Source organism: Cynocephalus volans, chromosome 7 (assembly GCF_027409185.1).
Source record: "Cynocephalus volans isolate mCynVol1 chromosome 7, mCynVol1.pri, whole genome shotgun sequence".
In the NCBI taxonomy this organism is placed as follows: domain Eukaryota; kingdom Metazoa; phylum Chordata; class Mammalia; order Dermoptera; family Cynocephalidae; genus Cynocephalus; species Cynocephalus volans.
The window spans coordinates 119,482,067-119,546,311 of record NC_084466.1 but is presented as its reverse complement, the minus strand read 5'-3'; the positions used below and the strand labels follow the sequence as shown (position 1 = coordinate 119,546,311).

The 64,245-nt window shown below is 41.2% G+C and overlaps 2 protein-coding genes and 1 pseudogene across 2 annotated transcripts; all 3 read right to left on the bottom strand.

Moving 5' to 3' along the window:
* Nucleotides 1–15,529: 15,529 nt before the first annotated feature.
* LOC134382737 (interferon-induced protein with tetratricopeptide repeats 1-like) lies at nt 15,530–16,832 on the bottom strand. The gene has a single exon (XM_063103462.1). It carries the CDS (start codon nt 16,815–16,817, stop codon nt 15,549–15,551), a length of 1,269 nt encoding a protein of 422 aa, XP_062959532.1. The 5' UTR covers nt 16,818–16,832; the 3' UTR covers nt 15,530–15,548.
* A 15,676-nt stretch (nt 16,833–32,508) lies between these two features.
* Nucleotides 32,509–38,125, bottom strand: LOC134381739 (interferon-induced protein with tetratricopeptide repeats 1B-like; annotated as a pseudogene).
* A 6,969-nt stretch (nt 38,126–45,094) lies between these two features.
* On the bottom strand, nt 45,095–55,935 carry LOC134382499 (interferon-induced protein with tetratricopeptide repeats 1-like). Its single transcript, XM_063103091.1, has 2 exons — nt 55,810–55,935; nt 45,095–47,511 (listed from the first exon to the last, which is right to left on the bottom strand). Exons 1-2 carry the CDS (start codon nt 55,812–55,814, stop codon nt 46,155–46,157), a joined length of 1,362 nt encoding a protein of 453 aa, XP_062959161.1. The 5' UTR covers nt 55,815–55,935; the 3' UTR covers nt 45,095–46,154.
* Between the last annotated feature and the right edge of the window lie 8,310 nt (nt 55,936–64,245).

Below are 64,245 nucleotides of genomic sequence, written 5' to 3'. Positions count from 1 at the left end.
AAAACTCAGGTCTATAGATATTTCTCTTCATAATTTATAATTTAGCATTTAACACTTCAGGTATCTGCTAAATACATATTATATACTCTCTTCAATTTATTCGATCACAAAGGAACTCTTAGTTACTGTCTGTTTTATTAGAAAGGTAATTGTCAGTGTTTTTTTTTAAAAATTTTATTTTATCAATATACATTGTGGCTGATTATTGCTCCCCATTTACAGGGAAAAGACAATATAAGTATTCCCATTTCAGTAGTTTCCTCTGGTTAAATTTGATGAATCTGTTTTTTTGTTTAGTATCAACATAACTGAAAAGGTTGTGACTTGTGTGTTCCCTAAGTGTCATCTGAATGTCCCATCCAGTCCCTGAGCACAATCCCCTGGCATTGGTCAATCCTAATTTTCAGGGATCAAGGTAACAGAAGGCAACCTTCCAATTCCATGGCCTGTAGGAGTAAATTGTTCTCCAGTATCTTAAAACATTCTTGGTAGTTGTAGTAGATTGGATTATGACCCCCACAAACTCCCTGACACTTGAATTGTGTCCTCCAAGTTTTATGTATGAGAAACTTAGCCACCACTGTGACTGTGTAGAGGGTGGGGAATCCTATTATGGTAATTGAAAGGTGGAGCCTTGAAAAGCTGATTGGATTGTAGGACCGTGCAGTCGTGAATGGATTAAAAATGATGACAAGGGGCATGGTTCTGAGGGCTTTGAAACAGGAGGACAGTCTGTTGCTCTTTCTACTTCCACCATCTTCCAATGTGAGATTCCTGGGTTGCTGTCACCACCACGAGACAGACTTTGGACGTCCCAGCCTCTGAAAGTGTCAGCAATACATTTTGTTTTCTTATACATCACCCACTTCCAAGTATTTTGTTAGAAGCAACAGAAACAGACTAATCCACTAGGTTTATATTCCCACAGTTTCCTCTGCTTTAGGCCATCTAGTGCTGCATAAATTGTTCTGCATTTTTCAATTTCCACCCAAACATAAAAGATACATCTCTTTTTATTTACATCTCCAATGAAATACACTCAAAGAATTTGTCATCTTAGCAGATGTTACTGAATATTTTGGGGTAGGGAGAAAAAGGGGATTATATCACACACCACCCAGTAAGGACTTAAAAACTTCATTAGAGTATTTATGTCATTTTCACCTTGTTTATCCCAACCAGAATTTTTCTCTTACTTTCCCTTTCCCCAACACATTTTAAGTTTCCTGAGGTGTGAATTAATGTCCAGCAATGTGTTTGGAGCACACAGATCTCTTGAGATTGCCAGAAGATGAACAAATGCAAACAAAAGGTTGGATTTATTATAAGGAGGTCATTGGCTTGACTCACTGACCAGCCCGTCTTGGCTGCAGAATGGCCTTGGGAAATGGAAACTTGGGCTGGAATGCTGTAATAAACCTCTGAAATCTCAGTCTTCTTTCTAACGCACATCTTTGCTCATTTGCTTTGCTCTTAGATCTTGTAGCAGGTCAGTGCCGCTGGGCACATGAACAAGAAACCTTCTTTGTTTGTCTCTTCTGCTTGGGACATCTAGACCGAGAATGGAAGCCGTTCATTTCATTCGCAAAATCAGAAGGAAAACAATTCTTGTTGGTCTAGCAGATGAGAGATGCCCCAAACAGCATTAATCAACCTTGGCCTATGAGTGCAGGAATGTGTTTTTGAAGAAAGGATGCTCCTGTCACAGACACATGGATAGAAGGGGAAAGAAAGAGGGGAGTCAGTCAGGCAGCAGAGTATGTGTTGTGTCAAACTATTGTGTATTTCCCCATGTTACAGATTTTTCAAGGCAGCAATTGGGAAAGATTGATGTCCTATTTAGTTATGAATATGTTAAATGAGTAACGGTGACCTCTGTTTCAAAACATAGAGTTGAGGTCAGCAGCCAGCCTCAGAGCTCTCTCATAGCACGTGAAGGCTTCACTCACTTCGCCTTTCAATTTGTGGACAAGCCCAAGGAGGCTGAGACTTTCCACAACACGTACATTCCAGTGAACACGTCTTATAGCCAATTTTTCTAAAGCATTGAGAAGTTTCTCCCTGTAATAGGGCATTTTTTCTATTTTTAGATCTTTTAAGTAAAAGGTGATTGCTGTATCTTCAGACTTTATGTGAAATTGTTGGAAACGGCCGTATCAGTAATGAATCACTTGTTGCAGGTGATCCTCAGTGATCTTCATGCATAACAATTTCTGAAAAGTGTCCTCAGCGTCTCTGTGGTGGCCTTTTTGTGCATACAGTTCAGCGAGGTCAGCATCAGCCGATTCAGATGAGGCTTTTAGTTTCAAAGTATTTTGAAATTCATTTATAGCTAATCGAACCAATCTGTCCACTTCTTCTCTATCCTGCCCTCTAGACTACCTGTTTGCAGCTTTCTTTATTTGGATCATCTTGTCCTTGTAGCAAAGCCCCATCTGGTGATGCACAAAAGTAGAGGTGGGTGTTGCCCACAAGGCCATATTTAAAAACTGAAGAGCTGTATCTAGAGAGCCTTTTCTTCAGTAAAACGTGGATGCATATTGAAAGACATAAGTCTCTGAGGACTTGACGGTCAGAGCTTCTTTAATGAACTCCTCTCCTTCAGCTTCTTGTCCTACTTCCTGAGGCTTCAGTGCAAGGAGAACCTCAATATAGGCATCTTCTGGATTTAGCCTGCCGGCCTGTCTTAGAAGGTGCAGAGTTGACGTGTTAAAACCATCCAGTCGATAAGCAGTAATTGCATACCCAGTGCTGAATTCAGCATTTTTAGGGTCTGCTTCCAGAGCCTTTTCAAAGCAGTCCTTGGCCTGTTCGCAATTCCTTTTACCCCACTTCAGCAAAGCCCATCCTTCCTCATGGTCCATCTCAGGACACTCTATTCAATAGCAGAAGTGACTTGCCAACGTCTCGCAAGTGCTCTCCACCTTGCCCAGTTAAGTCTGGTCTTGCCAGTCTTCCCAGGTGGTAGCACACCCAGGCATAGTTGCCCCAGGTCACCAGACTTCTCATGTCTGATTGGTTGTCATGATCTCACTGGATTAAGTCTTCGGCTTCTTTCAAGCTCTCCAAGCTTTCTCATTCTGGCCTTTCTGGTGCTTCTTACAGGCCAGCAGGTTGTGTATTCCCACACTGTACTTGTTGTCTAGGGACAATCTCATCCAAGACCCTGTTTTCTAAATCAGGCGTTGCAGTGATTTCAATTAACAACTTCCATGTAAAGTGACATCTCAACTGAGCCAGGCTATCTTCAGTGAGATTTCCATCAGATTCCTCACAGTAAAAGAAGACAGCAATTATTTCTATTTTTAGTAGTATTCAGTCTACTGGAAATGAAGCCAGCACTTTAAATAGTCAAATATTCTCCATCCCAATGTCCCTGCCTCTGTTAGCTCTTGCCTCTCTGGCTCCTGTGCTTATGCCATTAGGACAGATCTCAGGTTGACACAAATACCCGGAGGAAATGCTGAACCCTTCATGGTGCCAGCAGGTAGGTATTGGAAGTCTACAAGTCAACTCAAAAGAGATTTTTTCTGCTAATGTCAAAATAATTTCAGCACCACCTTCAACACTGCAAAACCCTTCTCTCCTGCTCCCTCCCAGCTTTGTAATACACCACTAATGCTGTCTGAACAAATGTGGAACAGAGGGTTCACAGAAGGGTGAATTCCTTACTCATCTTTCCCTTATTCCCAACACGTAAACACATTTTGGTTTTCTCTCCTCCCAGACAGGGTTCTGAGTGAAATATGACAGCCAAATATGGTTTCAAATGATGAATTTCATGAATGCTTGAGCTAGGTTGGAAAATGTGGTAGGACATCCTACCTCCTTCACCTCTATGAATTTACTGAGCCAATCCCAAACAGAGAGGTTGAAAAATGGGTGGAACCACCTCGCAATGGCAGACTTACTGCATGGGGACAGAAGTAGGGGGATGAGTGAACATTGCATGGGGCTAGATGTGTCTATGTGAGGAAGTGGCAAGTCTCACTTTTGTAATTCACTGAACCTAATGTCACGTAATGTTGCAGCCTAGTGGCGGGCAGTTACTCTAAATCTCAAAAAGTGAAGTGATCACTCAGCTACGCATGGAGAAGACAGAATAGTAAGTTTGAAGGGGACCAGAAGTTTTCTTTCCAATATTTTACTGTTTTATAAAGTGCAGCTGAAGTTCTAGTCTTCCTCTAAGAACATAAGGGGGCCAAAAGAAATTTGTCTCTAATAGTGAAAAAAAAGTGGCCCTCACATCCTATGTAAGTATATTTGCCTCTGCGTTCTCAACTAATTGTCTTACATTTTATACCTGACATGTTTTCTACCCTTTAGTCCCAAGAAAGACTCCGGAGGGGACCTTTATAAATTTCATTTGATGCTATATTTGACAATGTATAGCAGAAAGCAAGTTTCATATAATTCCCATCATCCTGACTCAAAATATTTAACCATAACCTCATCACAAAAAAGACTATAGAACATTCCCTTTTGAAAATAAAGGGAAAGGGAAAATTCGCAAAAGGTGAATAACTGTCAAGTGAGGTAGAGGATACTCAGGCTTACAGAGTATCTTACTATTTATTGCCTCTGAGAATACAGCTCCTGGCTCCATAGAGTCCTCCCATTTCCGTCAACATCTCCACCTCATAAACTCCCCATAGATCTTGGATTTTTCTTGAGTGCATCCCTGCATGCACTCCCAAGCCATCCTCCGCAGGCCTGAGTCTATGGAAGATGCCATCCTGACACTGAGTTTGTTCTTGCTTTACGGCAGGACTGCTTGGTTGACTGCTGAGGTCAGGAGCTCCAGAAACCTTTCTTTTTACCACCCAACCGTGGTCCGGAAATATTGTCTAATGAAACTTGTGCACGTGCCTGTGTGGATGTGGGTGCGGGTTTGAATGTGATGGTTGTGAACATGGGGTGAGATCAGGAGTGAATAAAATCAGTATTCCTCACTGAAAATAGCCTCCACTTCTAAAGGAGATGGAATCAGGAAGAGCTTCTGACCCAAATGCTCCACTTTGCCTACTGCAGTCCGTGGTATGATGAGAGCAGACACTGCCCGGGGAAAATCATCCGCACAGACTGCCATTGCTCTAGAGCTGCTAGAATATTTGTGGATGATCCATTCCAGGCTTTCTAACTTTGTAGCATAATCTCAGGCACCTCAGCTGCTGATCCAGCCATCAGTAGAAAGAGTCCCTCCTTCTGAGTGATCTAATCAGGGCCAGGGTGACCTGCTTTGATAGGTGCATCGATAGGTGATATTCCATATTTGAGCCCTCACCAAGATTGCAAAACTTCCAGCGCACACTTGGAACAGCCTTACAGGGCTGCCCTGCCAACCAGCCAGAAGTGAATTATGGTTCTTTCTTATAGGTAGTTGTTCATCAACATGCGTCATCTTTTCTTTCCTCTTGGTCCTGGGAAGACTATGAGGTAGAATGCCATCAGAGAGGTGTCCTTACTCTCTAAAAGAGGAATGCTAAGAACCTAAAGTCCTGTTACCTAGTAAGCACACAGAGAGTACTGTCATTAGCAGTGTACGTATTATTATCCAATTACGAGTATGTGTATGTGTGTGGTGACTTAACCCCTCTGTGCATATGGCAGGTGGGCAATTGTAACCACAAGTAGCCTTCCCTGTGTGTAGATCCTCTTCCCTTCAGCTGCTTGTATTTTTGATCAACGCGCATAAATGGAAAGAAGAGCTCACCCTGCTCCTCTGTCTCTGTATCACTGGGATCAGGAGTATCTCGACATGGGTTTTCTTCATTCTGGAATAGTCCAGAGCCCCGTTAGGCCACCCCGACCAGGGGACTCTAGAAACACAGGCACAGGCCATTGCAAAACCTCTCGGGTAGCCTAGCTGCCAAGGCTGGGGAGAGGGTGAGCCTGCTTTCTGTCAGCTCCACAGCTGTGGACAAAGCTCACATCATTGTATGGCCACGGGCCCATTACATTAAAAAGAGAGACTGGATACTCTTGTGGCAAACTCCTTTGCAATCCCTCACTTACAATTTCTTCTCAAGACAGGTATAGGTGTTTACTGGAGGAGAGATCCTAGAAGCGGGGCCCCTTTTACTGAAAACTCTTCCTCTCCCACTCAATGGGACATCCAGTGGGAGAACTGTATCATGTCAGAATGCTTTTCAGTAGAAAATATTTTCTGTATTTCACCAGTTCTAACCAAACCAGCACAGAAAGGAATACCTATATTTTAGAACCAACACTTCAAAACCGCAATAAGATTTCCCATCTTCTAACATCTAGTATAGTGGTTTTTCAAACATTAGCATGCAACGTGATCACCTGGAAGACTTACAACACACAGATGGATGGGCCCCACTCTGATGTTTCTGAGTAGGCAGGTCTAAGGTGGGGCCTGTGCATGTGCATTGCTAACACGTTTTCGGATGATGCTGATGCTGCGGGTCAGGGTACCACACTTTGAGAACAGTTGATTCGGTGAAAAGCAAATTTTTTAGTAGTCACCATTTCAGTTTCACAGTAATCCCAAAACTTTGACTTGGTATCAGTAAGAACAGAAAAAAAGACTTTTAGAACATAGCTTCTTCTCCTTCCCATTTTAAAGCCTGAAAATATCTAAATGCTCTTTCCCTGACTGCTCCCCATGTCAGCCTCCCCTCTAGGCGCAAGCCTCTGTCGTGAACACTCAATAAGTACCCTTTGGATAATTCTCACTGCATTAGAAAGTGCTACTGAAATGACATCTCCTTTGGAATTAAGATCCCTTTCTTCTTCCTTCGCTTAAGAGCACTGCTGCTCTTATAAAGCAAACTCAGTAAGAAGACAGTTAGAAAACTCACCTCTGTGCATATATTTTCATCTTGCTTATTTGGATCAACTTTCCTGCCTTCTTCACTATGCTCTGTGCTCGGGGAAGCTGAGTTTATGGACTTCATTACCTGGACCTCTCTGAGTTTTCACTTTCTTTTGGGTTTAGCCCACCGGAAGGCAACAGTCAGAAATCAGAGTGCAGGAGGAGGTGAAGCTGGTGGTGTTAATGCCTAAGCTCCCACCATGCTCACTTGGCAGTGGTTGAGCTTTTCACCAAAAACCTTTAGAGAAGCCCCTCCCCTACAGCCACAGGTAGAGGTCTCTGCAGGTCTGGGGACCACTCTCTCCTCTTGCCCCGGTAGGCCTAGGGGTGTCATGTTACCACCATTGTTAGCCCTCCCCCAGCTCCTATTTAGTATCATCTGCTGTTGATTTTCCTGAACTTAGCGCACAGCCTCTTAAATAGCCCCTCTAGTACACTCTCCTCCATTACCTGCTTGAGGGTGCCTATCAGAGACAGAACCGTGAGTGAGACAGCTCCCCTAGGAGAAGGAAATGGTCCATAAGGACAGGTTTGGAATTTCAAAGTGCACAGAAATAAGGTTGGGAAAGCAGAGAAAGCCTTTACCTCATGGTGCTTTGAGGCAGCAGGTGCTCTGTTGTGGTTTGGTCCAGGCTGGGAGGCTCCTCTGGCATTTGTCCGCAGAGTTCTAGGGCTTTTCAGAAAAGCATATGCTTATACAGAAGAGGTATCCCCAGGCAATTTTTCATTCCTTTCAGGCCCAGTGAAATTGGCTGTGTTCCATCTTGGTGAAAATGAAACTTGGAGAGAGGGAGAACTGTTTCTGCTTTGATTATGAATATGTGCTCAGTTTTGGCAGCTAACACGATGTTTGTGAGAAGCAGTTTTGATATGCACGTTTACTGTTGGGGTCAATGTGGCCTAGGAGATAGAGGATAACGGGATCTTCTGATGACATTCAGATGTTGTGGAAAGACCAGTGGAGAACAGGGATCTATATTTCTGTGGAACAATTCAGACTCTTTTGTCAAACTGGTTACTGTCACACCTTCCCAGCCAGGTGGTTCCATGGACATCTGCAATGGAAGCTCCTAGGACCAGGGTCAGTGGTTGATGCCCAAAGGAACCCCGTAGAGAGCCACTGACAATCTGTGGAAGAATAAGGTTGCAGGTGAGGCTGCAGTTGGCTAGGTCTTCCTCTGTGGGGTTGCTGTAGGCAGAATGGTTCCCTCTGGGGTTTGAGGCAGTGGCGTGTAAGGATAAGTGCATGTTGTTTACATCCTCTGGCAGCATTTGTATTACTGCCAAGCGAGACCATAGTGGAGCCTACTCAAATGTACTGACAATTTGATGATCATTACTGTTCACCATCAGGGGTTCAGACAATGGTGTTTGAACTGGTCAGTAGAGGAACGTGTGCACGTAGTCAGAGAATGTGATGGGGCCACTGGGGTCTCTAGTACTCTATGATGTGTGGCTGTTAAAGTCAAAATCAAGGGCTGGCTGGTGAGCTCAGGTGGTTAGAGTGTGGAGTTATAACACGTAGGCCAAGGGTTCGGATCCCCATATCAGTCAGCTGCCAAAAAATAAGATAAAATCGAATCAAAGTTCACATAATTCTTCTGAATTGTTCTCATGTTCCTGCTCTTCCTAATATTTTTTAGACCACCTATACGAAGCCAAAACCAGCAGAGTTTCAGTCAAATCCTATTGACATGTTTAATGACTTTCTGTGAGATCCAGGCTGGTGTAACTCTCCACACGACTAGCAGGAGAAAAGGACCATTTGGAAAACTCTGATATCCTCTTGTCAGGTGTTACAGAGTCATCCTGTAAGTGTCTTTATCTTGGTTATGCAGGGAGTAGTGCAGCGAGATAAGCTAAAGGACATAGAACAATTTCCCTTTCAGTGAGTGTTCCATGGCAGGGTTATTAACTTCATTGTTGTCTATTCATAATTATCTGGTGAAACTGTAGCCCAGCTGTGCTGTTTCTTCCTTCTCCTGGGTCCTTAACTAGACTATCTTTGCCAAAATCCCTTGTGTTAAGATGTGGTCATATACCTGAGTTGTGGCTAATGGAAAATGGGCAAACATCGTGTGTGCCATTTCCAGGCGTAGGCCGTGAAACGCCCATGCATGGTCTTCCACGGTCGATCTTCTTTTGTGTGAACACCTGGAAGAAACATATTAAATATGGTAGAGTCAAAAGATGGAGGGAGTCTTAGTCCCTGGATCACTGGATGAAAGACAGCCACTTGCCAATCAGGAAAATGAGAAGTAAATCTCTATGTTGCTTGCCAAGTGATATTGCAGGTTTTTTGTATGATAACAGTTTGCATTACCATAACTAATAGAGAAGACAAGAAGAAATTAAAATTGTATATACTTTCCCAAATCTCACATAGCATCATCTGTTCCAATTCAGACTATTTACTTTTGTTGAAGTAGACAATACTTTAGTTCTTTAATTATAAAGAGGGAGAATTGCTAAGACACTAAGAAAAAGAGACTTATCAGAAATATTTTCTACGAGCTTTTAATCCCTGTGGGCCAAAACGCTCATATAGTTTAGATATTTGATATTCCTTTGCCTGATCCAGTGTTCTTTCTGATGGAGATAAGTGGCTCACTTTGTCTTGAACCACTGGCTGGTCTTGCTTCACTGTAATTGGTGATGGATGATAGAGTGACTACAGCTCGAGCTGGGCATCCTCAGTGACAATCCCTTTCAGCCAAAGACCACCAGGAATACACCTGTAGTTGAGCAAGATGGGTCCATCCCTCATTGCAGTGAAAGAGAACATACACCATGGGGAACGGTGGGGTGTCTCAGTAAGAGGGCGATGGAAAGGATTTATCAGATTTGAGCTTGTGCTAGGTGATTATGGGGAGGGTTTAAGAAGGAGGGCTTTGCTTGGGATTGGATGCTGCCAGGAAGCAGGAATGATTCTATGATTGCATATCTTGAATTGTATCTGGAAAGGGGGAAGACTAGACGGAGACTAAAGGTGTAATTTGTAAAGAAGCAGCAGTCACTCACAGGAGCCAAGCAAAGGGGCTGTTTGTTTATTTTGGGACCCAATTGGACAGTATTCATATTTTTGTCTGTGCTCAGACACGATTACAGAGTGGCCTTGTATTTGGTCTTGATCCATCCTGAACACAGGATGGCACTGTGTGATGTTGATGTTCTGCAAAATTGTTTGTGTGCCACAGAACAGCAGGCCAACTCCCAGATGGCGCGACTGCTCTTCACTTTCTTGTCAGGGAACTACCGTATTACCATTCCAGCAGACAGAGGGGTGTCCTGGCCTTTGTAAGGCCAAAGATTACAGACAAGGCGGATTACCCAGAAAAGGAACATCAGACAGCCTTCTGCACATTCACAGATCATGTATGCAGTATCTCTTAGGAAAAGGGTAGGCTTGAGAAGAGGTATAGTAAAAAATCGCCCTTTGTGGAAATTAAAAACCTCTTTCCACATCTCATTCAGGGTGGATTTTAGGCATCTTGAGATAAACCACACTGGGCCGTTACCAAGAGAGAAGTTCCTAGAAGCCTGTGCTGGCTCTCTTGACATCTCATCAGCACAGGATATTGTTTAAATCCATGTGTTCTTCCCCAAAGCCACCAAATCTCAAGATTACCTAAATAAAGAGAATGCCAATCCCATTCCCTAAGTATACTCTATGGATAGAGGTAGGTAGTAAGATTCCTTAAGGATAATAAGAGCACAGGAATGAAGGGTGGAACCAGCCAGGGTAAGAAAGAAAAGGGAACTAGGCCCAGGCAGTCCTGCTGTGGAAGCCCACGTCTGCCTGCAGGGAAGAGAGGCTGTTAGGCAAACATCTGGGGATGAACAAAGCCAGGCCATTAGAAAGAAACTCCTAGACGTGTGGGTGACATGACCACCTGATGGTGGGAACTCCCTCACACACGTACACCACCTCACCTATTTTAGAGCTGTGTGCTCTGAGTACAAGATGGTAAAGCTCCATGACAGAACAACAAACCTCATTCTGTCTATGGGTCCAAGGGGACATTTTCCCTTGTTTTCCTTCCCTCCTTCCCAACTTGGACAAAGCGAGAGCTACTAAGACATTCTCCTTTCACTTGCCTTTGTGCACAAAAGATAGTGTTGATCAGTGGCCACCTGGTGGCAGACTGCCTGGGGTCATGACTGGGCTTTGCTGTTTATGTGATGTGTGGTCCTGGGCTAGTTGGTTCATATGTCTAAGCTACCTGTAAAATCGGGATAGGAATAAGAGATGGAACAGGACATTGCAAGGAAAGCATGTCTCATTTAAGAGCATTCAGTAGTTGTGAGTGTTGCTTTCACAGTGTGGGACAAGTCCATCCGTGTGGGCAGTCTGTGCTGACCATGAGCTGAGCCCTTCCCCATTTCAGGTTTTTCCAGTGGGCACTGAGAGGGAGGGGCCTCATGTCACGTCTGACTGTGCAGCAGCTGAGATAAGGGTGTTCTCTTCTGAGCTTCAGGCCCGGGCAATCTTGATATTCCCCCACCTTTGGGCTCAGGTCAGGGAGCCCTGTATACCCTAAGCACAGAGCCTGGCAGCCTCTCTTGGGCAGCAGGCATCCATCCCCTCCCTAGCAGGGATAAACCTGTGCCGGGGGAGGAGAGATGTTGGAAAGGGGATCACTTTCTCTCAGCTCTTTGTATCAGATGGTGGGCTCCTTGCAGGCCGATTCAGTTTGCAAGTGCCGATATTTTCTTCAAGGCACTAGCCCTAACCCAGCTCTGAAAGAGAGGGATAGAAACATAAGCAAACACTGAAATGAACATTAGAAGACCTGCTTACACTGATACCAGTATGATTCTAGAATTTTCATGGACAGAATTATTGCTTGGTAATAGAGTGTCAGAGAAACAGAGGAAGCATTTATCACGTGGTCACTATGGATTTGGCAGCCGTCCTGGTTCTGTGGGGATTTGGCTCATCTGATTAGCCATGCAGAATCTTGCCCAGTGTGTCCTTGGCATAAACAGACACATGAACCACATAGGGCAGAGCAGCATTAAGGAGAAGAAACAGCCATCACAGCATATAAGAGTGTGTGCGTGTGTGTGTATGTTTATATGTGTGATTACAAATAGAAAATAAGCAATGGAAACTAGAAAGTGAAACTCATTTCTAATGGGCAGATTCCTACTTACAGAAATGAAACTTCAGCTCTGCATTATGAGTCTACTATCAGGATTCTAGGACCAGTTCTGTGTTTGATTGACTAACTAAATGAACTTGATTTCACTTAAACTCTCGGTTGCCTCATGAGTTTTATAATAAGGTTGGCCCCAAACTCTAGCTGCAAACTAGAAAGTTCCCTGGGAATCTCCAAAAAATACTGATGCCTGAGCCAATCTCCAGTCGAATAAATTAGAATCTCTGGAAGTGAGGCCCAGGCATCATTATGAGGAGTAGTTTTTTAAAAAAGATATCCCAAAGTGATTTTTGTACCTTTTTTAAAACCACTGAGCTAGATCTCTGCTACTCAGAGTATGGTCTGTGGACCAGCATCATCATCACTTCATATTTAGAAATGCAGAATCTCAGGCCATTCCACAGACCTACTGAATTAGAATCTGCCTTTCAACATGTCCAGGAGATTTGCTGGTACATTAAATTTGGAGAGATACTTTCCCAGATGATTCTTGTGTCCCTTTCAGGTCTAAATGCTATGGATCATAGACTCATTCCCAGTCACTGTGCATCTTTCTATGAGGCTGTCATTCAGAATCTTCATTGTTCTGTGTCTTGGTTTTCCCATGTGCATCTTAATAATCCACACAGTTCCAGAAAGGAATGTAGATCAAATGGTATTGATCACTACAGACAGTGTCTGGTGTTTTTCTCTGAGACTACTCATGTTTGCAAACATGTGCCAATCACATCCACAGAGAAAATACTCAGCTACCAAGAACTTCTCTTCTCTGAAAGGCCCAGTAATTTTCACTGCTCTGAAAGGCCCAGTAATTTTCTTGACAGCTATCTTTGGCCCACCATGATTTCCTTTCCTAGCTGACTCCTATGTATTCCAGTTCTAACTGCATTTTCATGGTCTCATTTTACATTTCAAGCATTCATTCACCTGGAATTGTCTATGTAACTCTTTGAGAACATTTACACAATTGAACTAGGCTCAAGATAATACATACATCTGTATTGTCTATGGGAAATATCCTCAGTTTTCTTGGGCACAAATTGTTTTTAGATTTGTCTGAAATATCCTGGGACTTGGAGAGTCCATGTCTATAAGGGAATGAGAAGAGGAGAGGGTATTTTCTAGTTGTAATTGCAATTTAGGATCCTAAATTGGGCGAAAAAAACAAGTTGCAGTACCTATATCCTTCCCATGGATCTGGGAGCCCATAGATGTTTAAGGAAGTGGTGGTCCGAGCACATTGTTGGTACACCCAACGCTGTCTTTGTTGCAGTGAGTTCCATATCCATTTGAAAAATCAGAAGACTTTGCGTGATCATTAGTAACATGCCCTGTTCTCTGTTGAGACTCTTCTCAAGTGACTTGCCATCTAGCCGGAGAGACAGATTCATCAGCACTTAGTCTGATTTCAACAAAAGCAGTACCCAGTGATTGCTTTCCAAACACAGAGAAAGGGATATTTACCTCTTTCTGAGGTTCATAAAAAATTTCTTGGACTAACTCTTCTTCTTTAACATGAAATGTTGACAGAATCATAGTCCTGTTAATTCCTCTACTCAGAGAATATTCCCAGGACTGTCTACTCTGAGAGCAGGCGTAGCCCGGGAGGGGCTCTGTGGCCACTCCTGCAGTGTGCAATAGTGCTGGCTGCACACCCTAGGGGGAAGGCTCAGTCCCAGGACCACCAAACAGTTCTTATATATCAAGTCATGGTAATTATGCAAAAGCCAATGAGAGGGAATGGTTGACTATGAAATTGCCAGCTGACTACAAAATTGGTACTCTGGAAACCAGACGTTTTATGCGATAGGGGCCCCAGAATGTGCTATGCATCTTTACTGTCTTATCAAGAATGAGTTTGTTTTAGGTGTCTTGTCAGTTGCATCTGTGAAGGTCGTCAGTTATTGACTGCCTTGTAGGTGAGATCTAGCCCCTTACTTTTCCAGGGACCACCTGCGGACAGACTAGAATCAGAGAGAGAGAGGTATGGAGCTTGATTATACCCTTTTCCTGTGTATGAGTTGGCTGATCAGGTACCTGTGCTGGTGCATATATATGTGTTTAAAGAGCCTCTACACCTACCACTATAAAATGTTGTACAGTAGCACCATACTCTCCCAGCATACGCATTTGTCCAAACATGTTGGAAGGTTCAAGAAATTCCCTTGAGCTACAACGGTTCCTTTGGACGTAGAAAAGCCTTGTGTCGAGTTCCTAATTCAGTTGCTTAGCAGGTAAGATTAGGTGCTACCTTTAGTCTCTCGTTTAGCAAACATCCTTAGTCCCAGTTCATCCAGAATCTCCCTCAGGCATCCTTAGTGGTGCCCCCCAGAGGGCCTCACCTGCCCTTCTAGAAATGGGCAATCAGGGGCAACATTGCGTTAGTTTCAATATATGTCCTTTAGATATAGAGACCCATGACACACAGGATAAAGCAGCCTTCAGAAGGAAAAAAACAGCTGACCAAATGTGTATAAGTTTATTAGTACGAAAAAACAATGGAAACTGGACAAGGAAATGTATTCTCGCTGAACAGGTTCCTAGTTGAACCAGATTCCAGGATAAGTTCTGTAACTGACATACTAACCGGGTGATGTTAATAAGACCATTGATGTACATGAGCCTCAGTTCTTCAAGGGTTAAATAAGAGGCTTTGTCTAGACTGATGATTCTCAATCCAATGATTCTCAGTTTATTTTTTCAAATAAAGTTTTAATTCACCTGGAAGCATCTGTATACATTTTAGAGAGAATTTCCTCGCCAACGCTAGGTGTAAGATAATGCATAGCCTGATGTCTCAAAGCATATGGGTATTTTTCAGATTTCTCCCAAGCACATGGGACTTCAGGAGGAGTTGTCCACCAAAGGGAGTTCAGAGCGTTGCAACTGCAGTCTAGCATCCTAACTTAGATGGGCTAAAAAGAACACGGCTCAGCACACATATTATTCTCATAAGGCTGAGCTCTTATCAGCTCAGAGTCTGGTGCCAGCTGGTCTAGGAAAATCTGTGAGCAAACTTTACTCTTCTCATGTAACGTATTTTGCCCCATTTTCCTGCCTTTTGCAAGCCCAAAACTCCTGTGTGTGTGTGTGTGTAGTGTCACTTCTAAGAGCTATGGCTGTTTGTTAATACTAAGACAGAGTTCCAAGCCACTGGCATGAGAGAGAGAGACTTTTGAACTGAGCCTCGCCTGCCTTATGGTTAAAGCATGCATTAAAATTAAAAATTCTTCTTTTCTCTTGTTAGAAATCTGTTTTGTTAGAGAGGTGTCCCAGCTAAGAATTTATGAAGGTTGAGAAAAGAAATTATTTGTGTTTTTCTCCCCTTCAGAAGGATGCTGTTCATTAGCCAAAAAGGGGAGTTGAGGCGACTGTGCTATGTGCCACCCAACTCTTTTGTGATCTTTCCTGTCACACCTTCTTGAAGACACTAATGAGGAAAGATCTGTATGATGGTAGATTTAGATATGTTAACATTTAATATTTCTAAAGACAGCCCTCAGGCCAGCATCCTGGTGCAGGGTCTCTCCTAGGACATCAGAGCTTCACTCTCTTCCCTCTTTCAATCTGTGCACGAGCGCAAGGAGATTTAAACTCTCCACATCAGATTTATTCTGATGAACTCTGTTAACCGACTTCTCTAAAGCACGGAGAATTTTTTGTCTAGCATTTGACTGTGGTTCTATGTATAGTGCTTTTAAATAGTAGGTAATTGCCTCATTGTCAGATTGCTTGTGACATTGCAGAAAGTAGCCGTAACGATAATGGACCTCCTGCAATAGGCTCTTATTACCATCATGCAGGGTGAGTGCTTTCCGGTACGTGTCCTCAACCTTTTGCTGTTCACCTTGCTCTGTATACATGTTGGCTAAATCCATATACGCTATTGTAAATGTGGGCTTTTTCTGTATAGCAAGTTCAAAATGATATATGGCTAATCTCATCATTCTGTCTGCATTTTCTTCATCCTCTCTGCTACGTGGCAACTTTGTAGCTTCCTTCATTTCAATCATTTGTTGTCTGTAGCAACACGCTATCTGGTGATGCAGGTAGACGGAGTCGGGTGTTGCCTGCAAGGCTGTTTTTAAGAGCTGAAGAGCTTTATCCAGAGAGCCTTTTTTTCGGTAAAACTTGGCTGCATATCGAAAGACATAAGTCTGTGAGGACTTGTTGGTCAGAGCTTCTTCAATGTACTTTTCTCCTTCAGCTTCTTGTCCTACTTCCTGAAGCTTCAGTGCAAGGAGAACCTTAATATATGCATCTTCTGGACTTAGCCTGATGGCCTGCCTTAGGGGGTGCAAAGAACACCCCTCCGTGCCTTTTATTGCTGCATTAAAGCCATACAGGCGATAGGTGGCAATTGCATACCCAGTGCTGAATTCAGCGATTTCAGGGTCTGCTTCCAGAGCTTTTTCAAAGCAGGCCTTGGCCCGTTCATAATTCTGTCCTCCACACTTCAGCAAGGCCCATCCTTCCTCACAGTCCATCTCAGGACACTCCATTCTATAGCGGAAGTTACTTGCCAACTTCTCGCAAGTGCTCTCCACCTTATCCAGGTAAGTCTGGGCTCCTGCCAGTCTTCCCAGGTGGTAGCACACCCAGGCATAGTTGGCCCAGGTCACCAGACTTCTCATGTCCGATTGGTTGGCATGATCTCGCTGGATTAATTCTTCGGCTTCTTTCAAGCTCTCCAAGGCTTTCTCATTCTGGCCTTTCAGGTGCTTCACATAGGCCAGCATGTTGTGCATTCCCACATTGTACTTGGTGTCTAGGAACTCAATCTCAACCAAGACCCTGTTTTCTAAATCAGGCATTGCACCGTCTTCAATTAGCAGCCCCCAGTTAAAGTGACATCTCAATTCCTTCAGCCTGTCTTTGACCTGATGATCATCAGCGTTCTTACTGTAAATGCAAAAGCAGTTTTTATTTGTTAGATGAATGACAGCCAAAAGAAAAACCCAGATAAAACCCCTTGTATTTTCGTTTTTATTCTTGAAGGAACACACTTCCTTTTATTTTCTTTACATTACCTGGATTTTTAAGATATGCATGGACTGTGATTGCAGTTTGCTTGGCCCCATTCTCTGACTCTGGCACTTTCTAGCCAAATCACCATGCTGTGCTTCAGAGTCCCATTTATAAAATGGAGATGACAATAGTACTTATCACACTGGCCTTGGAGAGGATTAATAAGCCCATATATATAAAGCTGTTAGAGCATGTTGTGTGCTACATAAGAGTTTTCTATTTTACTATTAATATAAATAGGTTGAGACCAGTTAAAAATGCAGAGCCTTAGGAAGCACTGTTGACTTGAAGACCCTCGTCTGCATATATGCAATAAATTAATACCACCTAAGAAAGATAATATTTGAACAAAGTTTTTTATTCTCACTTGTTATTTGGAAATAATTATAGATTCACAGAAATTTGCAAAGACAATGCAAAGATCTAGTGTATCCTTCGTCCATTTTCCCCCTATGATTATATTTTACATAGCTATAGTACAATATCAAAATTAGGAAATTGACATTGGTACAACAATGTGTATATAATTCTATGTAATTTGTTCACATGAGTATACCTATGGAACCATCACCTCCATCGATATAGAGAACTACTCTACCACCACATCTTCCTCATGCTATTCCTTTATAATTATACCTGTCACCTCCTCACTGGCACCCCGCAAACATTCCTAGTCCTTGGAAAACTCTAACTCGTTTTCCATCTCTGTAATTTTGTCATTTCAAGAATGTCATATAAATGGAGAATGTCAAACAAAAGGAGAATTCAATACATGAAAATCAACTAATGTAATATACCACATGAACAGAATGAAGGGAGAAAAATCTCACGATTATTTCAATTGATACAGAAAAAATATCTGACCAAATTCAATACTTTAATTATAAAACAATCAACAGACTAGCAATAGAACAAAACTAACTCTACACAATGCATGTCATATATAAAAAACACACATATGAAAGTACAGCTAGCATCACACTCATTGTGAAAGACTGAAACTTTTCTTCAAAGATTAAGAACAAGGTAAGTATGCCCACTCTCACCACTGGAAGTCCTAGTCAGAACAATTAGATAAGAAAGAGAAATAGGAGATGTCCACACTGAAAGGAATAATTTAAATGATCTCCATTCACAAATGACATGATCTTATTATGAGTAGAAAAACCTAAAGATTCCACACAAAAACTGTGAGAATTTTGATAAGTAACTTCAACAAAGTTGCATGACTCAAAATTAACATGTAACAATTAGTTGTGTTTCTGTACACTAATGAAAACAATCCAAAAAGGAAACTAAGAAAACAATACCATTTACAATAGCATCAAAAAGAATAAAATATTTAGGAATAAATCTAACCAAAGAGGCAAAAGACTTGTACATAAAATAGTACAAAACATTGCTGAAAGAAATTAAAGAAGACACAAATAAATGGAAAGACATCCCGTGTCCATGGTTTGGAAGACTTAATATTGTTAAGATGTCAGTACTACCCAAGGTGATCTATAGATTTAATCCAATCCTTATCAAAATTACTTTTGTGCAGAAATAAAAAAATTCATCCTAAAATTCACGTAGAATCTAAGGATTCCCAAATAGCTGAAACATCTTGGAAAAGAAGAACAAAGTTGGATGTCTCACATGTCTTTATTCCAAAACTTCGACGAAGCTACAGTAATGACAACACTGTGGTACTGGCACAAAGACAGACACAGAGACCAATGGAATAGAATAGAAGAGCCCAGAAATAAACCCTCACACATATGGTTGTATTAGTCAGCTCAGGCTGCCATAAAATACCGTAGACTTAAGCAACAGAAATTAATTTTCTCAGAGTTCTGGAAGATAGAGGTCCCAGATCAAGGTGATGGCCAATTTGATTCCTGGTGAGGACCCTCTCCCTGGCTTGCAGGTGGCCACCTTCTTGCAGCATCCTCACATGGTCTTTCCTTGTCCTTTTGTGGCTGGCTTATTTCACCTAGCGTAATGTCTTCAAGGTTTATCCATGTTGTAGCATGTGTCAGAATGTCCTTTCTTTTTAAGGCTGAATAATATGCATACGTACACACACAAACACATATAATATCTTATACATCTATAGTATAATATCAAAATTGGGAAATGTATATTACATTTTCATTTTGTTTATTTATGCATTGATGGACACTTAAGTTGCTTCTATCTTTTGGCTATTGTGAATAATGTTGATGTGAACTTACGCACATATAAGTCTCTTTTTGAGACATGGAAAGATCTCTGGTGTCTCTTTTTATTCTTACAAGGACACCAGCCCAATGGGCTTCACTTCTTAAGGCTCCACCCACTAAGGTTCCACCCTTATGACTTCACTTGGCCTTTATTACATTCTTTTAGGCTCTCTCTCCAAATACAATCTCCAAATACAATGTTGGGAGTTAAGGCTTCAACATCTGAATTTGGGGTCAGGGAAACAAAATTTAGTTTATAACAATGGTGAATGATTTTTGACAAGAGTGCCAAGACTATTTAATGGAGAAAGGACAGTCTTTTCAACAAATGGTGTGAGGAACCTGGATATCCAGATGCACAAAGATGAAGTTAAACCATTACCTTACACTGCACACAATCATTAACACAAAATGGACCAAAGGCCTAAATGTAAGACCGAAAACTATAAATTTTTAGAAGAAAACATAAGAGAAAATCTTTATGACATTGGTTTTGGCAATGTTTTCTTGCATATCATACCCAAATCACAGGCAACAACTGTAAAAATAGACAAGTTGGACCTCAACAAAATTAAAAACTTTTGTGCGTCAAAGGAGATTATCAACAGAATGATAAGACAACTCACAGAATGAGAGAAAATATTTGCAAATCATGTATCTGATAAGGGATTAATATCTAGAATATATAAAGAATTCCTACAACTCAGCAACAAAAAACCAAACATCTGATTTAAAAATGGGCCAAGGACTTGAATAGGTACACAAATGGCCACTAAGCACATCAAAAGATGCTTAACATCACTAATCATTAGGGAAAAACAATCCTAGACTACAATGTTATGCCACTTCATGCCCATTAGGATGGCTATTAAAAAAAATGACAGAAACTAAGTATTGGCGAGGATGTGGAGAAATTGGAATCCTTGTGCACTGTGGGTGTGAATGTAAAATGGGACAGCTGCTGTAGAAAATGCTATGAATCCTCAACAATTAACCTTAGAATTACCACATGATCTAGCAATTCTACTTTAGGAAACCAGTATGTACCCAAAAGAAGTGAAAGCAGGAACTCAAACAGACACTTATATACCCATGTTCATATCAGCATTATTCACAAGAGCCAAAAGGTGGAAGCAACCCAAATGTTCATCAATGGATGAATGGATAAACAAAATGTGGTATATACATACAGTCGAATATTATTCAGCCTTAAAAATAAAGGATATTTTGACACATGCTACAACATGGACAAAGCTCAAAGACATTATGCTAAGGGAAATAAGCCAGTGACAAAAGGACCGATACTGTATGATTCCGTTGATAAGAGGTACCTAGAATAGTCAAAGTCATAGAGACAGAAAGTGGAAAGGTGATTATTAGGGGCTGTCGGGGAGATGGGAATCAGGTGTTAGTGTTCAGTGGGTACAGAGTTTCTATTTGAGAAAATGAAAAAGTTGTGGAGGTATATGGTGATGATCGTTACACGATAAAGTGAGTGTTCTGAATGTCATAGAACTGCACACATAAATATGGTTAAAATGATAAATTTATATTATGCATATTTTACCTTAATAAAACATTTTAAAGCTTATTTATGTGAAGGGTGCTCTAAAAAAGGTGAATAGAAAAATAAAAAGAATGTGGGAAATATGTGTAATAGAGATGGAGAAGGTTCTGATTCTGTAACTTTTGCAGATCGGTAATAGTTCCAAAGAACAACAGAAATGTATATGAATAGGTAATTTGTGGAAGAGCAAATAGAAATAGCCAGTAAATATGAAAAAAGATGCTCTAAGTCCCTAGCCACTAGGGAAATGCAAATTAAACAAAGTCTTTTAGGACTTTATTCCACTCAGATTGGCAAAAGTTTAAATGGATGAGGATATAAATTCTGCAGCCATGAATCGTTATGACTTTTATGAAGATCAATCTGATAATAGTTATTAAAGTACACGTTTTATTCAACAAAGTAATTCCACTTCTTAGAATCTATGAGGGATCTTCAAAAATTTCATAGAAAAATTTGTGTTATCTTTTAATTTTATTTTTCCAAAAGCTTTTTGAAGTACCTTTGTATTTCCCAGATTAAAAACACCAATACTTAAGGATGTAAGTTCAAGAATGTTCATTACAACATTGTATTCATTAGCAACAAAATGGAAATATCAATAGGGAATAGTTACATAAATTATGGTATATCTACACCACAGAATACTATGCAGCTAGTGGATTGCATGAATTAGACCAAAACCAGTAAGAGTTTGAAGGACTTTCATAATATATACTTAATTGAGAAAAGTGAGCTGCAGAGACACATCCAAAACATTATTTTTTATTGCGTAAAGACCCGAGCCCTTATGTCTATCTTTGTTTTGATATACAAGTATTGAGAATGTATGTAAGCACCTTATAGCTCAACAACAAAAAGACAAGCAACCCAGTTAAAAAATGGGCAAACAACTTGAGTATACCTTTCTTCAAAGAAGAAGAGTCAGAGAGGACCAACAAACACATAAAAATAAGTTCAACATCATTAGTGGTCAGAAGAATGCAAACCAAACCATGACGAGGTACCATTTCTCTCCCACTAAGTCGGCTATAGCAACAATTAAAAAAAGGAAAAGAACAAGTGAACAAGTGTCGGCAAGGGTATGGAGAAATTGGAATCCTAATGCATTGCTGGTGGGAATGTAAAACGGTGCAACTGCTGTGGAAAACAGTTTGGAGGTCCCTTTGCAAGTTAAATGGAAAACTACCATATGACCCACTGCTGGGTATATATTTCTGGGTGTACCGCACAGCTGGTTATATACTCAAAATAATTTAAAACAGCTGTTTAAATAAAAACTTGTATACAGATGTTCATTGTTGCACTATTCACAATAGCCAAAAGGTGGAAACAACTCCAATTTTCATCAACTGATGAAGGACAAACAACATGTAGTATATTCATAAGACAGCATATTATTTAGCCATGAAACGTATGGAGTTCTGATACATGCTACAACATGGATTAATCTTGACAGCATTATGCTAAATGAAAGAAACCAGACCCAAAAGGCCACTGTCATAGTTCTCTCTCTCTCTCTCTCTTTGTTTTGTTTTTGTTTTTCTTCGTTTGGTCTAAAGATCACTGTCATGAAAGTGGCTACAAACTCTAGCCCTGCTCTCGTGGGGCTCCAGGGGAGGTGATCATGGATATTTACATTGTGCCTTCCATAGGATACTTCTTTATCCTGGTGGATGGCTAATGCCTAAGGGTCTGTCTGACCCATTACCAGGTGTGTCTCTCTTAGGAAACTTTTTTGTACTGGTGAATGCCCTTGTGGCTCTTGTCTGCCCTGTGTTTAGTTTATTCCTACCAAGATAGCCACTTTCTAGGAGAGCCCTGACCTGGAAAGAAGTTAGATTTGGGTGTGTACTGGTCAGATGAGACAGAGAGGAAGCAACTGAAAACACACATGAAATAACACGGGCAGTTTATGACTTATAGACCCCAAAGAGAAGAGGGCAGCATCCCTTCCAGGGCCAATGGGAAAGAGAAAGCTGTTGGGGAAACACATGCTGATGGAGTTTGGATGTATTGTCCCCTCCAAAACTCATGTGGAAATTTGATCCCCCATGTGGCAGTGCTGGAAACTGATGGAGTCATGGGGGCGGATCCCTCATGAATGGATTAATGCTCTCCCTGGGGGAGGGGGGATTAATGAGTGAGTTCTCGCTCTATCAGTTCCTGTGAGAGCTCATTCCTTAAAAAGACCATGGCACCTCCTCTCTCTCTCTCTCTCTCTCTTGCTTCCTCTCGCCATGTGATCTGCTTGTTCCCGCCAGCTGCCTGCCACTTTCCGCCATGAACAGAAGCAGCCTGAGGCCCGTGCCAGATGCAGCTGTCCCAGAATCATTAGCCAAATAAATCTCTTTTCCTTATGAATCACGAAGTCTCAGGTGTTTCTGTTATAGCTACCCAAAGGGACTAAACGACATGCTCAATCAACAAGTGGGGAGCAAGAGAAAAAGAGGAAGCTGTGGTACCAAGCCTTTCTTGGGGTCCAGGGCACTACATTAGTGGGTTTTCTGTGAAGAGTTCTAGTTGGTGGGTTTATAGCAAGTGGGTCACTGCAGCATATCTGCCCAGTCCATGCAGGGTGCGGGGGTCAGTGGGGCAAGTCCCGTAGTCATATCTAGCTATCTCCTAGGAAGGTGGTCAACCAGGAGATGGTGGTATCTTGATCAATTATATTGAGGAACTGGGAGGAGGGCGAAGAGAACTAGACACTGTGTCATGGTTGACTGAGCCTTGCTTCTGGTGTGACAATGTTAAACCTAGATTCAAAATAGACGCTGAGGCAACATAAAATCATTAGAATTCACTAAGTCACATATTGTATGTTTCCAGTGACATGAAATCTCCAAAACAGGTAAATCTGTAGAGGCAGAAAGCAGATGAATGGTTGCTGGGGCCCGGGGAGAAGAGAGAGTAGGGAGTCACTGCTTGATGGGTGTGGGGTTTCTCTTCATAGTGGTAAAAATATTCTTGAACTAGATAGTGGTGATGGTTGAACAACATTGTGAAAATCCTAAATCCCACTAAACTGCCTACTTTAAGATAGTTAAAATGGTAAATTTTATCACGATAAAAAATCATATCCCTAACCTGAATAGAATATTGTTCCTAGTGCATGTTGAAATAAACATAGAAGCTAATTGGTATGCCATCTGAAATGATCTCATAAACCCCTCTGCCACCCTTTGGGAAACGTTGGTTTAAGGTTTCATAAACTATCACTGAATTTAGACACTCTGGTTCATATCTCAGCTCTACCACTTATTGTCGGTAGGATCTTAACATTTTGCAATCTAAGACTCCCTATTGCAAAATCAGGATAATACAAGAGTCCCTGTTCCATAGGCTACTCTTGAGAATTAAATGTAATAATTTACATACTACTTCTAGAAGCCAGGCTGGCACTTAGTAAGTATTCCGGAAGTGATAGCTACTTCTATAACATTTGTTGTTGTTGTTATTACTTTAATTATCAGTGACAACTCTACCTGTTTCTAGAGGAGGGTTGATTACAGGCCTGTAATTGTGTAGTGTCTAGAACTTTTGCCCCTTCAAAATTTTGCCCACTGGAGCACTGAGGAAAAATTTTCAAGTCAATATTAATTAATAGTTTTTATAATTTGCTGATATTAGGGATTATTTGAAGGAAGTTTCAGAGAGAACAATATAGAAATTCCCACAGTAAGCCCCTTAAGTAAGGTAAATGTGGATGTTCCCAAGCACAGAACTCCAGGCAAGACCCAGGGGAAGGAGGAGGTCAGGGATCTGCTGACAGCCTGGATTCCCCAGAGAAGGGGTCGTCTGCTAACTTCAAATCCAGTCAGACTGAGAAGGCCTGACACAGGAGCCCAGCAACACAGAAAGTGAGACCAGACGCCTACAGAGGAAGGCTGTGAGCTTCTCCTACCACAGCCCCGCAATATTTCCCCCAGGACATCTGAGAAGCCCCTGACTGTGGCTTACATGGCCCGTGGGACCTGCTTAGTCTCCCTGGTGAGGAGTCAACAGAAAGCCCTGTCTCTACCCAGACAAGCTGTTCATTGCTTCTCCGGATCAAACAGAAGTGAATCTGGGGGTAAAGAATAACCAAGTTTGGGATCATTTTCTCCCTTCCTGCAAGACTCTTTTCCCATTTTCCTTCTCTTCTTTGGGCTGTAGCATGAGGTGAGCTTCCTCAGGCTGTTGCTAACAGGCAGATACTCACATAGAAAAGTTAGGAAATTTGACCTCACTGAGACCAAACCTGTTGCGATAGTATTTAATTAACATTTTTTCCAAAACTTTAGACATAATGGCAGAGATGCAGAGAAATCCTTCCCTCCTAGTTGCTGTAAATTAGGCAGCAGTTCTGTAGTGTTTTGTTTAGCCAGATGGGTTCCTCTGAGATCTGGCCAGTCTGTCTCGTGGATTTTCAGATGAGTTTCAACTCCAGAACAGGGCTATGCAAGGGAGCTAAAGAGCAAGTGATGATGTTAGCTATGGGTGTGTCTGTCCAATTAGAAGTTGGAAGCCAAGGTGGAAACTGAAATCGGAAAGTGAAACTAACTGGCAGAGTTCCTGCTCGAGGAAAAAGAAACTTAAAACAGTGATTGCTTTCCTTGTTTTGTTTTGGAAACTAGTTGAGAGGAGGCTGGTGAAATCAGTTTTTTTCATGTGCTACTTCCTCTTTCCTGGCCTTGTAGAAACTTGGGAGCTAGGAGATGCTAGTTAGTGCAGAGTCCCCTGAACCTAGAGCAGGGAGACCTGTAAAAATTGACTGTGTGAACTTGCAAATTTCATAGCCTCCTCCCCGCAGCGATTGTTCATTTAATGATATAAAATTTTGAAGTCTCCGAATGGGATTCTCAACCTAAATTTGCTGCCATTCACTGCGAGGTCGTGTCTTACTAATTATTCTATGCCTTTGCATACCCTTCTAGAGAATGGGCAATGGTAGAAAGGGGCCTGTAACCTCTTCCCTATTCATAGGAAGAGAGAAAATCGATGCGGTAGCATCTTGAGTTTTCAAAATGAAACATGTTAGGCCTAATGATAAAAAAATAGTTTTTTATTTTCAACAGTCTCTATTCTAGCCATCTAAGGTGTTCTGTTTCATCAGAAATGATTCTCGTAGCTGTGCAAGATTATCCTAGCTATGCTCATTCTTCTTGGTGCTATGTCAGCCTGGCTAAGCCTTCCTTAAGCTGGCTCATGCAATGTTCTGTGTTTGCAGTAAGAGATTAAAAGTAAAGCTGTGCTGGGCTCCTTAGTGTAGGTTTGGTTCTTATTACTGGTGCCTGCTGAGCTTCTAATTCTGCGTAGTTTTTGCTGCAAATAGCCTCAGTCTCCTGGTACATGTGGTGATGATTCTCCAGCAGCTTACACAAAGCAAACTTACCCCCAGCCACAGTTAATTTAATCATGGGAAAGCCCCTATTGGGAGGAGGTAATCAGACTTGCTTGTCTGGAAATCTAAATCTGGGAAGTATATATATTTGTATACCATTGTTAACCATGTTTTGCTGTGTGTCCCGAAAATAATTAAAATAGGGAGAAAGCTTATTCACAAACAGAGAAGAATATCAAGCATTTAGGCTGAGAGAAATAGGGAATTAGAGATAAGAGTTGAAAAGTTGTGGAGTTACCTTTTGTCCACAGCTCTACTTGCAAGGGCCAAGGGGCAAAGACCACGACTTAGGTGTCTTATGGGGTTTCCTGGTAAGTACCGAGTGGTATAAAACTAGATTACCAATGACTGTGGTGCTGAAACCATAAGTATTTGTAGTGCTCCTGCAACCCAATGTCTGGCCAGCATTTGGAACCAGATCTGCCTCATAGCCTTAAAAGAGCATTAGCCCATTGTTGCCAATCATGGAGGTTGTAGTCTGGATTCTGGATGACTGCATAAAAATGGGAGAATTCAGAGAGGTAGGTCTAATTTCAGTTAGCTTCCTGCATAGAGAAGGAATTGACTATAAAATATAAATACCTAGTCCTGATTAAGTCATGGAGATTCTGCTCCTTACTTATGGTTTCAGCTTGACAGAAATAAACAAGTCAACCTGGTTTAGGAAAGAAGAAAAGAGGCCAAATACCAAGAAAGGCTTGTAACTTCTGATCACTTTGGCGGGAGGTAAAAGCAAGGGGCTATGGTTTGGAATAGAGCACCCTCTATTGCTCCAGCATGGACATGCACATTCTGATCACATGTCAACTCAATCTCAACTATAGTTCAAAGAATTTGAGATTAAATACTTAGCAACTACCTGGCACAGGGAAGCATGCAAATAAGAGGCGGCTGTTTTTGGTGTTATTGTCATTACTATTTTCAGTCATCAAGTTAAAAATAATGAATACTTTAAAATAAGCTACCTACTTTGTCTTTTAAACTATGAAGCCAGAAGAAGAGCAGCTATAATAATGTGTTGGTCTTCGAAACACCAAATTGGACACACTGCAAATCCAAACAGTTTCTGCTCAACTCCCCCTGCCTAGCTCATTGTCTATCTTAGCCCTCACCTATTGAAATAAGCTTCCACAGAGATATCCTGAAGTAGTCAGAATGTTCTACACAAATAAGAATTTCTGAATTAATAAGAGAAGTTTCATCATGTATTCAGATAAATGTTCAGTCTGTAAGCAAATGCTGAAATAAACAAATTAGAAAACCTCTGTTTTTTGGAAGCCAGGTGGTCTTTGAAATTCTTATGGAGGACTGACTGGTTAGCTCAGGTGGTGAGAGCACAGTGTTATAACACCATGGTCAAGGGTTCAGACCCCTGGAACAACCAGCTGTCCAAAAAAAAGAAAAGAAAAAAAGATTTCTATGGAATAAAACAATTGGGTTCTCAATTTTCCAATGCATTAGATAGCATGCAGAGAATCGAAGTGTTTATCTCGTCATTGCTGTGAATTTGGCAGTGGTTCTGGTTCTGTGGGGCTCTGGCCCAGGCTGAATAGTTATTCGGAATCTTGCCCAGTGTCTCTCTGGGATAAACAGACTCATGAGCAACTCAGGACAGAGCAGCATTAAGAAGAGAGAAAACAGCCAACAAAGTGTTGTGTGTGTGTATGTGTTTACAGTTCGAAAGAAAATAGGAATTGGAGAGAGCGAAACTTTTAGAAAATGAAATTTCAGCACTAGGCTATGAATCCATTCCCAGGAGTCTAACAACATCTCTGCAATTGACTGACCAATTATGATGTCATTTTACTTCTGTGACCTTCAGCTCCCTCAGCGATAAACAAGGGATTTGGAATAGATAATCCTCACTGCACATAAAAATCATCTAGGGACATTTTAAAAATAATGCTAAGTGGGCCTTATCCAAGAGCAATTAATATATCTCTAGGAATGGGCCCCTGACCTCAATAATGAAAAGACATCTCAGGTGCTTTGGCAGTATGTCTGGACTGAGAACCATCCCTGGTGTCTATTGCATGTCTGAAATCCTCTGGCGGAGTGATTTGGGACTCAATCCCTGGATCTGCTTCCCTTTCTTGGAGTTTCACATTCAGAATCTTTATTCTTTTGTTACTCTCCCTACATCGTGGGCAATAAACTCAATCTCTTCTTGATCTATAGGATGGCATGGATAAAGAATGTGATTTTGAGTATTTTTGGTGTTGATAATAAGAGCATGGACAGATGCTGAGCTATTTCTGCTGAATTGTCTTCAATATCCCATGACAACTTATTAAGGAATGTGCATCCACAAAGAGTTCCCTATCTATCACTCGTAGTCTCAAATTTTTTTATCAGCTTGCTAAAGACTGTAGAATAGGACGTAGTGACCTGGTTGCATATTGGAAAACTGGTTTCTCGTTAGCAACAAATTCAACTGTAGGTGGTGCTACATTCCACAGTTGGGCTTCTCTGTCTTCTCAGGCATCTTTTCCACTAGCATGTCCTGCAGAAGTCGCTACTGTACGTGTTTCAGTAATCACAGTTCAATGAAAGCATCGTAGTGATCATGAGAGATGTACAGGATGCTTTCATGCTAGGACCATAAAAAACAAAGGCTTAACTGAAGCCATCAATCCATTTACACTTTCCTGAATCTTTGAATTCCCTTAGTCTTTTCAGTTTGTCATAAAACTCAGGTTTACAGATATGTCTATTCATAATTTATAATTTAGCATTGAACAGTTCAAGTATCTCTGCTAATTACATATTATATACTCTCCTCAATTTATTCGATCACAAAGATACTCTTAGTTACTGCCTGTTTTTTTAAAAACGTAATTGTCACTGTTTTGACCACTCTATGAAATCCAAGCTCTTGGCTTTTGAGATTATTCATAAAGTACTTCCTATCAAAACCATGAAGAAAGGACCCAGACACCAAAGTCCTTTGTTGTGAATGGTCCAATGATTTTCATATCTGCTCATGGGTCTTCGAGGGACCACACAGCCCACTTTAACTAACCCACAATGTGACTTACTGCAATATATTCAAGTACTAATGGAATTTTCATCATTTCACTGTTTCCATTTCAGGCTTATTTTGAAACAATTATAGACTCACAAGAAGTTGGAGGAAGGGTCGGTCCTGTGTTCCTTTCACCCAACTTCCCCCAAAAGTGACATATATCTGTAGTACAATACTGAAACCAGGAAAATGACATTGGGCCTATGTGTGTATTTTAAAGATGTAATATGAAATATACTTAGTGAATCTTGCAGCTGTGTATCTTTCCTCCCAAACTGAACATTCCTTTCTCAGTAATACCAACTTATCCATATGATTTATTTCATAATACACTAAAAACGGTCTCAGAATAATAATATCAACAAAATACCTCCAGAGTACTTGCTGAGTAGAGTTTTACAATTTTTTCCCTGTTTTGTCCATAGATATAGCCTATTAAAGGTGTGGAGTCAAATTGCAGTGTATTAAAAATCACATGGCATCCTCCTCTCTGTGTGGTTTTATTGTGTATCCCACATATACTTTGTCTCGTTTGTCTCATTTTGCTTTACTTTTTAGAAATTGCATTTGCCATTTTTACCTAAACATTTTATGTACATTGTAAAAGGGAGCAGAGTTGAGAGAATTTATCAGTGAAAACTAGATTCTACAACTAACGCTTTACATATTTCCTTTGTCATGTATCTATTCATCTATTCCTTCCGCTATCCATCCATCAATTTATCATATTATTTGTTGTTGCACAAAAAAAGTAATCAGCACAATTAATTGATAAAGCATTTCAGTAGGCAGATGCAGATTGCTTTTTGGAATATGAATTTGGTTTTATAATTAGGTATAATATTTACATGGTTTCAAAAACAATACAGAGAAGTCTAGCTTCTATTGCTTTTTCATAGATTCCCATTACAGAATTTTATGATCTTCTCATTCTTTTCTTTTGACGATAAGCAGATAGATATGTCTTTTATATGCATTCCCATTTCCCTCTGTTCTTCCCTGGTCCATACTGAGTGTAGGAGCCAGTGACACGAGCAGCAACTACAAGATGCTCAGTCAACCATTCCATGATTGTTTATCGAGTACCTCCTCTGCTTGCATGTCTGGGAGATTCGATGTTGTTTAAAATAGATTGTTTTAGGACTTGCCTTATGCTCACCCAAATACACATGCCCACATCCCCTCCCCGCCCACCTCCAATTTTAGGTAGACTCAGTTGCTAGATAAACAAATTTTAGTAGTGGAAATGTTTCAGCGTTAATTAATGAGTGCAATGAAACCTAATTTCCTGATGACTTACCAACTAGGTGAGAATTATATTTGTGATGAATTTAGCCAAGATGATTATAAATCTCCCATTACTTCTTTTTGCCAAGACCTGCCAGTGGCTAAGGAGCAATAGTTGTTTAGAAACTACTACAGAACGGAGCCAAACCAAAAAGCTGGGAGTTATGTAGTGTGATAAGTACAGCAACATTGTCTGTGTGTTTTCTAATCAGTAGAGATGTGTCCTCAGATTTCTCATTTAGATTTATTCCAGGAGCAAACACAAATCTCCCCTACAAGTGGCTCTACAGCGATCACAGCTCAGGAATTCAAAGAGGGGCCAGATGAGCCCAAGAGTCCCATGTTTACAGGGAAAAGACAATATAAGTATTCCCATTTCAGTAGTTTCCTCTGGTTAAATTTGATGAATCTGTTTTTTTGTTTAGTATCAACAAAACTGAAAAGGTTGTGACTTGTGTGTTCCCTAAGTGTCATCTGAATGACCCATCCAGTCCCCGAGCCCAATCCCCCGGCATTGGCCAATCCTAATTTTCAGGGATCAAGGTAACAGAAGGCAACCTTCCAATTCCATGGCCTGCAGGAGTAAATTGTTCTCCAGTATCTTAAAAAATTCTTGGTAGTTGTAGTAGATTGGATTATGTCATCCCCAAAGTCCCTGAAGGTTGAATTGTGTCCTCCAAGTTTTATGTATGAGAAACTTAGCCACCACTGTGACTGTGTAGAGGGTGGGGAATCCTATTATGGTAATTGAAAGGTGGAGCCTTGAAAAGATGATTGGACTGTAGGACCGTGCAGTCGTGAATGGATTAAAAATGATGACAAGGGGCATGGTTCTGAGGGCTTTGAAACAGGAGCACAGTCTGTTGCTCTTTCTACTTCCACCATGTTCCAATGTGAGACCCCTGGGTTGCTGTCACCACCACGAGACAGACTTTGGACGGCCCAGCCTCAGAAAGTGTCAGCAATACATTTTGTTTTCTTATACATCACCCACTTCCAAGTATTTTGTTAGAAGCAACAGAAACAGACTAATCCAGTAGGTTTATATTCCCACAGTTTCCTCTGCTTTAGGCCATCTAGTGCTGCATAAATTGTTCTGCATTTTTCAATTTCCACCCAAACATAAAAGATACATCTCTTTTTATTTACATCTCCAATGAAATACACTCAAAGAATTTGTCATCTTAGCAGATGTTACTGAATATTTTGGGGTAGGGAGCAAAAGGGGATTAAATCACACACCACCCAGTAAGGACTTAAAAACTGCACTAGAGTATTTATTTCATTTTCACCTTGTGTATCCCTACGAGATTTTTTCTCTTACTTTGTCTTTCCCCAACACATTTTAAGTTTCCTGAGGTGTGAATTAACGTCCAGCAATGTGTTTGGAGCACACAGATCTCTTGAGATTGCCAGAAGATGAACAAATGCAAACAAAAGGTTGGATTTATTATAAGGAGGTCATTGGCTTGACTCACTGACCAGCCCGTCTTGGCTGCGGAAGGGCCTTGGGAAATGGAAACTCGGGCTGGAATGCTGTAATAAACTCCTCAAATCTCGTCCTTCTTTCTAACGCACATCTTTGCTCATTTGCTTTGCTCTTAGATCTTGTAGCAGGTCAGTGCCCCTGGGCACATGAAAAAGAAGCCTTCCTTGTTTGTCTCTTCTGCTTGGGACTTCTAGACCGAGAATGGAAGCCATTCATTTCATTTTCAAGATCACACGGAAAACAATTCTTGTTGGTCTAGCAGGTGAGAGATGCCCCAAACAGCATTAATCAACCTTGGCCTATGAGTGCAGGGATGTGTTGTTGAAAAAAGGATGCTCCTGTCATAGACACATGGATAGAAGGGGAAAGAAAGAGGGGAGTCAGTCAGGCAGCAGAGTATGTGTTGTGTCAAACTATTGTGTATTTCCCCATGTTACAGATTTTTCAAGGCAACAATTGGGAAAGATTGATGACCTATTTAGTTATGAATATGTTAAATGAGTAATGGTGACCTCTGTTTCAAAACATAGAATTGAGGTCAGCAGCCAGAGTCAGATCCCTCTCATAGCATGTGAAGGCTTCACTCACTTCACCTTTCAATTTGTGGACAAGCCCAAGGAGGCTGAGACTTTCCACATCACGTACATTCCAGTGAACACGTCTTATAGCCAATTTTTCTAAAGCATTGAGAAGTTTCTACCTGTAATAGGGCATTTTTTCTATTTTTAGACCTTTTAAGTAAAAGGTGAATGCTGTATCTTCAGACTTTATGTGAAATTGTTGGAAACGGCCGTATCAGTAATGAATCACTTGTTGCAGGTGATCCTCAGTGATCTTCATGCATAACAATTTCTGAAAAGTGTCCTCAGCGTCTCTGTGGTGGCCTATTTGTGCATACATTTCAGCAAGGTCAGCATCAGCCGATTCAGATGAGGCTTTTAGTTTCAAAGTATTTTGAAATTCATTTATAGCTAATCGAACCAATCTGTCCACTTCTTCTCTATCCTGCCCTCTAGACTACCTGTTTGCAGCTTTCTTTATTTGGATCATCTTGTCCTTGTAGCAAAGCCCCATCTGGTGATGCACAAAAGTAGAGGTGGGTGTTGCCCACAAGGCCATATTTAAAAACTGAAGAGCTGTATCTAGAGAGCCTTTTCTTCAGTAAAACGTGGATGCATATTGAAAGACATAAGTCTGTGAGGACTTGTCGGTCAGAGCTTCTTTAATGAACTCTTCTCCTTCAGCTTCTTGTCCTACTTCCTGAGGCTTCAGTGCAAGGAGAACCTCAATATAGGCATCTTCTGGATTTAGCCTGCCGGCCTGTCTTAGAAGGTGCAGAGTTGACGTGTTAAAACCATCCGATCGATGAGCAGTAATTGCATACCCAGTGCTGAATTCAGCATTTTTAGGGTGTGCTTCCAGAGCCTTTTCAAAGCAGTCCTTGGCCTGTTCGCAATTCCTTTTACCCCACTTCAGCAAAGCCCATCCTTCCTCATGGTCCATCTCAGGACACTCTATTCAATAGCAGAAGTGACTTGCCAACGTCTCGCAAGTGCTCTCCACCTTGCCCAGTTAAGTCTGGTCTTGCCAGTCTTCCCAGGTGGTAGCACACCCAGGCATAGTTGCCCCAGGTCACCAGACTTCTCATGTCTGATTGGTTGTCATGATCTCACTGGATTAAGTCTTCAGCTTCTTTCAAGCTCTCCAAGGCTTTCTGATTATGGCCTTTCTGGTGCTTCTTACAGGCCAGCAGGTTGTGTATTCCCACACTGTACTTGGTGTCTAGGAAGAATCTCATCCAAGACCCTGTTTTCTAAATCAGGCGTTGCTGTGAATTCAATTAACAACTTCCATGTAAAGTGACATCTCAACTGAGCCAGGCTTTCTTCAGTGAGATTTCCATCAGATTCCTCACAGTAAAAGAAGACAGCAATTATTTCTATTTTTAGTAGTATTCAGTCTACTGGAAATGAAGCCAGCACTTCAAATAGTCAAATATTCTCCGTCCCAATGTCCCTGCCTCTGTTAGCTCTTGCCTCTCTGGCTCCTGTGCTTATGCCATTAGGAGAGATTGCAGGTTGACACAAACACCCGGAGGAAATGCTGAACCCTTCATGGTGCCAGCAGGTAGGTATTGGAAGTCTACAAGTCAACTCAAAAGAGATTTTGTCTGCTAATGTCAAAATAATTTCAGCACCACCTTCAACACTGCAAAACCCTTCTGTCCTGCTCCCTCCCAGCTTTGTAATACACCACTAATGCTGTCTGAACAAATGTGGAACAGAGGGTTCACAGAAGGGTGAATTCCTTACTCATCTTTCCCTTATTCCCAACACGTAAACACATTTTGGTTTTCTCTCCTCCCAGACAGGCTTCTGAGTGAAATTTGACAGCCAAATATGGTTTCAAATGATGAATTTCATGAATGCTTGAGCTAGGTTGGAAAATGTGGTAGGGCATCCTACCTCCTTCACCTCTATGAAATTACTGAGCCAATCCCAAACAGACAGGTTGAAAAATGGGTGGAACCACCTCGCAATGGCAGACTTACTGCATGGGGACACAAGTAGGGGGATGAGTGAACATTGCATGGGGCTAGATGTGTCTATGTGAGGAAGTGGCAAGTCTCACTTTTGTAATTCACTGAACCTAATGTCACGTAATGTTGCAGCCTAGTGGCGGGCAGTTACTCTAAATCTCAAAAAGTGAAGTGATCACTCAGCTACGCATGGAGAAGACAGAATAATAAGTTTGAAGGGGACCAGAAGTTTTCTTTCCAATATTTTACTGTTTTATAAAGTGCAGCTGAAGTTCTAGTCTTCCTCTAAGAACATAAGGGGGCCAAAAGAAATTTGTCTCTAATAGTGAAAAAAAAGTGGCCCTCACATCCTATGTAAGTATATTTGCCTCTGCGTTCTCAACTAATTGTCTTACATTTTATACCTGACATGTTTTCTACCCTTTAGTCCCAAGAAAGACTCCGGAAGGGACCTTTATAAATTTCCTTTGATGCTATATTTGACAACGTATAGCACAAAGCAAGTTTCATATAAATCCCATTATCCTGACTCAAAATATTTAACCATAACCTCATCACAAAAAAGACTATAGAACATTCCCTTTTGAAAATAAAGGGAAAGGGAAAATTCGCAAAAGATGAATAACTGTCAAGTGAGGTAGAGGATACTCAGGCTTACAGAGTATCTTACTATTTATTGCCTCTGAGAATACAGCTGCTGGTTCCATAGAGTCCTCTCATTTCCGTCAACATCTCCACCTCATAAACTCCCCATAGATCTTGGATTTTTCTTGAGTGCATCCCTGCATACACTCCCAAGCCATCCTCTGCAGGCCTGAGTCTATGTAAGATGCCATCCTGACACTGAGTTTGTTCTTGCTTTACGGCAGGACTGCTTGGTTGACTGCTGAGGTCAGGAGCTCCAGAAACCTTTCTTTTTACCACCCAACCGTGGTCCGGAAATATTGTCTAATGAAACTTGTGCACGTGCCTGTGTGGATGTGGGTGCGGGTTTGAATGTGATGGTTGTGAACATGGGGTGAGATCAGGAGTGAATAAAATCAGTATTCCTCACTCAAAATAGCCTCCACTTCTAAAGGAGATGGAATCAGGAAGAGCTTCTGACCCAAATGCTCCACTTTGCCTACTGCAGTCCGTGGTATGATGAGAGCAGACACTGCCCAGGGAAAATCATCCGCACAGACTGCCATTGCTCTAGAGCTGCTAGAATATTTGTGGATGATCCATTCCAGGCTTTCTAACTTTGTAGCATAATCTCAGGCAACTCAGCTGCTGATCCAGCCATCAGTAGAAAGAGTCCCTCCTTCTGAGTGATCTAATCAGGGCCAGGGTGACCTGCATTGATAGGTGCATCGATAGGTGATATTCCAGATTTGAGCCCTCACCAAGATTGCAAAACTTCCAGCGCACACTTGGAACAGCCTTACAGGGCTGTCCTGCCAACTTGCCAGAGGAGAATTATTGTTCTTTCTTATAGGTAGTTGTTCATCAACATGCGTCATCTTTTCTTTCCTCTTGGTCCTGGGAAGACTATGAGATAGAATGCCATCAGAGAGGTGTCCTTACTCTCTAAAAGAGGAATGCTAAGAACCTAAAGTCCTCCTGTTACCTAGTAAGCACACAGAGAGTGCTGTCATTAGCAGTGTATGTATTATTATCCAATTACGAGTATGTGTATGTGTGTGGTGACTTAACCCCTCTGTGCATATGGCAGGTGGGGAATTGTAACCACAAGTAGCCTTCCCTGTGTGTAGATCCTCTTCCCTTCAGCTGCTTGTATTTTTGATCAACGCGCATAAATGGAAAGAAGAGCTCACCCTGCTCCTCTGTCTCTGTACCACTGGGATCAGGAGTATCTCAACATGGGTTTTCTTCATTCTGGAATAGTCCAGAGCCCCCTTAGGCCACCCCGACCAGGGGACTCTAGAAACACAGGCACAGGCCATTGCAAAACCTCTCAGGTAGCCTAGCTGCCAAGGCTGGGGAGAGGGTGAGCCTGCTTTCTGTCAGCTCCACAGCTGTGGACAAAGCTCACATCATTGTATGGCCACGGGCCCATTATATTAAAAAGAGAGACTGGATACTCTTGGGGTAAACTCCTTTGTAATCCCTCACTTACAATTTCTTCTCAAGACAGGTATAGGTGTTTACTGGAGGAGAGATCCTAGAAGCGGGGCCCCTTTTACTGAAAACTCTTCCTCTCCCACTCAATGGGACATCCAGTGGGAGAACTGTATCATGTCAGAATGCTTTTCAGTAGAAAATATTTTCTGTATTTCACCAGTTCTAACCAAACCAGCAAGAAAGGAATACCTATTTTTTAGAACCAACACTTCACAACCGCAATAAGATTTCCCATCTTCTAACATCTAGTATAGTGGTTTTTCAAACTTTAGCATGCAACGTGATCACCTGGAAGACTTACAACACACAGATGGATGGGCCCCACTCTGATGTTTCTGAGTAGGCAGGTCTAAGGTGGGGCCTGTGCATGTGCATTGCTAACACGTTTTCGGATGATGCTGATGCTGCGGGTCAGGGTACCACACTTTGAGAACAGTTGATTCGGTGAAAAGCCAATTTTTTAGTAGTCACCATTTCAGTTTCACAGTAATCCCAAAACTTTGACTTGGTATCAGTAAGAACAGAAAAAAAGACTTTTAGAACATAGCTTCTTCTCCTTCCCATTTTAAAGCCTGAAAATATCTAAATGCTCTTTCCCTGACTGCTCCCCATGTCAGCCTCCCCTCTAGGCGCAAGCCTCTGTCGTGAACACTCAATAAGTACCCTTTGGATAATTCTCACTGCATTAGAAAGTGCTACTGAAATGACATCTCCTTTGGAATTAAGATCCCTTTCTTCTTCCTTCGCTTAAGAGCACTGCTGCTCTTATAAAGCAAACTCAGTAAGAAGAAAGTTAGAAAACTCACCTCTGTGCATATATTTTCATCTTGGTCATTTGGATCAACTTTCCTGCCTTCTTCACTATGCTCTGTGCTCGGGGAAGCTGAGTTTATGGACTTCATTACCTGGACCTCTCTGAGTTTTCACTTTCTTTTGGGTTTAGCCCACCGGAAGGCAACAGTCAGAAATCAGAGTGCAGGAGGAGGTGAGGCTGGTGGTGTTAATGCCTAAGCTCCCACCGTGCTCACTTGGCAGTGGTTGAGTTTTTCACCAAAAACCTTTAGAGAAGCCCCTCCCCTACAGCCACAGGTAGAGGTCTCTGCAGGTCTGGGGACCACTCTCTCCTCTTGCCCCGGTAGGCCTAGGGGTGTCATGTTACCACCATTGTTAGCCCTCCCCCAGCTCCTATTTAGTATCATCTGCTGTTGATTTTCCTGAACTTAGCGCACAGCCTCTTAAATAGCCCCTCTAGTACACTCTCCTCCATTACCTGCTTGAGGGTGCCTATCAGAGTCAGAACCGTGAGTGAGACAGCTCCCCTAGGAGAAGGAAATGGTCCATAAGGACAGGTTTGGAATTTCAAAGTGCACAGAAATAAGGTTGGGAAAGCAGAGAAAGCCTTTACCTCATGGTGCTTTGAGGCAGCAGGTGCTCTGTTGTGGTTTGGTCCAGGCTGGGAGGCTCCTCTGGCATTTGTCCGCAGAGTTCTAGGGCTTTTCAGAAAAGCATATGCTTATATAGTAGAGGTATCGCCAGGCAATTTTCATTCCTTTCAGGCCCAGTGAAATTGGCTGTGTTCCATCTTGGTGAAAATGAAACTTGGAGAGAGGGAGAACTGTTTCTGCTTTGATAATGAATATGTGCTCAGTTTTGGCAGCTAACACGATGTTTGTGAGAAGCAGTTTTGATATGCACGTTTACTGTTGGGGTCAATGTGGCCTAAGAGATAGAGGATAACGGGACCTTCTGATGACATTCAGACGTTGTGGAAAGACCAGTGGAGAACAGGGAGGTATATTTTTGTGGAAAAATTCAGACACTGTTGTCAAACTGGTTACTGTCAAACGCACCCAGCCAGGTGGTTCCACGGACATCTGCAATGGAAGCTCCTAGGACCAGGGTCAGTGGTTGATGCCCAAAGGAACCCCGTAGAGAGCCACTGACAATCTGTGGAAGAATAAGGTTGCAGGTGAGGCTGCAGTTGGCTAGGTCTTCCTCTGTGGGGTTGCGGTAGGCAGAATGGTTCCCTCTGGGGTTTGAGGCAGTGGTGTGTAAGGATAAGTGCATGTTGTTTACATCCTCTGGCAGCATTTGTATTACTGCCAACCGAGACCATAGTGGAGCCTACTCAAATGTACTGACAATTTGATGATCATTACTGTTCACCATCAGGGGTTCAGACAATGGTGTTTGAACTGGTCAGTAGAGGAACGTGTGCACCTAGTCAGAGAATGTGATGGGGCCACTGGGGTCTCTAGTACTCTATGATGTGTGGCTGTCAAAGTGTAAATCGAGGGCTGGCAGGTTAGCTCAGGTGGTTAGAGTGTGGTGATATAACACGTAGGCCAAGTGTTCGGATCCCCATATCAGTCAGCTGCCAAAAAATAAGATAAAATCCAATCAAAATGCACATAATTCTTCTGAATTGTTCTCATGTTCCTGCTCTTCCTACTATTTTTTAGACCACCTATACGAAGCCAAAACCAGCAGAGAGTCAGTCAAATCCCATTGACATGTTTAATGACTTTCTGTGAGATCCAGGCTGGTGTAACTCTCCACACGACTAGCAGGAGAAAAGGACCATTTGGAAAACTCTGATATCCTCTTGTCAGGTGTTACAGAGTCATCCTGTAAGTGTCTTTATCTTGGTTATGCAGGGAGTAGTGCAGCGAGAGAAACTAAAGGACAAAGAACAATTTCCCTTTCAGTGAGTGTTCCATGGCAGGGTTATTAACTTCATTGTTGTCTATTCATAATTATCTGGTGAAACTGTAGCCCAGCTGTACTGTTTCTTCCTTCTCCTGGGCCCTTAACTAGACTATCTTTCCCAAAATCCCTTGTGTTAAGATGTGGTCATATACCTGAGTTGTGGCTAATGGAAAATGGGCAAATATCGTGTGTGCCATTTCCAGGCGTAGGCCGTGAAACACCCATGCATGGTCTTCCACGGTCTATCTTCTTTTGTGTGAACACCTGGAAGCAACATATGAAATATGGTATAGTCAAAAGGTGGAGGGAGTCTTAGTCCCTGGATCACTGGATGAAAGACAGCCACTTCCCAATCAGGAAGATGAGAAGTAAATCTCTATGTTGCTTGCCAAGTGATATTGCAGGTTTTTTGTATGATAACAGTTTGCATTACCATAACTAATAGAGATGACAAGAAAAAATTAAAATTGTATATACTTTCCCAAATCTCAGATTAGCATCATCTGTTCCAATTCAGACTCTTTACTTTTGTTGAAGTAGACAATACTTTAGTTCTTTAATTATAAAGAGGGAGAATTGCTAAGACACTAAGAGAAAGAGACTTGTCAGAAATATTTTCTACGAGCTTTTAATCCCTGTGGGCCAAAACGCTCGTATAGTTTAGATATTAGATATTCCTTTGACTGATCCAGTGTTCTTTCTGATGGAGATAAGTGGCTCACTTTGTCTTGAACCACTGGCTGGTCTTGCTTCACTGTAATTGGTGATGGATGATAGAGTGACTACAGCTCGAGCTGGGCATCCTCAGTGACAATCCCTTTCAGCCAAAGACCACCAGGTATACACCTGTAGTTGAGCAAGCTGGGTCCATCCCTCATTGCAGTGAAAGAGAACATACACCATGGGGAACGGTGGGGTGTCTCAGTAAGAGGGCGATGGAAAGGATTTATCAGATTTGAGCTTGTGCTAGGTGATTATGGGGAGGGTTTAAGAAGGAGGGCTTTGCTTGGGATTGGATGCTGCCAGGAAACAGGAATGATTCTATGATTGCATATCTTGAATTGTATCTGGAAAGGGGGAAGACTAGAGGGAGACTAAAGGTGTAATTTGTAAAGAAGCAGCAGTCACTCACAGGAGCCAAGTGAAGAGTCTGTTTGTTTATTTTGGGACCCAATTGGACAGTATTCATATTTTTGTCTGTGCTCAGACATTATTACAGAGTGGACTTGAATTTGGTCTTGATCCATCCTGAACACAGGATGGCACTGTGTGATGTTGATGTTCTGCAAAATTGTTTGTGTGCCACAGAACAGCAGGCCAACTCCCAGATGTCGCGACTGCTCTTCACTTTCTTGTCAGGGAACTACCATATTACCATTCCAGCAGACAGAGGGGTGTCCTGGCCTTTGTAAGGCCAAAGATTACAGACAAGGCAGATTACCCAGAAAAGGAACATCAGACAGCCTTCTGCACATTCACAGATCATGTATGCAGTATCTCTTAGGAAAAGGGTAGGCTTGAGAAGAGGTATAGTATAAAATCGCCCTTTGTGGAAATTAAAAACCTCTTTCCACATCTCATTCAGGGTGGATTTTAGGCATCTTGAGATAAACCACACTGGCCCGTTAGCATGAGAGAAGTTCCTAGAAGCCTGTGCTGGCTCTCTTGACATCTCATCAGCACAGGATATTGTTTAAATCCATGTGTTCTTCCCCAAAGCCACCAAATCTCAAGATTACCTAAATAAAGAGAATGCCAATCCCATTCCCTAAGTATACTCTATGGATAGAGGTAGGTAGTAAGATTCCTTAAGGATAATAAGAGCACAGGAATGAAGGGTGGAACCAGCCAGGGTAAGAAAGAAAAGGGAACTAGGCCCAGGCAGTCCTGCTGTGGAAGCCCACGTCTCCCTGCAGGGAAGAGAGGCTGTTAGGCAAACATCTGGGGATGAACAAAGCCAGGCCATTAGAAAGAAACTCCTAGACATGTGGGTGACATGACCATCTGATGGTGGAAACTCGCTCACACACGTACACCACTTCACCTATTTTAGAGCTGTGTGCTCTGAGTACAAGTTGGTAAGCTCCATGACAGAACAACAAGGGGACATTTACCCTTTAGTTTTCCTTCCCTCCTTCCCATCTTGGACAAAGCGAGAGCTACTAAGACATTCTACTTTCACTTGCCTTTGTGCACAAAAGATAGTGTTGCTCAGTGGCCACCTGGTGGCAGACTGCCTGGGGTCATGACTGGGCTTTGCTGTTTATGTGATGTGTGATCCTGGGCTAGTTGGTTCATATGTCTAAGCTACCTGTAAAATCGGGATAGGAATAAGAGATGGAACAGGACATTGCAAGGAAAGCATGTCTCATTTAAGAGCATTCAGTAGTTGTGAGTGTTGCTTTCACAGTGTGGGACAAGTCCATCCGTGTGGGCAGTCTGTGCTGACCATGAGCTGAGCCATTCCCCATTTCAGGTTTTTCCAGTGGGCACTGAGAGGGAGGGGCCTCATGTCACATCTGACTGTGCAGCAGCTGAGATAAGGGTGTTCTCTTCTGAGCTTCAGGCCCGGGCAATCTTGATATTCCCCCACCTTTGGGCTCAGGTCAGGGAGCCCTGTATACCCTAAGCACAGAGCCTGGCAGCCTCTCTTGGGCAGCAGGCATCCATCCCCTCCCTAGCAGGGATAAACCTGTGCAGGGGGAGGAGAGATGTTGGAAAGGGAATCACTTGCTCTCAGCTCTTTGTATCAGATGGTGGACTCCTAGCAGGCTGATTCAGTTTGCAAGTGCCGATATTTTCTTCAAGGCACTAGCCCTAACCCAGCTCTGAAAGAGAGGGATAGAAACATAAGCAAACACTGAAATGAACATTAGAAGACCTGCTTACACTGATACCAGTATGATTCTAGAATTTTCATGGACAGAATTATTGCTTTGTAACAGAGTGTCAGAGAAACAGAGGAAGCATTTATCACGTGGTCACTATGGATTTGGCAGCCGTCCTGGTTCTGTGGGCATCTGGCTCAGCTGATTAGCCATGCAGAATCTTGCCCAGTGTGTCCTTGGCATAAACAGACACATGAACCACACAGGACAGAGCAGCATTAAGGAGAAGAAACAGCCATCACAGCATATAAGAGTGTGTGCGTGTGTGTGTATGTTTATGTGTGTGATTACAAATAGAATAAAAGCAATGGAAACTAGAAAGTGAAACTCATTTCTAACGGGCAGATTCCTACTTACAGAAATGAAACTTCAGCTCTGCATTATGAGTCTACTATCAGGATTCTAGGACCAGTTCTGTGTTTGATTGACTAACTAAATGAACTTGATTTCACTTAAACTCTCGGTTGCCTCATGAGTTTTATAATAAGGTTGGCCCCAAACTCTAGCTGCAAACTAGAAAGTTCCCTGGGAATCTTCAAAACAAACCGATGCCTGAGCCAATCTCCAGTCGAATAAATTAGAATCTCTGGAAGTGAGGCCCAGGCATCATTATGAGGAGTTGTGTTTTTAAAAATAAATCCCAAAGTGATTTTTGTACATGGTTTAAAACCACTGAGCTAGATCTCTGCTATTCAGAGTATGGTCTGTGGAGCAGCATCATTATCAATTCATATTTAGAAATGCAGAATCTCAGGCCATTCCACAGACACACTGAATTAGAATCTGCCTTTCAACATGTCCAGGTGATCTGCTGGTACACTAAAGTTGGAGAGATACTTTCCCAGATGATCCTTGTATCACTTTCAGGTCTAAATGCTATGGATCATAGACTCATTCCCAGTCACTGTGCATCTTTCTATGAGGCTGTCATTCAGAATCTTCATTGTTCTGTGTCTTGGGTTTCCCATGTGCATCTTAATAATCCACACAGTTCCAAAAAGGAATGTAGATCAAATGGTATTGATCACTACAGACAGTGTCTGATGTTTTATTCTGAGACTACTCATATTTGCAAACATGTGCCAATCACATCCACAGGGAAAATACTCAGCTACCAAGAACTTCTCTTCTCTGAAAGGCCCAGTAATTTTCACTGCTCTGAAAGGCCCAGTAATTTTCTTGACAGCTATCTTTGGCCCATCATGATTTCCTTTCCTAGCTGACTCCTATGTATTCCAGTTCTAACTGCATTTTCATGGTCTCATTTTTACATTTCAAGCATTCATTCACCTGGAATTGTCTATGTAACTCTTTGAGAACATTTACACAATTGAACTAGGCTCAAGATAATACGTAGATCTGTAATGTCTATGGGAAATATCCTCAGGTTTCTTGGGGACAAATTGTTTTTAGATTTGTCTGAAATATCCTGGGACTTGGAGAGTCCATGTCTATAAGGGAATGAGAAGAGGAGAAGGTATTTTCTAGTTGTAATTGCAATTTAGGATCCTAAATTGGGCCAGAAAAACAAGTTGCAGTACCTATATCCTTCCCATGGATCTGGGAGCCCATAGATGTTTAAGGAAGTGGTGGTCCAAACACATTGTGGGCACACCCAAGGCTGTCTTTGTTGCAGTGAGTTCCATATCCATTTCAAAAATCAGAAGAATTTGCGTGATCGTTAGTAACATGCCCTGCTCTCTGTTGAGACTCTTCTCAAGTGACTTGCCATCTAACAGGAGAGACAGATTCATCAGCACTTAGTCTGATTTCAACAAAAGCAGTACCCAGTGATTGCTTTGCAAACACAGAGAAAGGGATATTTACCTCTTTCTGAGGTTCATAAAAAACTTCTTGGACTAACTCTTGTTCTTTAACGTGAAATGTTGGCAGAATCATAGTCCTGTTAGTTCCTCTACTCAGAGAATATTCCCAGGACTGTCTACTCTGAGAGCAGGCGTAGCCCAGGAGGGGCTCTGTGGCCACTCCTGCAGTGTGCAATAGTGCTGGCTGCACACCCTATGGGGAAGGCTCAGGCGCAGGACCACCAAACTGTTCTTATATATCAAGTCATGATAATTCTGCAAAAGCCAATGAGAGGGAATGTTTGACTATGAAATTGCCAGCTGACTACAAAATTGGTACTCTGGAAACCAGACGTTTTATGCGATAGGGGCCCCAGAATGTGCTATGCATCTTTACTGTCTTATCAAGAATGAATTTGTTTTAGGTGTCTTGTCAGTTGCATCTGTGAAGGTCGTCAGTTATTGACTGCCCTGTAGGTGAGATCTAGCCCCTTACTTTTCCAGGGATCACCTGAGGACAGATTAGACTCAGAGAGCCTGAGGTATGGAGCTTGATTATACCCTTTTCCTGTGTATGAGTTGGCTGATCAGGTACCTGTGCTGGTGCATATATATGTGTTTAAAGAGCCTCTACACCTACCACTATAAAATATTGTACAGTAGCACCATACTCTCCCAGCATACGCATTTGTCCAAACATGTTGGAAGGTTCAAGAAATTCCCTTGAGCTACAACGGTTCCTTTGGACGTAGAAAAGCCTTGTGTCGAGTTCCTAATTCAGTTGCTTAGCAGGTGAGATTAGGTGCTGCCTTTAGTCTCTCGTTTAGCAAACATCCTTAGTCCGAGTTCATCCAGAATCTCCCTCAGGCATCCTTAGTGGTGCCCCCCAGTGGGCCTCACCTGCCCTTCTAGAATTGGGCAATAAGGGGCAACATTGCGTTAGTTTCAATATATGTCCTTTAGTAATACAGACCCATGACACACAGGATAAAGCAGCCTTCAGGAGGAAAAAAACAGCTGACCAAATGTGTATAAGTTTATTAGTACGAAAAAACAATGGAAACTGGACAAGGAAATGTATTCTCGCTGAACAGGTTCCTACTTGAACCAGATTCCAGGATAAGTTCTGTAACTGACATACTAACCGGGTGATGTTAATAAGACCATTGATGTACATGAGCCTCAGTTCTTCAAGGGTTAAATAAGAGGCTTTGTCTAGACTGATGATTCTCAATCCAATGATTCTCAGTTTATTTTTTCAAATAAAGTTTTAATTCACCTGGAAGCATCTGTATACATTTTAGAGAGAATTTCCTCGCCCATGCTAGGTGTAAGATAATGCATAGCCTTATGTCTCAAAGCATATGGGTATTTTTCAGATTTCTCCCAAGCACATGGGACTCAGGAGGAGTTGTCCACCAAAGGGAGTTCAGAGGGTTGCAACTGCAGTCTAGCATCCTAACTTAGATGGGCTAAAAAGAACACGGCTCAGCACACATATTATTCTCATAAGGCTGAGCTCTTATCAGCTCAGAGTCTGGTGCCAGCTGGTCTAGGAAAATCTGTGAGCAAACTTTACTCTTCTCATGTAACTTATTTTTCCCCATTTTCCTGCCTTTTGGAAGCCCAAAACTCCTGTGTGTGTGTGTTTAGTGTCACTTCTAAGAGCTATGGCTGTTTGTTAATACTAAGACAGAGTTCCAAGCCACTGGCATGAGAGAGAGAGACTTTTGAACTGAGCCTCTCCTGCCTTATGGTTAAAACATGCATTAAAATTAAAAATTCTTCTTTTCTCTTGTTAGAAATCTGTTTTGTTAGAGAGGTGTCCCAGCTAAGAATTTATGAAGGTTGAGAAAAGAAATTATTTGTGTTTTTCTCCCCTTCAGAAGGATGCTGTACATTAGCCAAAAAGGGGAGTTGAGGCAACTGTGCTATGTGCCACCCAACTCTTTTGTGATCTGTCCTGTCATACCTTCTTGAAGACACTAATGAGGAAAGATCTGTATGATGGTAGATTTAGATATGTTAACATTTAATATTTCTAAAGACAGGCCTCAGGCCAGCATCCAGGTGCAGGGTCTCTCCTAGGACATCAGAGCTTCACTCTCTTCCCTCTTTCAATCTGTGCATGAGCGCAAGGAGATTTAAACTCTCCACATCAGATTTATTCTGATGAACTCTGTTAACCGACTTCTCTAAAGCATGGAGAATTTTTTGTCTAGCATTTGACTGTGGTTCTATGTATAGTGCTTTTAAATAGTAGGTAATTGCCTCATTGTCAGATTGCTTGTGACATTGCAGAAAGTAGCCGTAACGATAATGGACCTCCTGCAATAGGCTCTTATTACCATCATGCAGGGTGAGTGCTTTCCGGTACGTGTCCTCAACCTTTTGATGTTCACCTTGCTCTGTATACATGTTGGCTAAATCCATATACGCTATTGTAAATGTGGGCTTTTTCTGTATAGCATGTTCAAAATGAAATATGGCTAATCTCATCATTCTGTCTGCATTTTCTTCATCCTCTCTGCTACGTGGCAACTTTGTAGCTTCCTTCATTTCGATCATTTGTTGTCTGTAGCAACACCCTATCTGGTGATGCAGGTAGACGGAGTCGGGTGTTGCCTGCAAGGCTGTTTTTAAGAGCTGAAGAGCTTTATCCAGAGAGCCTTTTTTTCGGTAAAACTTGGCTGCATATCGAAAGACATAAGTCTGTGAGGACTTGTTGGTCAGAGCTTCCTCAATGTACTTTTCTCCTTCAGCTTCTTGTCCTACTTCCTGAAGCTTCAGTGCAAGGAGAACCTTAATATATGCATCTTCTTGACTTAGCCTGATTGCCTGCCTTAGGGGGTGCAAAGAACACCCCTCCCTGCCTTTTATTGCTGCGTTAAAGCCATCCAGGCGATAAGTGGCAATTGCATACCCGGTGCTGAATTCAGCGTTTTCAGGGTCTGCTTCCAGAGCTTTTTCAAAGCAGGCCTTGGCCCGTTCATAATACTGTCCTCCACACTTCAGCAAGGCCCATCCTTCCTCACAGTCCATCTCAGGACACTCCATTCTATAGCGGAAAGGACTTGCCAACTTCTCGCAAGTGCTCTCCACCTTATCCAGGTAAGTCTGGGCTCCTGCCAGTCTTCCCAGGTGGTAGCACACCCAGGCATAGTTGCCCCAGGTCACCAGACTTCTCATTTCCGATTGGTTGGCATGATCTCGCTGGATTAAGTCTTCCGCTTCTTTCAAGCTCTCCAAGGCTTTCTCATTCTGGCCTTTCAGGTGCTTCACATAGGCCAGCATGTTGTGTATTCCCACATTGTACTTGGTGTCTAGGAACTCAATCTCTTCCAAGACCCTGTTTTCTAAATCAGGTATTGCACTCTCTTCAATTAGCAGCCCCCAGGTAAAGTGACATCTCAGTTCCTTCAGCCTATCTTCGACCTGATGATCATCAGCATTCTTACTGTAAATGCAAAAGCAGTTTTTATTTGTTAGTTGAAGGACAGCCAAAAGAAAAAGCCAGATAAAACCCCTTGTACTTTCGTTTTTATTCTTGAAAGGAACACACTTTGTTTTAGTTTCTTTACATTACCTGGATTTTAAGATACGCATGGACTGTGATTGCAGTTTGCTTGGCCCCATTCTCTGACTCTGGCACTTTCTAGTCAAATCACCATGCTGTGCTTCAGAGTCCCATTTATAAAATGGAGATGACAATAGTACTTATCACACTGGGCTTGGAGAGGATTAATTAACCCATATAGATAAAGCAGTTAGAGCATGTTATGTGCTACATAAGAGTTTTCTATTTTACTGTTTATATAAATAGGCTGAGACCAGTTAAAAATGCAGAGCCTTAGGAAGCATTGTTGACTTGAAGACCCTCTTCTGCTTATATGCAATAAATTAAGACCACCTAAGAAAGATAATATTTGAACAAAGTTTTTTTTTTCTCACTTGTTATTTGGAAATAATTATAGATTCATAGAAATTTGCAAAGACAATACAAAGATCCAGTGTATCCTTCATCCATTTTCTCCCTATGATTATATCTTACATAACTATAGTACAATATCAAAATTAGGAAATTGACATTGGTACAACAATGTGTATATAATTCTATGTAATTTGTTCACATGAGTGTACCTATGGAACCATCACCTCCATCGATATAGAGAACTACTCTACCACCACCACATCTTCCTCATGCTATTCCTTTATAATTATACCTGTCACCTCCTCACTGGCACCCCGCAAACATCCCTAGTCCTTGGAAAACACTAATTCGTTTTTCATCTCTGTAATTTTGTCATTTCAAGAATGTCATATAAATGGAGAATGTCAAACAAAAGGAGAGTTCAATACATGAAAATCAACTAATGTAATATACCACATGAACAGAAAGAAGGAAGAAAAATCTCATGATCATTTCAATTGATACAGAAAAAATATCTGACCAAATTCAATACTTTTTATTTATAAAACAATCAACAGACTAGCAATAGAAGGAAACTACCTCTACACAATGCGGGTCATATACAAATAACACACATATGTTAACATTTAGCTAGCATCACACTCATTGTGAAAGACTGAAAGCTTTTCTTCAAAGATTAAGAACAAGGTAAGTATGCCCACTCTCACCACTGGAAATCCTAGTCAGAACAATTAGATAAGAAAGAGAAATAAAAGATATCCACACTGAAAGGAATAAGTTAAATGATCTCCATTCACAAATGACATGATCTTATTATGTGTAGAAAACCCTAAAGATTCCACACAAAAACTGTTAGAATTTTGATAAGTAAATTCAGCAAAGTTGCATGACTCAAAATTAACATGTAACAATTAGTTGTGTTTCTATACACTAATGATAAACAATCCAAAAAGGAAACTAAGAAAACAATACCATTTACAATAGCATCAAAAAGAATAAAATATTTAGGAATAAATCTAACCAAAGAGGCAAAAGACTTGTACATGAAATAGTACAAAACATTGCTGAAAGAAATTAAAGAAGACACAAATAAATGGAAAGACATCCTGTGTTCATGGTTTGGAAGACTTAATATTGTTAAGATGTCAGTACTACCCAAGGTGATCTATAGATTTAATCCAATCCTTATCAAAATTACTTTTGTGCAGAAATAAAAAAATTCATCCTAAAATTCACGTAGAATCTAAGGATTCCCAAATAGCTGAAACATCTTGGAAAAGAAGAACAAAGTTGGATGTCTCACATGTCTTTATTCCAAAACTTCGATGAAGCTACACTAATGAAAACACTGTGGTACTGGCACAAAGACAGACACAGAGACCAATGCAATAGAATAGAAGAGCCCAGAAATAAACCCTCACACATATGGTTGTATTAGTGAGCTCAGGCTGCCGTAAAATACCGTAGACTTAAGCAACAGAAATTAATTTTCTCACAGTTCTGGAAGATAGAGGTCCCAGATCAAGGAGATGGCCAATTTGATTCCTGGTGAGGACCCTCTCCCTGGCTTGCAGGTGGCCACCTTCTTGCCGCATCCTCACATGGCCTTTCCTTGTCCTTTTGTGGCTGGCTTATTTCACCTAGCGTAATGTCTTCAAGGTTTATCCATGTTGTAGCATGTGTCAGAATGTCCTTTCTTTTTAAGGCTGAATAATATGCATATGTACACACATGCACACACACACACACAAACACATATAATATCTTATACAACTATAGTATAATATCAAAATTGGGAAATACATATCACATTTTCATTTTGTTTTTTTTATCCATTGATGGACACTTAAGTTGCTTCTATCTTTTGGCTATTGTGAATAATGCTAATATGAACATAGGTATATAAGTCTCTGTTTGAGACATGGAGAGATCTCTGGTGTCTCTTTTTATTCTTACAAGGACACCAGCCCGATAGGCTCCACCTCTTAAGGCTCCACCCATTAAAGTTCCACCCTTATGACTTCACTTGGCCTTTATTATCTTCTTTTAGGCCCTCTCTCCAAATACAATCATGTTGGGAGTTAAGGCTTCAACATCTGAATTTGGGGTCAGGGAGACATAATTTAGTTCATAACAATGGTGAAATGATTTTTGACAAGAGTGCCAAGACTATTTAATGGAGAAAGGACAGTCTTTTCAACAAATGGTCTGAGGAACCTGGATATCCAGATGCACAAAGATGAAGTTAGACCATTACCTTACACTGTACACAATCATGAACACAAAATGGATCAAAGGCCTAAATGTAAGACCGAAAACTATAAATTTATAGAAGAAAACATAAGAGAAAATCTTTATGACATTGGATTTGGCAATGTTTTCTTGCATACCATACCAAAATCACAGGCAACAACTGTAAAAATAGATAAGTTGGACCTCAACAAAATTAAAAACTTTGGTGCGTCAAAGGAGATTATCAACAGAATGATAAGACAACTCACAGAAAGAGAGAAAATATTTGCAAATCATGTATCTGATAAGGGATTAATATCCAGAATATATAAAGAATTCCTACAACTCAGCAACAAAAATCCAAACATCTGATTTAAAAATGGGCCAAGGACTTGAATAGATACACAAATGACCAATAAGCACATCAAAGAATGCTGAACATCACTAATCATTAGGGAAATACAATTCTAGACAACAGTGTTATGCCACTTCATGCCCATTAGGATGGCTATTAAAAAAATGACAGAAACTAAGTATTGGCGAGGATGTGGAGAAATTGGCATTGTTGTGCACTGTGGGTTTGAATGTAAAATGGGACAGCTGCTGTAGAAAATGCTATGAAAATTCCTCAACAAATTAACCTTAGAATTACCACGTGATCTAGCAATTCTACTTTTGGGAGTTAGTACATACCCTAAAGAAGTGAAAGCAGGAACTCAAACAGACACTTATATATCCATGTTCATATCAGCATTATTCAGAAGAGCCAAAAGATGGAAGCAACCCAAATGTTCATCAATGGATGAATGGATAAACAAAATGTGGTATATATATACAATCGAATATTATTCAGCCTTAAAAATAAAGGATGTTTTGACACATGCTACAACATGGACAAAGCTCAAAGACAATATGCTAAGGGAAATAAGCCAGTCACAAAAGGACTGATACTGTATGATTCCATTGATAAGAGGTACCTAGAGTAGTCAAAGTCATAGAGACAGAAAGTGGAAAGGTGATTACTAGGGGCTGTCGGGGAGATGGGAATCAGGTGTTAGTGTTCAGTGGGTACAGAGTTTCTATTTGAGAAAATGAAAAAGTTGTGGAGGTATATGGTGATGATCATTACACGATAAAGTGAGTGTTCTGAATGTGATAGAATTGCACAAAAAAAAGGTTAATATGATAAATTTATATTATGCATATTTTACCTTAATAAAACATTTTGAAACATATTTATGTGAAGGGTGCTCTAAATAAGGTGAATAGAAAAATAAAAAGAATGTGGGAAATATGTGTAATAGAGATGGAGAAGGTTCTGATTCTGAAAATTTTGCAGATCAGTAATGGTTCAACAGAACAACAGAAATCTATATGAATAGGTAATTTGTGGGAGAGCAAATACAAATAGCCAGTAAATATGAAAAAAGATGCTCTAAGTCCCTAGCCACTCGGGAAATGCAATTTAAAGAAACAGTGGTTTATGACTTTATTCCACTCAGATTGGCAACTGTTTAAATGGATGAGGATACAAATTCTGCAACCATGAATCGTTATGGCTTTTATGAAGATCAATCTGATAATAGTCATTAAAGTACACGTTTTATTCAACAAAGTAATTCCACTTCTTAGAATCTGTGAGGGATCTTCAAAAATTTCATAGAAAAATTTGTGTTATCTTTTAATTTTATTTTTCCAAAAGCTTTTTGAAGTACCTTTGTATTTCCCAGATTAAAAACACCAGGACTTAAGGATGTATGTTCAAGAATGTTCATTACAACATTGTATTCATTAGCAACAAAATGGAAATATCAATAGGGAATAGTTAAACAAATTTTGCTATATCAGCACCACAGAATTCTATGCAGCTAGTGGACTGCATGAATTAGATCCAAACCAGTAAGAGTTTGAAGGACTTTCATAATATATACTTAATTGAGAAAAGTGAGCTGCAGAGACACATCCAAAACATTATTTTTTATTGCGGAAAGACCCGAGCCCTTAGGTCTATGTTTGTTTGTGATATACAAGTATTGAGAAATGTATGTAAGCACCTTATAGCTCAACAACAAAAAGACAAGCAACCCAGTTAAAAAAATGGGCAAACAAATTGAGTATTCCTTTCTCCAAAGAAGAAGAGTCAGGGAGGACCAACAAACACATAAAAATAAGTTCAACATCATTAGTGGTCAGAAGAATGCAAATCAAACCATGATGAGGTACCATTTCTCTCCCACTAAGTCGGCTATAGCAACAATTAAAAAAAGGAAAAGAACAAGTGAACAAGTGTCGGCAAGGGTATGGAGAAATTGGAATCCTAATACATTGCTGGTGGGAATGTAAAACGGTGCAACTGCTGTGGAAAACAGTTTGGAGGTCCCTTTGCAAGTTAAATGGAAAACTACCATATGACCCGCTGCTGGGTATATATTTCTGGGTGTACGGCACAGCTGGGTATATACTCAAAATAATTTAAAACAGCTGTTTAAACAAAAACTTGTACACAGATGTTCATTGTTGCACTATTCACAATAGCCAAAAGGTGGAAACAACTCCAATTTTCATCAACTGATGAAGGACAAACAACATGTCGTATATTCATAAGACAGCATATTCTTCAGCCATGAAACGTATAGAGTTCTGATACATGCTACAACATGGATTAATCTTGACAGCATTATGCTAAATGAAAGAAACCAGACACAAAAGGCCACTGTCATAGTTCTCTCTCTCTCTCTGTTTTTTTTTTTCATTTTTCCTAATTTGGTCTAAAGATCTCTGTCATGAAATTTGCTACAAACTCTAGCCCTGCTCTCGTGGGGCTCCAGGGGAGGTGATCATGGATATTTACATTGTGCCTTCCATAGGATACTTCTTTTTCCTGGTGGATGGCTAATGCCTAAGGGTCTGTCTGACCCATTACCAGGTGTGTCTCTCTTAGGAAACTTTTTTGTACTGGTGAATGCCCTTGTGGCTCTTGTCTGCCCTGTGTTTAGTTTATTCCTACCAAGATAGCCACTTTCTAGGAGAGCCCTGACCTGGAAAGAAGTTAGATTTGAGTGTGTACTGGTCAGATGAGACACAGAGGAAGCAACTGAAAACACACATGAAATAACACGGGCAGTTTGTGACTTATAGACCCCAAAGAGTAGAGGGCAGCATCCCTTCCAGGGCCAATGGGAAAGAGAAAGCTGTTGGGGAAACACATGCTGATGGAGTTTGGATGTGTTGTCCCCTCCAAAACTCATGTGGAAATTTGATCCCCCATGTGGCAGTGCTGGAAACTGATGGAGTCATGGGGGCGGATCCCTCATGAATGGATTAATGCTCTCCCTGGGGGAGGGGGGATTAATGAGTGAGTTCTCGCTCTATCAGTTCCTGCGAGAGCTCGTTCCTTAAAAAGACCCTGGCACCTCCTCTCTCTCTCTCTCTCTTGCTTCCTCTCACCATGTGATCTGCTTGTTCCCGCCAGCTGCCTGCCACTTTCCGCCACGAGCAGAAGTAGCCTGAGGCCCGTGCCAGATGCAGCTGTCCCAGAATCGTTAGCTAAATAAACCTCTTTTCCTTATAAATCACACAGTCTCAGGTGTTTCTGTTATAGCAAAACAAACACAACACATGCCCAATCAGCAGGTGGGGAACAAGAGAAAAAGAGGAAGCTGTGGGACCAAGCCTGTATTGGGGTCCAGGGCACTACATTAGTGGGTTTTCTGTGAAGAGTTCTAGTTGGTGGGTTTATAGCAAGTGGGTCACTGCAGCATATCTGCCCAGTCCATGCAGGGTGCGGGGGTCAGTGGGGCAAGTCACGTAGTCATATCTAGCTATCTCATAAGAAGGTGGTCAACCAGGAGATGGTGGTATCTGGATCAACTACATTGAGGAACTGGGAGGAGGGGGAAGAGAACTAGACACTGTGTCATGGTTGACTAAGCCTTGCTTCTGGTGTGACAATGTTAAACCTAGATTCAAAATAGATGCTGAGGCAACATAAAATCATTAGAATTCACTAAGCCACATACTGTATGTTTCCAGTGACATGAAATCTCCAAAACAGGTAAATCCGTAGAGGCAGAAAGCAGATGAATGTTTGATGAGAAGGGAGAGTAGGGAGTCACTGCTTGATGGGTGTGGGGTTTCTCTTCATAGTGGTAAAAATATTCTTGAACTAGATAGTGGTGATGGTTGAACAACATTGTGAAAATCCTAAATCCCACTAAACTGCCTACTTTAAGATAGTTAAAATGGTAAATTTTATCACGATAAAAAATCATATCCCTAACCTGAATAGAATATTGTTCCTAGTGCATGTTGAAATAAACATAGAAGCTAATTAGTATGCCATCTGAAATGATCTCATAAACCCCTCTGCCACCCTTTGGGAAACATTGGTTTAAGGTTTCATAAACTATCATTGAATTTAGACACTCTGGTTCATATCTCAGCTCTACCACTTATTGTCTGTAGGATCTTAACATTTTTTAATCTAAGACTCCTTATTGCAAAATCAGGATAATACAAGATTCCCTGTTCCATAGGTTTCTCTTGAGAATTAAATGTAATAATTTACATACTACTTCTAGAAGCCAGGCTGGCATTTAGTAAGTATTCCGGAAGTGATAGCTACTTCTATAACATTTGTTGTTGTTGTTATTACTTTAATTATCAGTGATAACTCTACCTGTTTCTAGAGGAGGGTTGATTACAGGCCTGTAATTGTGTAGTGTCTAGAACTTTTGCCCCTTCAAAATTTTGCCCACTGGAGCACTGAGGAAAAATTTTCAAGTCAATATTAATTAATAGTTTTTATAATTTGCTGATATTAGGGATTATTTGAAGGAAGTTTCAGAGAGAACAATATAGAAATTCCCACATTAAGCCCCTTAAGTAAGGAAAATGTGGATGTTCCCAAGCATAGAACTCCAGCCAAGACCCAGGGGAAGGAGGAGGTCAAGGATCTGCTGACAGCCTGGATTCCCCAGAGAAGGGGTCGTCTGCTAACTTCAAATCCAGTCAGACTGAGAAGGCCTGACACAGGAGCCCAGCAACACAGAAAGTGAGACCAGACACCTACAGAGGAAGGCTGTAAGCTTTTCCTACTACCGCCCCGCAATATTTCCCCCAGGACATCTGAGAAGCCCCTGACTGTGGCTTACACGGCCCTGTGGGACCTGCTTAGTCTCCCTGGTGAGGAGTCAACAGAAAGCCCTGTCTCTACCCAGACAAGCTGTCCATTGTTTCCCCGGGTCATACAGAAGTGAATCTGGGGGTAAAGAATAACCAAGTTTGGGATCATTTTCTCCCTTCCTGCAAGACTCTTTTCCCATTTTCCTTCTCTTCTTTGGGCTGTAGCATGAGGTGAGCTTCCTCAGGCTGATGCTAACAAAAATTAAAAGGCCTGCATTTATAAAACAGTTTATATGTGTTTGAATGTTCACGTGCGTGCACACACACACCTTCAGTCCATAAGCAGATACTCACATAGAAAACTTAGGAAATTTGACCTCACTGAGACCAAACCTGTTGCCATAGTATTTAATTAACATTTTTTCCAAAACTTTAGACATAATGGCAGAGAGGCAGAGAAACCCTTACCTCATAGTTGCTGTAAATTAGGCAGCAGTTCTGTAGTGTTTTGTTTAGCCAGATGGGCTCCTCTGAGATCTGGCCAGTCTGTCTTGTGGATTTTCAGATGAGTTTCAGCTCCAGAAGAGGTCTATGCAAGGGAGCTAAAGAGCAAGTGATGATGTTAGCTATGAGTGTGTCTTTCCAATTGGAATTTGGAAGCCAAAGTGGAAACTGAAATCGGAAAGTGAAACTAACTGGCAGAGTTCCTGCTTGAGGAAAAAGAAACTTAAAACCGTGATTGCTTTCCTTGTTTTGTTTTGGAAACTAGTTGAGAGGAGGCTGGTGAAATCAGTTTTCTTCTTGTGCTAATTTCTCTTTCCTGGCCTTGTAGAAACTTGGGAGCTAGGAGATGCTAGTTAGTACAGAGTCCCCTGAACCTAGAGTAGGGAGACCTGTAAAAATTGACTGTGTGAACTTGCAAATTTCATAGCCTCCTCCCCGCAGGGATTGTTCATTTGATGGTATAAAATTTTGAAGTCTCCGAATGGGATTCTTAATCTAAATTTGCTGCCATTCACTGCGAGGTCGTGTCTTACTAATTATTCTATGCCTTTGCATATCCTTCTCGAGAATGGGCAATGGCAGAAAGCGCCTTTAACCTCTTCCCAATTCATAGGAACAGTGAAAATGTATGCGGTAGCATCTTGAGTTTTCAAAATGAAACAAGTTAGGCCTAATGAAAAAAAATCTTTTTAATTTTCAACAGTCTCTATTCTAGCCATCTAAGGTGTACTGTTTCATCAGAAATGATTCTCGTAGCTGTGCAAGATTATCCTAGCTATGCTCATTCTTCTTGGTGCCATGTCAGCTTGGCTAAGCCTCCCTTAACCTGGCTCATGCAATGTTCTGTGTTTGCAGTAAGAGATTAAAAGTAAAGCTGTGCTGGGCTCCTGAGTGTAGGTTTGGTTCTTATTACTGGTGCCTGCTGAGCTTCTACTTCTCCGCACGTTTTGCTGCAAATAGCCTCACTCTCCTGGTACATGTGGTGATGATTCTTCAGCAGCTTACACAAAGCAAACTTACCCACAGCCACAGTCAATTTAATCATGGGAAAGCCCCTTTTGGGAGGAGGTAATCAGACTTGCTTGTCTGGAAAGCTAAATCCGGAAAGTGTATATATATATTTGTATACCATTATTAACAATGTTTTGCTGTGTGTCCTGAAAATAAGTAAAATAGAGAGAAAGCTTACTCACAAACATAGAAGAATATCAAGCATTTAGGCTGAGAGAAATAGGGAATTAGAGATAAGAGATGAAAAGTTGTGGAGTTACCTTTTGTCCACAGCTGTATTGACAAGGGTCAAGAGGCAAAGACCACTACTGAGGTGTTTTATGGGGTTTCCTGGTAAGTACCGAGTGGTAGAAAACTAGATTACCAATGACTGTGGCGCTGAAACCATAAGTATTTTGTAGTGCTACTGAAACCCAATGTCTGGCCAGCATTTGGAACCAGATCTTCCTTATAGCCTTTAAAGAGCATTAGCCCATTGTTGCCAGTCTTGGAGGTTGGTGTCTGGATTCTGGATGACTGCATAAAAATGGGAGAATTGAGAGAGGTAGGTCTAATTTCAGTTAGCTTCCTGCATAGAGAAGGAATTGACTATAAAATATAAATACCTAATCCTGATTAAGTCATGGAGATTCTGCTCCTTACTTATGGTTTCAGCTTGACAGAAATAAACAAGTCAACCTGGTTTAGGAAAGAAGAAAAGAGACCAAATCCCAAGAAAGTCTTGTAACCCCTGATCACTTTGGCGGGAGGAAAAAGCAAGGTGCTATGGTTTGGAATAGAGCACCCTCTATTGCTCCAGCATGGACCTCCACATTCTGATCACATTTCAACTTCATCTCAAATCTCAGTGATTTGGAATAGATAATCCTCACTGCACATAAAAATCATCTAGGGACATTTTAAAAATAATGCTAAGTGGGCCTTATGCAAGAGCAACTAATATATCTCTAGGAATGGGCCCCTGATCTCAATAATGAAAAGAAATCTCAGGTGCTTTTGCAGTATGTCTGGACTGAGAACCATCCCTGGTGTCTATTGCATGTCTGAAATCCTCTGGCGGAATGATTTGGGACTCAATCCCTGGACCCGCTTCCCTTTCTTGGAGTTTCACATTCAGTATGTTTATTCTTTTGTTACTCTCCCTACATCGTGGACAATAAACTCAGTCTCTTCTTGATCCACAGGATGGCATGGATAAAGAATGTGATTTTGAGTATTTTTGGTGTTGATAATAAGAGCATGGACAGATGCTGAGCTATTTCTGCTGAACTGTCTTCAATATCCCATGACAACTTATTAAGGAATGAATACCCAAAAAGAGTTCTCTATCTATCACTTGTAGTCTCGATTTTTTTTATCAGCTTGCTAAAGACTGTAGAATAGGATGTAGTGACCTGGTTGCATAGTGGAAAGCTGGTTTCTCATTAGAAACAAATTCAACTGTAGGTGGTGCTACATTCCACAGTTGGGCTTCTCTGTCTTCTCAGGCATCTTTTCCACTAGCATGTCCTGCAGAAGTCGCTACTGTACGTGTTTCAGTAATCACAGTTCAATGAAAGCATCGTAGTGATCATGAGAGATGTACAGGATGCTTTCATGCTAGGACCATAAAAAACAAAGGCTTAACTGAAGCCATCAATCCATTTACACTTTCCTGAATCTTTGAATTCCCTTAGTCTTTTAAGTTTGTCATAAAACTCAGGTCTATAGATATTTCTCTTCATAATTTATAATTTAGCATTTAACACTTCAGGTATCTGCTAAATACATATTATATACTCTCTTCAATTTATTCGATCACAAAGGAACTCTTAGTTACTGTCTGTTTTATTAGAAAGGTAATTGTCAGTGTTTTTTTTTTTAAATTTTATTTTATCAATATACATTGTGGCTGATTATTGCTCCCCATCACCAAAACCTCCCTTCCTTCTCCCTCCCCCTCTCCCCCCCAACAATGTCCTTTCTGTTTGCTTGTCGTATCAATTTCAAGTAATTGTGGTTTTCTTCTGTGTGTGTGTGTGTGTGTGTGTGTGTGAATTTATATATTAAATTTTAGCTCCCACCAATAAGTGAGAACATGTGGTATTTCTCTTTCTGTGCCTGACTTGTTTCACTTAATATAATTCTCTCAAGGTCCATCCATGTTGTTGCAAATGGCAGTATTTCATTCGTTTTTATACCTGAGTAGTATTCCATTGTGTAGATGTACCACATTTTCCGTATCCACTCATCTGATGTTGGGCATTTGGGCTGGTTCCAACTCTTGGCTATTGTAAAGAGTGCTGCGATAAACATTGGGGAACAGGTATACCTTCGACTTGATGATTTTCATTTCTCTGGGTATATTCCCAACAGTGGGATAGCTGGGCATATGGTAGATCTATCTGCAATTGTTTGAGGAACCTCCATACCATTTTCCACAGAGGCTGCACCATTTTGCAGTCCCACCAACAATGTATGAGAGTTCCTTTTTCTCCGCAACCTCGCCAGCATTTATCGTTCAGATTCTTTTGGATTTTAGCCATCCTAACTGGGGTTAGATGGTATCTCAATGTGGTTTTGATTTGCATTTCCCGGATGCTGAGTGATGTTGAGCAGTTTTTCATATGTCTGTTGGCCATTTGTATATCTTCCTTAGAGAAATGCCTACTTAGCTCTTTTGCCCATTTTTTAATTGGGTTGCTTGTTTTCTTCTGGTAAAGTTGTTGGAGTTCCTTATATATTCTGGATATTAATCCTTTGTCAGATGTATATTTTGCAAATATTTTCACCCACTCTGTTGGTTGTCTTTTAACTCTGTTAATGGTTTCTTTTGCTGTGCAGAAGCTTTTTAGTTTGATATAATCCGATTTGTTTCTTTTTCCTTTGGTTGCCCGTGCTTTGGAGTCGTATTGATGAAGTCTGTGCCCAGTCCTATTTCCTGAAGTTTTTCTCCTATGTTTTCTTTAAGAAGTTTTATTGTTTCAGGGTGTACATTTAAATCCTTAATCAATTTTGAGTTGATTTTAGTATACGGTGAGAGGTATGGATCTAGTTTCATTCTCCTGCATATGGATATCCAGTTATCCCAGCACCATTTGCTGAAGAGGCAGTCCCTTCCCCAGTGAATAGGCTTGGTGCTTTTGTCAAAGATCAGATGGAAGTAAGTGTGTGGTTTGATTTCTGGATTCTCTATTCTATTCCGTTGGTCAGTGTGTCTGTTTTAATGCCACTACCATACTGTTTTGGTTATTATAGCTTTGTAGTATAGCTTAAAGTCAGGTAGTGTTATGCCTCCAGCTTTATTTTTTATTTGCTCAGCATTGCTTTGGCTATGCATGGTCTTTTATTGTTCCATATAAATGACTGAATAGTTTTTTCCATTTCTGAGAAAAATGTCTTTGGAATTTTGATGGGGATTGCATTGAATTCCTATATCACTTTGGGTAGTATGGACATTTTCACTATGTTGATTCTTCCAATCCAAGAGCATGGGATATCTTTCCATCTTCTTGTATCCTCTCTAATTTCTCTCAGCAGTGGTTTGTAGTTCTCATTATAGAGATTTTTCACCTCCTTGGTTAACTCAATTCCTAAGTATTTTATTTTTTTGGTGGCTACTGTAAATGGGCAGGCTTTCTTGATTTCTCGTTCTGCATGTTCACTATTGGAGAAAAGAAATGCTACTGATTTTTGTGTGTTGATTTTGTATCCTGCTACTGTGCTGAAATCATTTATCAATTCCAGCAGTTTTTTTGTAGAGGTTTTAGGCTGTTCGATATATGGGATCATGTCATCTGCAAACAGGGACAGTTTGACTTCATCTTTTCGAACCTGGATGCCCTTTATTTCCTTCTCTTCTCTGATTTCTCTGGCTAGTACTTCCAACACTATGTTGAATAGGAGTGGTGAGAGTGGGCATCCTTGTCTAGTTCCTGTTCTTAAAGGAGAAGCTTTCAGCATTTGCCCACTCAGGATGATATTGGCATTGGTTTTGTCATATATGGCTTTAATTATGTTGAGATACTTTCCCTCTATACCTAACTTATAGAGGGTCTTTGTCATGAATGAGTGCTGAACTTTATCAAATGCTTATTCAGCATCTATAGAGATGATCATATGGTCCTTGTGTTTGACTTTATTAATATGGTGTATCACATTTGTTGATTTGCATATGTTGAACCAACCTTGCATCCCTGGGATGAATCCCACTTGATCGTGGAGGATAATTTTACGTATGTGTTGCTGTATTCTGTTTGCTAGCATTTTAGTGAGGATTTTTGCATCTATATTCATCAAGGATATCAGCCTTTAGTTTTCTTTTTTGGTTATATCTTTACCTCATTTTGGTATCAGGATGATGTTTGCTTCATAGAATGAGTTTGGGAGATTTGCGTCCGTTTCAATCTTTTGGAATAGTTTGTAAAGAATCGGTGTCAATTCCTCTCTGAATGTTTGGTAAAATTCTGCTGTGAATCCATCTGGTCCTGGGCTTTTCTTTCTTGGGAGCCTTCTGAAAACAGCTTCAATATTCTTTATTGTTATTGGTCTGTTCACATTTTCTACGTCTTCATGGTTCAGTTTTGGGAGGTTGTGTGTGTCCAGAAATTTATCCATTTCCTCCAGATTTTCAAATTTGTTGGCGTATGGTTGCTTATAGTAGTCTCGAATGATTCCTTGTATTTCAGATGAATCAGTTGTAATATCACCTTTTTCATTTCTAATTTTGGTTATTTGAGTCTTCTCTCTTCTTTTTCTTGTTAGCCATGCTAATGGTTTGTCAATTTTATTTATCTTTTCAAAAAACCAACTTTTTGATTCGTTGATCTTTTGAATTGTTTTTTGGGTTTCAATTTCATTCAGTTCTGCTCTGATCTTAATGATTTCTTTCCGTCTGCTAACTTTAGGTTTGGATTGTTCTTGTTTTTCTAGTTCTTTAAGGTGAAGTGTTAGGTTGTTCACTTGCCATCTTTCCATTCTTCTGAAGTGAGCGTTTAATGCAATAAATTTTCCCCTCAATACTGCTTTTGCAGTATCCCACAGGTTTTGGTATGATGTATCATTGTTTTCATTAGTTTCAAGAAATTTTTTGATTTCCTGCTTGATTTCTTCTTGGACCCATATGTCATTAAGTAGAATGCTGTTTAATTTCCATGTGTTTGTATAGTTTCCAGAGTTTCGTTTGTTATTAATTTCTAGTTTTAATCCATTGTGGTCTCAGAAGATACATGGGATAATTCCAATATTTTTGAATTTATTGAGACTTGATTTGTGACCTAATATGTGATCTATCCTGGAGAATGAACCATGTGCTGATGAGAAGAATGAATATTCTGAGGTTCTTGGGGGGAATGTTCTGTAGATATCTGCCAATTCCAATTGGTCTAGAGTCTTGTTTAGATCTTGTGTTTCTCTACTGATTCTTTGCCTAGATGATCTGCCTAATATTGACAGTGGGGTGTTCAGGTCCCCTGCTATTATGGTATTAGTGTCTATTTCCTTCTTTAGGTCTAATAGAGTTTGTTTTATAAATCTGGCTGCTCCAGGATTGGGTGCGTACATATTTATAATTGTTATGTCTTCTTGATGGATCAGTCCTTTTATCATTAAGTAGTGTCCCTCATTGTCTCTTTTTATGGTTTTTAGTTTAAAGTCTATTTTGTCAGATATAAGAATAGCTAGCTACTCCAGCTCGTTTTTCTTTTCTGTTTGCATGGTAAATCTTTTTCCATCCTTTCACTCTTAGTCTGTGTGAATCTTTATGGGTGAGGTGGGTCTCTTGTAGGCAGCATATAGTTGGGTTCTCCTTTCTGATCCAGTCAGCCAGTCTGTGTCTTTTGATTGGGGAATTTAAGCCTTTTTCATTAAGAGTTGTTATTGAATAGTGTTGATTTATTCCTAGCATTTTATTGGGTGTTTGGTTGTCTTAGGTGTCTTTTGTTCCTTGCTTTCTGATTTACTGTTTGGTTTCTGTGTTTGCTGGTTCCTTAGGTTGTAGATAGTGTTTCTGTTTGCTTGTTGTCTCTTCATGAATGCCATTTTTATTATACTACCGGGTTTAGATTTTTCTTGGGTTTTTATGGCAGTGGTAGTTATTTTTCAGGAACCAAACCCAGTACTCCCTTGAGGATTTCTTGTAAGGGTGGTCGTGTGGTAGTGAACTCCTGCAGTTTTTGTTTGTCTGAGAAATATACTATTTGCCCTTCATTTCAGAAGGATAGCCTTGCAGGGTAGAGTATTCTTGGCTGGCAATCTTTGTCTTTTAGTATTTTGAAAATCTCATCCCATTCCTTTCTGCCTTTTAAGGTTTGTGATGAAAAGTCTGATGTTAGCCTGATTGGGACTCCCTTATAGGTGATTTGACGCTTCTCTCTTGCAGCTTTTAAGATTCTCTCTTTGTCTCTGAGTTTTGCCAATTTGACTATGACATGTCTTGGAGAAGGCCTTTTTGGGTTGAATACATTTGGAGATCGTTGAGCTTCCTGGATCTGAAGATCTGTGATTTTTCCTATACCTGGGAAGTTTTCTGCCACTATTTTGTGGAATATGTTTTCAATGGAGTCTCCATTTTTCTCCCCTTCTGGAATACCCATGACGCAGACATTTGAGCGCTTAAGGTTGTCTGATATCTCTCTCAGATTTTCTTCCATGTCCTTGATTCTTTTTTCTTTCTTTTTGTCTGCTTGTGTTATTTCAAAGAGCCCATCTTCAAGTTCAGAGGTTCTCTCCTCCCTGGCCGCACGTCACTCCACTCTGTGTGCACTGTGCTGGGCTGGGGCGTGTCATCTGCACCCCTCGTCTATCAGCTGGGCCTTCAAGACCCTGCTCGGCACTGCCTCGCCCAGGAAGTCTACCAGGTTTCTCCTAGGCAAAGATGACCGGTCTCTCTGGGTGCCTTTGTAGTGCTGTGTAGATCTTTCTTGGGTCTTGTGCACCTTTGTATCCACCTGGCATAGACCGAATCTAGCGCCCGCCTGCAGCCAGCTCTCCAGTAGGTTCAAGCGGACCTGGGAACTCTCCTACCACACTATTCCCAACCAGAAATTCCTTAGGCTTTTTTTTTTCCCAACTGGTGCCCACAGAGATGGTATCTGCCTCCCAGTAACAGGAAGTTTACTGGGCGCCGGAGTCCAGGGTGTGGTGGAGTGACAGTCGGCCCACCCGTAGTTACTTGCCCTCCCGACACTGGCCGGGGATGCCCCTGGCCACCAGACCCGCCAGAGAACTGTGGAGCGAGCGGGAGGGGAGGCCGGTCCGCAGGCTCTGGAAAGTCCCACGCCGCCGGGCCAAGCAAGTGGGAAGGCTCAGTGACGGCCGAGCTGGGTGGAGCTGCCAGCACCTGGGAAAATGGAGGCAGCCCTGGGGCGGTGAGTGGCCTGGTGATGCAGGCAGGAGATGGGTGGGCGTCAG

What these genes read in the sequence shown, in the direction of transcription:
- LOC134382737 (XM_063103462.1), bottom strand. Translation starts at nt 16,817, where the DNA reads ATGCCTGATTTAGAAAACAGGGTCTTGGTTGAGATTGAGTTCCTAGAC.